This window comes from Sorghum bicolor, chromosome 4 (genome assembly GCF_000003195.3).
Source record: "Sorghum bicolor cultivar BTx623 chromosome 4, Sorghum_bicolor_NCBIv3, whole genome shotgun sequence".
Taxonomy (NCBI): Eukaryota; Viridiplantae; Streptophyta; class Magnoliopsida; order Poales; family Poaceae; genus Sorghum; species Sorghum bicolor.
In genome coordinates this window covers 8,514,510-8,585,098 of record NC_012873.2, presented here as the reverse complement: position 1 = coordinate 8,585,098, position 70,589 = coordinate 8,514,510, and the positions used below count along the sequence as shown (strand labels likewise).

Sequence of the window (70,589 nt, the reverse complement as noted above, 5' to 3'; positions counted from 1 at the left end):
CCCAATGAGGATTTAGGACCATGCCAACAATAATCTAAAAGCTTCAGCCAGAATAATGGCACAAGACACTGTACACCGAATGAGAATTTAGGAGTTCACAAGTCCAGCTCACAAGAACATTCCTCTTCCCTTCAAGGCAGGCAAAGCAGACAAGAGACAGCTAATGATTGGCAACACCTCACCTTCTGCTATTATTTCTTTCACTTTCCTTTGATAAACAATGTATACCAAATTTACAGGTTTCATCAGGCTACAAATCAAAGAATACAAGAACCCACCCACCCCAGCCGAGCTCACCAACCTAGCATTTTCCTATATGTACATGGCAGTATAACAGGTATCTTGACTTTATACCTCCAAAAAAATTAAGACAGACCTGCAAGTTAGCCTAACCTCTCACCATGTCAGCCCCTAAGCGCCCCATCCCATTACTCACTTCTGCTACACTTCAAGCCTGACTCGCGTTTTGATCGGCTTTAGCTTCACCCCCATGCTCTCAGGTGACAGGAGATCCGGCGATATACAGAATGGGCTCAGGGGGCTGCGCGGGCTGCAGTCCAGCTGGCTAGGCCTGTACAAGCCATATCCCATGAAGAAGTACTCCATTGGTATAAGCATTGCATGTGGTTGCTCCTCAGTTACGAGTGATCCACATGCTTGGACCTGCAATTTAGAGAACAAGTAATATTTAGATGCTGGAGAGTGTTGAGGTACAGGCAAACATGTAGATGATTGTTAGTTACCTCAACTAGAGCACAATATCTCTTGTCGAGCTTTGATGTCATGTGAACAGCCTCGGTGTGAAACTGAGAATTCTCACCGACAAAAATCAGGGTTCTACACTGAAGTTGCTTTAGCTGTTCAGTCAAGTCATATCTCCTGAAAATCAATTCAAAGCAATTAAGTATGGTAACTTCCCCTCAATTCGGTATCAAGTTTTTCAACTGCATAATCATCATAATATACAGGTGTGTGTACGTACTCATTCATTGTCTGAACAAAGCGCCATACATTCATGCTCTGCCGCTGATCTAGCAACTACAGGATGTAACAGAAGATGTTAACACTTAATAATATATTAAAATAAAATCAGAATTAATAAAGTGAAAGCACTGTGGTACTTACGCTTTTACAAGCCTGCACTATGTCTGATTCGGGTAATTCAGAGAATCCTCGCACTTCCTAAGGAGTATAAGATACCGTAATAAATTATTCAAGATCAACCAAAGAAATGCAAGCTGGATAAAACCAAAATAACTTATCTACCTTGCTGAAGTACCGCTGAAGTAGGCACTCCTTCACCAACCCACACATCCCATAGTAATACAGCAGATTGGATGTCACCTGAGAATATTACTGTGTTAATAGAGTCATCTGCTTTTGATAAATATGTAAATCAGAGGGTCAGAGTCATTCGCAGCAAAGCTACCTTACTGTATAACCACTCAGTCCAAGTGGGGCCTTTACATAGGGGTGAAACAAGGATAAGACCTAGTACCCGCTCCCTATACTTTGTCTGAAAAAAGAAGATAATTCAATAAAAAAATTTATGGAGGCAATAAATATTAACACACTAATTCTGAAGAAGCACATACCGCAAACAGAGTTAGAATGTAGGCACCTGCAGTGACACCAAAGCACATAACAGAGCCTAATCTGGAAGGAGCAAATTGAACCAGACAACATAAGATTACTCCAATCATTTGTTTTTTTTTCAGAATTATGAGATAATTTAATAAAGGATTTACCCAAAGAAATCGAGGACATCTGCAACCTGATCTGCCAAGTCATCAACAGAAGGTATAGGAGCATTTGGCGAAATTGGAGCAGCTCCTAACTGCATGGTTCTCAAATGAATGAAAAAAAAAAGCACTAGGGAGGCCATAGAACTACAAAAGCATAATAACATTATGGACAAACACATGTTTTATTTCTAATATAATATTACCTCATGTCCTGGGGGGCTAATATGGTAAATGCAAAAATTATGAAGCAGCAGTGAAGCAGCTTCAGGACAGAACAATAGTCCTTGGAAGCAGGACATATCTGACAGGTTATAACAAGGAGACGAGTGTTTATAAATTGCTGGAAAAAATTGCAGGGAGAACTGGTATACTTTAAATGAGTGGTAGTACTTACGGTTTAAAGCAATATCAGGATAAGTAACAAGGGCAGGCTTGTCATGGTCACCATACACTGCAACAGATACAGGTCCATGACTCGTTTGTATATGGTGTTCCTGAATAGATAAGAAGTAAAACATGTCAAAAAAAGGACAAAAAGCTAGTGAGAATTCCTAAAGAGAACTTCATCCAGCAGGAAGGTTGAAATTTCTCACATTGCAATTTACACAAGAAAATAAGAAACAACTATTGTTTAGAGTTCTAGGCATGCATCCGCTGATGCTGGCAGAAGACATTTCTACCAAATCATCTATTGTTTGAGGCTAGTAAATGTACCATATGTCAGTCTATTGAAGACGTGGTTGTACATTATACCATGACCAGCAGCGCATCAATCAAAGTAAAGATATTTAAATCCATATAATGCTTAACAGTTAGCCTGTCATACACTTTCTGTGTCCATAGTTCATACTACAACTAAGCTGTCAGTGGAAGCTGAGGTACAGCCCAGAAACACCATGCAAAGAGAAATGGTCCTTTAAACCCGGTCAAGAAAGAAATTAGGTGACTATTTCCAACACTTCTTTCAGGGGAGCAAACTTGGCAGTCCTCCACTGACGCTTCAACCTTGAAGGCAAGTATTTCTCCCAAATGACGCAAAGGTGATGACTTCATGATGGAAGGATCTCTGTTTTCCGTATATAATACTAAAAGGCTGACAAGATGCTAGCAAAAGAGGAGGAGAATATAATAGTTTCATTGTGATGATGAAAGTGGTGCTAAAGTGATGGTTCCACAACCATTGCCTTCTAGGCCAGCAAAGAGAAGTGGTACAGAACATAATTCGAACTACAGATGGTTCCTCCACCATAACACAAGCAACATAACTACACTTGTCAAGAAAAGAATATGCCAACACAAATTATAGTTGCTTTCTGTCACAGGGACAGCCGATCACCACATAAATATTGTACCGAGAAATTGTTTGACTGCCAGCTCACAAGCATAGAATTGGAAGTTAAAAGAAATTCGCATCGAAAGGGACTTGTAAACTACACTAAATTTTTTTCACCCCGTTTAATCAGGCACGAGTCCACAGTCAAAGAGGGACATCTGTCCAAACTGCATGAAGTCTTCCTACGGCAAACGAGTTTCAAGTAAACGTTTATATTAAAATTAACCAACAGAAAAACACAAATCAGACCCTCTTTTCTATTATATATTTATTAAAAGTGGCAAATTTCCAGGGCCAACGGCCGTTTGCCGAGTAAGGAATTCGTTCAGAAAGAAAGAAACCACTCCACCGAGAACCACCAAACGAGCCCAACCAAACAAATAAAGAACTAGACAGTTTAGGAAGCCCTGCTGAAACAAGAGGTACAAGAAAAGTGGTGGTTAGGACACCGAAGCAGCACGCAAGAGCGTCGCGCCAGAATCTTTAGCGCTAAAATCGTGTGATGAAGGGGCATAAGACGCACACAATACAAGCGATTGAGGAGCTGGATTACGTCAACTAACTAGGAAGCCAGGCTGGGCAAGAACAGGGGGGAGGATATTGAGTTATTGACATGGAAGGACGCCGGAGACGCGGCGGCGAGGAATCCGCCATGTCGCAGCTACTTTAAAGGAAGGCTGGCTGCTGCTGCTTCAGCAGCCGACGAAATGCAGCTTCACGAATCGCGGGTCGCAAGAGGCAAGGGCCATATAGTAGTATTAAAAAAAAGATGAATTCTATCCGGGCTTCGTAATCCGAGTGGATAAGGGGCGGGAATGGATATCCATGAGCAAGAACACAACAAACCGAAACAAGTTGCTGAACTGACCAAATGCCGCAATAGAATCGCAAAAGCAATGCAACCAGGAAATCCGATTACGACCAGGGGCGACAAAATTCAAGGGCACAATCCCTCCTCTGCCCCAAACCACCAGTAGATACCACCACCAAGCTAGCATCTTTTCACGCCCCGAGGGTCCGAGACCCAACGCCAGCAAGCCGCAGGAGAAAACAAAAAGAATTCCAGCCGAGAAACAAAGAATCGGGGAGGAGGAACAGGCAAGCCGTTGTACGACGGACCTTGCCACCGAAGGAGATGCGCTCGACGTCGACCGACACGACGGAGCCGCCGGAGTCCCCCATCTCGGGCGCCGCCCCCGCTCGGACGCCGCAGAGGAGAGATGGCTGGCCCGGCCTGCTTTGCTCAGGCCCGGCCGCTCCTCTTCCTTCCTCCTCCCTATAAATTGCCTCGTGCGCCCCTCCCTCCCCGGCTTCTTCGCCTGCGTTGCCGTCGCTTATAAACGACGGAAGGAGGGGGCAGGCGGGCGCACAGTTTCTCCCTCTCTCTCTCTCTCTCTCTCTCTCTCACCTCGGCGCCCCCCTTCTCTCTCCCTTTGGGGGCGGAGGACTTGCCTTTCGCTGTCCTATATTCGCTCCGCCATTCCTACACTTCCCTATTATTGCAGCGCAGCCCCCCGTTGTAGATTTGATTACTCGCTCCATTTGGCATGTTAACGGAAGGGTAAAACAGTCCACCGTATGACTGGCTAGTCCATGAGATTTCACAGGATTCCACTGTCCCGGCGAACAAAATTAGCTACTTGTTATTAGTAATAAAGAATGGTAAGTGCTTAATCCATGACAAAAAAAAAATGGACGAAGAACCCACCTACCGTTGCATATTATCAAGATCGCGTCAGCGTTAGGTTTCGAGCTTTCGAGGGGTTTCCATGGCTATCGGCTTAGAAGGGTGTTTCAGAGAGTCGGCTGGAATAACAGTACTAGTGGTCAAAGATGATTATAGAGCAATGGAAGAGACCGGTTGAGTAGTGCAGGTGGTAAGGACATCAGCCATGAAGGAGGAAGAGTCTAGGATTAGCGTGGTGGCGGAAGCGGTGATGCACCACCGGAGCCTAGGGAGTGGTGGAGGTGGTGAAGCTTGCGTCGAATATAAAGTAGAAGAGGCTAGGGTTTGGAGCAATTGTGGTCAAGGACGAAGACGAGAGGCAGTGGAGCTAGGCAATGTGGGAATATGGGGGGAGAAGAGAATGTGAGTGAAAGGAGGAAGAGGGGGAACTATGCGAGTTTGGGCCGCATGACCGGTGCATGCGGGTGATATTGCGATCCATGAAGAATATATTGTATTTTTTTGGTACTATTTTTTTAGAAAAAAATCTACTTTCAAACAAAAAAAATAAAACTAAGTGACACTTAGGGTCTCTTTTGGCAGGGCTTTTGGGGCTCCAACTTCAATACTATAACATCATTATAACCCAAGAAGCCAAAGGAGACCAAGTTTGTTGAAGTCGTACCAAACGACCCCTCAATTATTCTATATTCTTTTGGCAACCACCTCGGTATTACTGTGTTTTAGTACTCATATGTTTTCACCACTACAAAAATACTATGGTGAGGCATTGTGATGACTAAGCTTAAGTTTAGGGTCTAGAGTGACAAGGTGGAATGCTATAGTCGCAACAATATAAAGGCGATGACAATGGGATCAAAGGAACAACTTAGTACGACGATGGCAAGAGATGATGAGCTTGATGGAAGGAAGCCACAATAGATGGAGAACTAGATGGAGTGGGAATCTCTTTGCTTAAACCTCGTTGCTATGTGGTAAAAATGGCTAGAGGAAAGATTACTACTATGAAGTAGAAAATATGCTATATCAACTGAATTATACCAAATTCATGAGCATATGGACATATCGAAAATAAGACCTCAAGTTGTCAAATAGAATACAAACTGAGCTACATCCAGGTTGGGTTCAATGCTCCCAATGCGAAATCCTTGATTTGACGTGGGCGGTCGCATTTTCTTGAAATATAAGTTGAATTTTTTATAGTGCTTTTTAGAAAAAAAATACTAAAATGCAGTTTGGATCCACAAAGCTAATAATTAGCTGCTAATAGTTAGATCATTTAAATCTCAATAGGTCTAACTAATTATTAGCTAAATACCAACTAACAACGTATTTAGTGCAAACCACAACCTCTATGAAAACCGTGCAAACCACCGTAAAAAAGTGATATAAATTCACCAAAAAATCATACATATAGTTGATATGATGATACATAATATTATAAAATATCTTGTCCAAACTTAAATTTGTTTGTGAGATATAAAAATAAAAAATTTCTAACAAATCTTGTGGACAACTTCCTGGCTTGAAATTTGTTATTTTTATATATCACAAACAAAGTCGAGTTTAGACAAGATATTTTACAAGGTTGTGTATCATTACATCATCTACATATGTGATTTTTTGATGAATTTAGACGACTTGTTTACCGTGGTTTGCACGGGTTTACACAGAGATTGTAGTTTGCACTAGATATGTTTCCCTAACAACTATATCACTCGCTAGTTAGACAAAAAAAACTAGCTAATAACAATTGATAGTTACTTTGCAAAACATGCAGACACTTATACGACACATGTGCTTTCCCTCTAAACACAAACGTATGTGTACAGTTAGACACACTCGATCACCATCGAACCGTCCTTTATGGATAGAAGAATCACATGAAGTTTTCCATTAGTAGTATCCTGGCAACATCAATCAATTGTTATTGACTTTGAGGACTAATCACGCAAAGATTAGCGGGGAGACGAGATTTTGGAGGCTAAAACAAGCTACTACAAGCCCTATTAAGCGTCGCGTCGCGTCGCAATTCAGAAACAAGCCAGGGGGTCATTTGTAACTTTCCAACCAACATTTTTTCGCACAGATACGACCTCATCAGGTGTGCAAGTGCAGGCTGGAAGGAAGCACCGACGGTTGGCTCGTTTTCCGGCCTCGCCGTGACGCACCAGAGCTGGGGTGGATCCGGACCGTTGGCTTGGCGGCTCCGTTTCAACGGTCCAGATGGCGCCGCGTGTCCCTCCTCCTAGCTCGGAAGCAGCTTTTAGGTCCTGTTTAGATTGGAAATAAAAAAAAATTATGTGTATGTATCGGAAGGATGTCGAGAGGGGTTTTTAGAAACTAATAAAAAAACAAATTACATAGCTCATCAGGAAACTGCAAGACAAATCTATTAATCATAATTAATCTGTCATTAGCACATGTGGATTACTATAGCACTTAAGGCTAATCATGGAGTAACTAGACTTAAAAGATTCATCTCACGATTTTCAACTAAACTGTGTAATTAGTTTATTTTTTTTATCTAATTTAATATTTCATGCATGTGTCCAAAGATTGAATGGGATGGATAAAAAAATTTTGAGTGAAACTAAACGGTAACCAGTGACCGGTGGGACACTGGGTCAGCGGGCCCACATGTCACAGAGGACCGCGTGCGACAACGCGCGCATTTCCACGGCAGGAAGGCAGGCAGGCCCACCAGACGACCGTTGGCTTAGGTGTCGCTTCCGGACACGTGTCCGTGTACCATTCGCCGCTACACGCGTACGGCCCCACTCCTTGTGTCGGTAGGAAGCAGCGGCAGGGACATCTCCGGGCCTCACTTGTCTGTGGCACATAGCGTGGCCGGTCTGGGCCCAGGTCCCCCTCAGCAAGCTGCGGACTGCATTTAAGGCCTTAGGCGCCCTGTTTAGTTACTCATCCAAAAAATTTTCATCCATCCCATCGAATCTTTGGACACATACATAGAACATTAAATATAGATTAAAAAAAACTAATTACACAGTCTGGTTGAAAATCGCGAGACGAATTTTTTAAGTCTAGTTACTACATGATTAGTCTTAAGTGCTACAGTAACTCACATGTGCTAATGATAGATTAATTATACTTAATAGATTTGTCTTGCAGTTTCCTGACAAGCTATGTAATTTGTTTTTTTATTAGTTTCTAGAAACCCTTTCCAACATCTTTCCGACACATTCGATGTGACAGCCAAAAAATTTTCATCCTCAATCTAAACAGGGGCTTAGAGTGGAGATGAAAAATTTTTGGATGTCACATCAGATGTGGCGGAAGAATGTCGGAAGGGGTTTTTAGAAACTAATAAAAAAACAAATTACATAGCTCGTCTGGAAACTGCAACACAAATGTATTAAGCATAATTAATCTATCATTAGCACATGTGACTTACTGAAGCACTTAAGGCAAATCATGAATTAACTAGGCTTAAAAGATTCGTCTCGCGATTTTCAACCAAACTATGTAATTAGTTTATTTTTTATCTATATTTAATATTTCATGCATGTGTCCAAAGATTTGATAAGATGGATGAAAATTTTTTAGATGGGGAACTAAATAGGGCCTTATTTAGTTTTATCTCAATTTTTTTAAAAAAAATAATATTATTGGTCATATCAAATCTTGTGGCACATACATAAAACATTAAATATAGATAAAAAATAATAAATTACACAATTTATCTATAATTTGCAAGATAAATTTTTTGAGTTAGTTTATGATTAGACAATAATTATTAAACATAAACAAAAGTGCTATGATGTCTAGGTCTAAAAAGATTTTGGATCTAAACAAGGTCTAATTAGTTTATGATTGGACAATAATAGGTCTAAAAACTTGTTAAAGAACGCCCATTCTTATCTACATGTTCAAGTTCAAATAGATACATGGTTAATACATACTTGTAGGAGAATTTTATGAAACTAATTTGATGTTAAAGAACGCCCATGCAATTGAAATCCTACTATTGTTGTATTTTTATAAATTTGGTTAAAGTTAAAGAACGTTAACTTGAAACAAAAACTAAAGTACTCGATTTAAAGTGGAGGGAAAAGTAGGTAACTACTGGTCGAGGTCATGCCACCTTGGATAAGAAAATAGAGGATGTTTTTTTCAGTTGTTTGAGGGCAGTAATTTTAAATAATTTTAATGTGTTTTTTATACTTTTAAATTGTACTACTTAAAAAACACAAGTTCAATATTTTTTTTGTGTTGTTTGAAGGCAACAACTTTAAACAATTTTGTAGTACCTTAGGGTAAATAATAATAATAATAATAATAATAATAATAATAATAATAATAATAATAATAATAATAATAATAATAATAATAATAATAATAATAATAATAATAATAATAATAATAATAATAATAATAATACAAGTTTCATGCTGGTTAGGAAAAATATGTGCCGTGGAGAACGAATAATAAAAAAATAGAAGATATTTATAGAAGGAAAAAAAGGCAACGTAGTATACCAAATAGATAGGGATGGTAGAACTATCTTTTGCCTATTTTTTTTTAATAACGAGAAATATAAAGCTTAAATTGGTAGTAGCTGCGAACTCTACGTCTGTACCGCCGTCACTTTAATTTGTCAGCGAGCAGGACACGGCAATGGCCGAACGGCGCCTCGCCGTTCGCCTCGAAGGAGACGGTCGAGGGCGACGTACGCCGCCGCCGCCGCCAGGGACCTCCGGTCCGGACGAAGCGGGACATCTCCGTCGACGCGCACTGCCGTCTGCCGAGACGAGGCGACCGCTCCACTCACGTCCTAGCCACCGCCGCCGCCTCACGCTCTGGCCTCTCGGGTTGGGCAAGGACCTACCTCCTAGAACTTTTTTACTAATGACAATTTTCACAACAATACATGCAAAGCTTTCAAATAATACTCCTGAAAAAAAAAGTGAAATTCTAGCACAATATTGTGTTTGGATCCTACGCTACTTTAGACCACTTTAGCTCTAGAGACTCCAAACTGAAAACTCAAAGTGATTTCTAAAATTTAAACCATCTCACAAAATTATAGACCACACAAGTGAGCTAAAGTCATCTAAACGACCTGAGAATCTAACAGGCCCAAGTCAAAGGCCCTGTTTGGATACTCTAACTAAGTTAGAGGTTAGAATTATTCTCTAACTCATGACTAGCCCTCAACTAACTCTAACCAAAGAGGTGTTTGGATGTAAGAGTTAGATTGACAATAAATGTATGTTTCCATTCATTTGGCTCCTTCCTAGCTAGATTTGGTGTGGGCGGTTGTTGTGTGGCCTCCTCCCGCTCACAAATGACATTGCTCCACATAGTACCTTGCATGTCGTTTTGCCATTGCTAGCGGTGGACTATTTTGCCATTGCTCCATATGGTACCTTGTGGGCTGTTTTGCCATTGTTGGGAGGCGGCGACACGGTTGGGAGGCGGGCGACACGACTTCGAGGTGGCGGCGCGGTTGAGAGGCAGCGGAGAGGCGAGCTGGGAGACGGCAATGCTGGTAACCGGGCGGGGTCGTGGCTGGGAGGCATCGCGAGTAGGGATCCCGTGTGACACAGCCGATCTCTTTCCCTATGGGCTCCGCCTCAAATAGCCCCAAATAACCCAAATAAGCACCTCTTGGGGGGGATAGTTTTTTGGGGTGGGTTAGATGTAAATAACCTCAATCTAACCCTCATGTTTGGATACTTTAAGGCTATTTGAGTCCCAAATAGCTAAATCTAACTCTAACCCATGGATCCAAACATGGCCAAAGTATCTTAAGCTTAACTAACTATATATGAAAAAAACCATCAGTATTTATGATATAAAGTAAGTATTATCACATATATATTTTATACTAATATAATTATTTGACATCAAAACATTAATTATTTTACGTATAAGTTTGGTCAAACTTGTTAGACACTTTGAAAAATACACATTGAACTGCATTTTTTTCTGGACAAAGGTAGTACTATATTTTTTTTTACTTCTGCTACCGGTTGTAGATATATTAAAATTTTAAAAAACGATAAAAAAAATATGTTTTAGAAACTTCATCATTACTATCTAAAAATGTTTGTGTGCGATTTGTGTGAGTATCTTTCCTGCTTTGTTTGGAACGAGAGAACCTGTGCAAATTATGAGCATGTCTACATGTAAAAAAAAAATCAAGGGCGTGCGTGTGTGTATATACCTTGTGTTAGAAACAGAGTCTTATAGAAGAATCGGCTCTTTCAACTTTTGGGAGCTGTGGCTTGAAGGTTCTCACTTCCTTGTGACCAAATCAAAAGAAAAAAAGATAAGAAAAATCGTAGTGGTGTTGAGCAGCTCTTACTTGTTGAGTTTGGTGTACGGGGTGATTAGCCTAACGTACGTCATGCTTCCCTGGTAAACCACGAATGCCTTTTTAGGGCAAATCAGGGAGTTTTGGCTATATAATTTATTAATTTTCATGTGGACCGGTGTTTGGTTCTCACCCCTAAGGTTTAATTCTGTCGCATTGGATGTTTGAATACTAATTTAGAGTATTAAACAGACTAATTACCAAATTAATTACACAGATGAAAACCAATTTAAGAGATGAACATATTAAGCCTAATTAGTCTATAATTTGACAATATAGTGCGACAATAAACATATGCTAATGATGAATTAATTAGATTTCGTAGATTCGTCTCGTGAATTGGTCATAGCTTATGTAATTAGTTTTATTATTAGTATCTAAATATCCAATGTGACACCCGATATGACACCTTATGACACCTTCTAAACTGTAATCCTTGATCCAAATATCTCCTACATCTATATACATCCAAAGGCAGGCCTAGGGCCCCACGTCCAACAACCCTAGTCCTTAGCTAGGCGTATTTTGATATGAATCTAGTTGCATATTATTTTTTAAAAGTAAATTAAAATAAAGGAATAATTTGTGAAAATTAATTAAAAAATGGTTAACTAAAAGGAGTGTTTGATTAGGCTCCTCCACAGGAACTTGAACCGTCTTGGATCCAAAATGGCTCCGCGGCTCCTATGTTTTTTTCATTGAAAAAATGGTTCTTTTGTTAGAGCTCTATTAGGGAGCAGTTAGAGCTGGAGTTAGAAACAAGCCCTCCTAAACATAACGCTGAAATATAAATCATTTGTGAGCGGAAGGTATCTTTTCTAAAACTAACTAATGTCTTTCTGCAAATACACACACGTACGTCGACTCGGTTATTACCGTACGCTAATCATGAATAATGATGCATGCATTGTTCGATGTATGCATGGTGTGTGGCCGTCCTCTCCAATAGAAAAGGGCCGGGCAACATGGTCAGTGACGATATATGCACTACGGGAGAGGCAAAATTCCCCGAGTGTGGTGGGCTTTCCCGAGTGTCAAAAATTAGATACTCGGGAAAGCTATTCTTCCCCGAGTGTTGCACTCGGGGAAGAGAGGCTTCCCCGAGTGTCGTAGTGTACCTGACACTCGGGGAAGAGCGGCACTCGGGGAAGGCCCTCTTCCCCGAGCGTAACACTCGGGGAAGAACCGCGCCCAGGAAAGAAAAGTGTTACTTGACGGCCAAACCCACCGGCGCCGTTACAACTAAAAATGAAAAAAAATCTTCTCCGAGTGCCTTGCTTAACACTCAGGGAAGACGCTCTTTCCCGAGTGCCAAGACATGGCTCTCGGGGAAGAGACTGGCTTCCCCGAGTGCCGTGGGCTTGGCACTCGGGGAAGGGTCTCTTTCCCGAGAGCCAAGAAAGACACTCGGGGAAGAATTTTTATTTTTTTAGTTTTTTTGTCCTGTTTTTTTTCTTGAGGTCTTACCACATTATTTAAAACTTCTTGTTCAAATTTGGGAAAATTTTAACTTTTTTAAGTATATTTTATTAGTTTTTTTCGTTTTGTTGATTTCTTTTGCATACTTCAAATTTGAACTGCAGATGCATCAAATAATAGAATTTTTTTATTCCAAAAATTATATTCATGATATTTGGTATATGTTGAGACCGTATCGAGGAGCTCAAATAAAATGTCGAGCATCTTGTTGTCGTAACATGAGGAACAACATGTAGAAAAAGTGTTTTAAAATTATATAAAATTCGAATAAAGTCCGAAAATCACGAAACTTGTCTAGATGTCATGTTATCACATATAAGGGCTATGGTAAAAAATTGAGAAGGTTTCGAACAAGTTGCGATGTTGGATGCCTAAAACTCAGACATCTCCACATGTGATCACTTGTGATGAGATGCGGATATGTCTAGGTTTTGGGCATCGCACATCACAATTTGCTCGAAACTTTCTCAAATTTTTACCATAGTCTCGATATGTGATGACACGACATCTCGACAAGTTTTGTGATTTTCGGACTCCGTTTGGATTTTCTATCATTAAAAATTACTTTTCTAACAAGTTGGCGAGGTAATGTTTCATGAAGAACATGTTCAAAAATTGAAGTTTGTCTTTGCACACGCCCTCGAAACACACTCAAAAACATAAATATCATTTTTCCAAGCGCCAAAATTCAATATTTCATGTACCTGCAGTTCAAAATAACTTTTTCGAGAAAAATCTAAATCAACATAAAAAAAATAAAATATATAGCAAAAAGTCATAAAAAATTCTATATTCAAACATATTGTCTAAGATTGTGTATGGAACCAAAAAAAAATTTGGATTTACTTTTTATTTAAAAAATATAAAACAAATAAAAAATAATTAAAAAGGAATTCTTTACCGAGTGCATGCCTTCGGCACTCGGGGAAGACACACGCCCACACAGCCCTAATGCGCTGGCCAATCACGCGCACACACACACGCCACGCACACACACAGCCACAGACCACACACACGCCGCACACACACAGCCACACACACGCGCCGCACACGCCTGCCTCTTCGAGAGCTCGCGGCCGCCGCCGCTGGCAGCCGGCCGCCCTCCGTACCCCGACCGCCTGCTGCCCGCCGGCCGCCCCTGCGGGTTTGCCCCACTCGCGGCGTGGTCCTCCGGCATCTGACCGGCCGCGCGGCCGCACCACCGCCAGCCGGGGCGCCGACCTTCCCTGCTCGCCCGCTACGAGAGGCCGCGGCCCTCCCCGGCTCGCCGGCCGCCGTTGGCCGAGGTGATTGGAGGAGATCCAGAACGCCATCTCCGAAGGTGAGGAACGCCGAGATCTAGAACTCCATCTCCGAAGGTGAGAAACCGAGCGCTCGCCGACCCTGCCCCACCCCAGAGGCGAGTTCTGCAGGCCTACGACTGTGCTGCAACCCTGACTGGGGCTGAGCTTGTCCGTCCAAGCCATCCTGTCGCCTCCAGGTCCACACATCTTGAGCTCCTCCAGAACACCAGTGCTCCCATTCGAAGGTGAGGCCCTACTGCTATTTCTCAGATCTGCTAGGCATTTTTTTCTCAAATACATAGATCTGCTAGGGATGAATCAATACATGCATTGAAATTTATTATTGAATAGTTGGAGCACTGCCATATGCAAGTTGAAACTCTATACACATCGATTTCAATGAAATTGGAATTGTCTCTGCTCTTGCATTTGGTTGCAATTGATTTTTTCCATGGACTAGATGCATGCTTGATTTATTAGTTTTTTTTTGCAATGGCAGACAACTAAAATACAATTCCCATGATCTGTGTGAACTAAAATACAACTGGAATTTGGTGCTAGCGTATCCTTAATGTCTTCTCTGATCTAGTGCTAGCTGCTGATTGGGAGCAGAGCAGCTTGGATTTTTCAGAAGCCGCGCTAGGTGTAGCTCACTAGAATTGATATACATACATGACTAGACCGGTTAAGTTTGGTATTTGTATATCCGTCCTAGCTGAATTTTTTGGCTGAGTCTGCTAATGTCTGTTCTGCTCTCTGAAATATTTTTTGGCACTAATCTTGTCTATGCTTGAATACTGGCTAGGGAATTAATCTATTCAAGGTTATTTGTTATGACATGAGTTGTAAATTTGGGGCAGGTAGGCTAACATAATTGGTTGTTGTTATTGCCAATTTTTGCCCATAGAACTGCAGTGGTGCCTTGTGGAAAGCTTGAGATGTAGATACTAGCTGACGTGCTTGATCAAAAACAAGACAAGATGGTAAGCACTTGTGGACATGAATGAATGAATTAGTAATGCTTGGTTCAGTTTTAACATAACCAATCATTCAAATACATGCGACACTAACAACTAGCAATATAGCATTAAATGTTAGCATATATTCTAATGACTGGTTTTGTGGTCATCTAAGTGAATAATGTATGTATTTTGTCTGCAGCTCACAGAAACTTGGAATTTTAATAATTAGCTAGCATATGCTACTTATATAAAATCCTTTTCTTGCAGGTGAAAAGGATCAAACTGCTTCTGTTCAGCTAGATTAGGTAAAAAATATTCATCAATCATATGCCTACTTTAATTACCTTTCCTCACTTAATAGAAGGATGCATATGCCTACAGTTGATTATTTTCACATGCTTTGCTACTTTAATTTGGTTCCTCTCTACTTATCAGGTAAAAGATGGACGGTGGGCAAGCCAGTGGGTGAGGACAGTGCGCTCGGCAGCGAAGGTGGGTTCCGTAGCAAGCTCGTCAGTGGATCTGTCTGAGTTCCTTCCCCACCTTGTTCTCGCCAATCTATTTCAAGCTAGATCTCGTTCAACCCATGTAGTAGCCAGTGGCAGCATGTAGATCTCGTTCAACCTAGCCAGTGGCAGCTTGTTTCTGTTTATCTTGAATGTCAAATGTTGATTCAAATGCCTAACACAATCTATTACTAGGGTTGATGGAAATGTTATAGGATCCATAATCATCTGCTGGTGATTATTGTAAGTAAAATTAACTGTTGTTTAGGAAATTATAAATCTATGATGCTCCAATAATGCATTTTTGGGATGGTCAAGAAGAATCAAATAGACCAGTGCATTCTTTCACTTAGGAGTTCATTTCAGTAATAACCAAATAATGGCTAGTTCTGATATCTGCATAATGAATATGAGAACTGAACAAAAGACACATGCATGCTCTGCTTCATCCCACCTCGTAGTCATACTAGACTACTTCTGTTTCTAAAAGTTCAATTTTCAGATTTTGGAAATAAATAATCTAGAATATTTGCTTAACAGTATCTGATAATATGCTAATGCACAATTTCAACTTGGTTGGTTAAGAGAACACTTCAACTTGAAAGCTAAAATGAAAAAATGTAATTGCAAATAGGAGATGAGGATTCATGCTTGATTTTTCTGGAAGTGATGGTTTTACTAATATTTGATGTTGCAAACAGAAATTGCTTAAATGAGTTATCCTGGAGGTTTTGAAAAGGACGAGTTATATCTCCCAGGCGTCCAATTTTGAGTTATCTGCTTTACTATGTAATTACCCATTAGTAAAGAACACTACAAGAAAGGAACGGTTAACTTGCTTACGCTTACTTTGAGCTTGCTCACGTGCAATCATCTCTCTTTTTTGCAGCATCAATCGGGGACATCGTCAAACCATGTCAGAGGGTCGAAGGCATCGCACGCCGGGCCATCCCCAGCTGGACCGTTGCCGGGATCGCACATTGGGGCGTCCCAACCCTCGCCGGCATCGCACAGTGGACTGTCGCCGTGAGCCGTCTTCGGAGTCGTTTTTATGTATTGAACTTGTCTTGGAATAATGTGTACTTTTGAACATGCGGTTTGTAATATAATGTGGATTTTGTACAAATTTGACCGTTGATATATAAATGTGGTTTGTGATATATTACTGTTGATTTGTGGTTTGTGATATATATATGCTTTGTTGTTTACATGGAAAATAAAAAATAAAAAAAGAGATTTCCAGAGTGGCTTCCCTGAGTGCATGGGTTGTGGCACTCGGGGAAGAGAGTTTCTTCCCCGAGTGCTTGGGCTGCAGCGCTCGGGGAAGAGGGTTTCTTCCCCAAGTGTTTAGGCTGCGGCGCTCGGGGAAGAGGGTGTCTTCCCCGAGTGTCTGGGCTGCAGCTCTCGGAGAAGAGGGTGTCTTCCCCGAGTGTTGCACTCGGAGAAGATTTTTTTTAAAAAAAAAAAGAGAAGGAAACGGCGTCGACTGCTCTCCAACGACGTCAACTGTTACCCGAGTGTCAGAACGGCTCTCGGGAAAGCCTTCCTCGAGTGCACGATTTTTGGCTCTCGGGGAAGACGTCTTTTCCGTAAAGAGATATCCCGAACACTCTTCCCTGAGTGTTGCACTCGGAGAAGGCTTCCCCGAGTGCAATTGGGCCTTCCCCGAGTGCATTTGACACTAGGGGAAGTCACCCTTCCCGTAGTGATGATTCGTGTACTTACAACAGAAGAAGCTAGATGACGAGACGACAGTGCTGTCTGCTTGTAAAATGTGATTTGTCATCGACTCAGATCATTGCCGCCGCCAACGCGAGAGAGCTAGCTCTGATGATGAGGATCCATGCATTGCATCTCAAAGTTTTTCTTTTTACAGCACGGCTAAGTCCACTTTATTGACCCGGATATATTATACACTTGGGCCTTGTTTAGTTCTCAAAATATTTTGCAAAATTTTTCAGATTCTCTATCCCATCGAATCTTGCGGCACATGCATGGAGCACTAAATATAGATAAAAAAAATAACTAATTACATAGTTTACCTTTAATTTGCGAGATTAATCTTTTGAGCCTAATTAGCTTATGATCGGATAATATTTATCAAATACAAACGAAAGTACTACTATTTATATTTTGCAAAAAATTTTGAAACTAAACAAGATCTTGACCTGGCAGTGGCTTTCATTGCATATGCTTTGCCGTTACCATCCATCCTCGGCGGATGCTTGACCGCTGTTGGATTCTTTGGCGGCCGCTAGCTTTGTCATCAATGTTATTGTTGTCGAGAGAGAATTAGCCCTTTTATCTTGCAAATACTTTGCCATTAAGGTCACTTTTTTGGTCTTCTCCCATATGGATTGTCTGCCGCCGATGTTAAGTTGTTGAATCGATGCTTTATTTGTCTCATCTTCTCCTCGGTAGGAAACCATTATATAAATGATCTTTCCTCTTACAAGCTCATTAGGGTTTTACGGGTGATGATCTCTTTGTCGTTGCTCCTTTATTTATTGCTTTGCTGCTTTAGTTTCTTTCGAGTCGTTTAGCACTGGCGTGGTGGTTTCACGAGAGCTTTTTTTAGTTGTGTCATGTAATTTTCTTCTTTTTAATAAAACACGTGTTAAGACAGGTTTGTGAAAAAAAACTGACACACTTCGATTCAATCCTACCCATGCATGTTTTATGTCTACGTGAGTCGTAAATGTATACTACTACTTTGTTCTTTCCACGTAGTTCTCTCCTCCCCATCCATTCAGCATCAACTCTTCTTTGTAGCCAAGTGACCCATGCATGCATGGTTTCCTTTTGCTTTTGGATAAAACCCATGAGCATGCAAATCATTGGGGGTACGTACGGTGTACCAAGAGAAGATGAGGTAGCTGGGGATGGGTGGCACAGGAGAGGAGATCGAGCGAGGGCACCCTCTCTTTATTTTTTTTATATACTTTAGTCTCTATCAGTATCAAGGACTCCATTTTTTTTCTTTTAATTACTCCTTTGTTTCTCTCATGCTGCTTTTTTCTTCTTTTAGGTGAGGCAATCTCTTTCGTTAGTTGTTACTGTCACACTTTCTTTTAGGAAAAGGGGAAACAAAAGGAAGCAGGCAGAGAGAGGGGGAAACCAAATGTTGCTTTCATGCATGCTGTTGTTGTGTTCTTGTGTACTACTGTAGTATCAGGCTCTAGGCATGTAGCAAATGTAGTGGAGAAATTAGTTAGACCAATGGGAAAATTAATTAAGACAAGTGGCTGGCCTTGTTAGTTGGCTGATTTACAGTGGCTACCTAGCTAGATGGGGAAATTGTATTCCATATTTGCAAATAATTAAGTAGTTAACTGCATTTCATGTGATCTCTACTTGGTGGACTTCTGCTCAAGTTTGGTCCATTTGATAAGGCATTCGGGTATTATTATCTAAAAATCTTCAAATTTATATTAGGATATTTTTGCAAAAAAATATATCAGGATATATATTAATTAGCTAGTCAAGCTGAGCAAATATTGATGAGCAGTCGGCGAGGTTCTACTCAATTTTGCTTGCACTGTAAGGTGATAGGAACTTCCGGGTTGCCAGCCTATGTGAAAATGACAATGGTTTATATAGCAACTTTTTTCTAAAAAGATACTAATAACTTTTTTTTCTTTTTTGTATGTAGTTTTTTTTGAAAAATCAGGAGGGGTAAGGAGCCCCTGTGTAGTTTCCTTGCAAAAGCAGGTAGCTATTTTTTATTTGGAAGTTATGGAAATCAGATCGAATTAAACAGCTAGCTTTCCAAGCGTGATCTAAACATTATTCTCTACTTTATAAGTTTTGATGAAGATTGAACACGTGGAGATGATGAACTTCAAATAAAATCTAGGAGTACTACATTATTTTCAAAATTAGAAATGCAAGCCAGCTGGCCATTACACACGTCGTAAACGAGGGTGTTAATTAAGCTACTATCACCAATATCAATATGTCATTACCTACTGCAAGTTAAAACATCCACTTCTCATGTCACAATCCCCCACATGGAGCAAGGAGACTAGCAAAGTGCAATTTTATTATTCTAGTACAACAAACTGAATTTTAGCAAGCATCACCATATTTCCCTGCAAAATTCCTACTTCTTTTATTCATTGCCTAATAACTGACGCGAAAGCAATATGATTTGGACAAACATATTAAAATAGGGAGAAAAATCAATCCTCATAGTTGATGTCCATTTCACTAGCTTGTCAACACATGAAAAAAAAAGATCAGACAAGATGTAAAATTGCTCTCAACAACAAAAGGATTTAGAAACCGCGATTTGCGGCGAGAAATGGACTTGTCATTAGAATACATCAAGCGGCGTGCCCTAGTAAGGTCTTGTTTAGTTCACCCCAAAAACCAAAAACTTTTCAAGATTCTCCATCACATCGAATCTTGCGGCACATGCATGGAGCATTAAATATAGATAAAAATAAAAACTAATTGTATAGTTTGTTTGTAAATCGCGAGACGAATCTTTTAAGCCTAGTTACTCCATGATTGGATAATGTTTATTAAATAAAAACAAAAGTGCTACAGTGTCAAAATACAAAAACTTTTTAAATTTAAACAATGCCTAACACTTATTCAGTGAACAACTTCAACTCTCAGTTTACTGCAAAACTGCATACCTACACATGTGCATATATACAACAAGTTGTTGTGGTCAAGCCGTCGACGACGAGATGGAAGATGAGATGAGTTCTCCTAAGATAAGGGGTCCATTTTAATTTGGAGGGTTGGGAGCATGCATGGTGTTTGGCCAATTTGGTGGAAAAAGATTGGTTCGTTGCAGAAGAAATCAACCAAGGAGGCAAAGAATTAGGAAGTTGTTCACTAGGAGCCAAAAACACAGCTGGAGAAAGAAAAGCTAATTCCGAATCATTTTTGTCCTGTGCTGATGCTGTACCTTTCTTTAGCTTGATGTTGATGCACACATGCAACAGTTTACTACGAGCGAGGCTACGTATGTTTTTTACTTTTTTTTACTGCTCTTTTTTCTCCTGAACAAAATATATGAAAACAGAGCAAAGTTGTAAATTGGGCGGGGCAAATTATAACTAACTTAAAGATCTTGTCCCACATTGAACTTTCAATTTGCAAAATAAGAATCCTACATACACAATGGTGTTTGCAGGATTCAAGATGATCTTCCAACAGTTCTTTATGAGGGTCCTACGAAAAGGACAAGATTAGAATATACATGAAAATGGGTTCACCTCACCAAACCTGGCAACAACCATAACAGAAGAGATCAAGAGAGCCTACAATCCTACACTACAATACAAGCAACCAATCTGCGGCAGCCCTGGCTGCTTTCAGGGAAGACCACATGTTTCTGGAGTTGCAGAAAGGACAAGGAACTTGGACCCCCCAAAAAACGAAAAATAAAGGACAAGGAACTGTTCTGAACAGCAATTCAAGCTTTTGCAGTTCAACATCCATGCTTCAACTTCAACTTTGATTTGCTTGCTGCAGGCAACTGCAGAATATATACTCTCAAGGAACCATAAACTATACGAAATGTCAGCTGGCAGGGCCAAAATGTTGACCACTTGGAGAAATTCAAAGTGCAACTAGCTTCTTTAGTTGAATTCAATAAGGTTGGAATATTTGGGGGTTCTGTTTGTTTGCAAGAGGGGCCATCTTCATTTGGTTTTTTGCCTCGGTGCACTTGTGCAGATTTTATGGGTCAAAAGGAACTGTGGCCAAATTATGGTTTCGTCTAATCGTAATTTGTGGTGCTCCACACCTTCTTCATAAAATCCCATGTGACACTAACAACCACTTGAAGTAAATAAGATTGCTTTCCCAATTTTGGTGGCAGATACTGTAGAGGAGTTGGAAGCAACCACTGTATAGTAGTACGAGATGAGGCCCACATGTCATCAATAATATTATAGTACTCCCTCTATTTCAAAATAATTGTATACCTCGTTTCTTAATTAGTCAAACTTTTTAAGTTTAATTAAATATATATATATAAATGCACTTATATATATGATACCACGTCCGGTTTTAAGAACATAAATCAGATGTATGCCAAAGTCAATTTTCACACATAAAACGACATCATCATAAATGAGTAATAGAACAATGTTATTAAATAAAAACAAATATATTTTATTACAAATAGACACACATCAAGGCACAAGCGAAGCACCTGATCTCCTAGCGGATCTACATGTGATAAATAAGTATCATTAGACTAGTGGATTTTTTAGTAAGCATATATTAGGACATACAAATATTAATAATATTTTCTATAAATCTAATCGAACTTTAAATAATTTTACTCCTCAAAAAGCTAGGTGTGTAGTTATCTTAAGATGGAGGCTAGAGTGTTGGCCGGTACAAATCATACTAAATAACTTCAGGAGATCAAGCCCAAGTATGGCTTTGAGAATGATGGTTGGGACGAGTGAGTAGTGACGGGTGTAGTCATATGCTCAAGAAGCATAGGGATGATGATGTCCGCCGCCGCTTCTCTTCACTTCACTCTTTTGCTGTTTTTTTTGTGATTCTATTCATATATATAGACGATGTGTAATGGTGGAAAATCATGTTATGGTATTCATGTTGTATAACTTCGGCACTATCTGGAGGAGCAAATGATAGCACATATTTTATGGATTTCCGTGCGTGACACTAAACTTTACTCGTGTATGACACACCGGCACAGCCTTAGTCATCTAACTAAATTGGGAGCCTAGATGCCTTTTAAGTAAAGTCTTTCAATTTTCAAGTCGTCTTTGAACTATTCTTACTAAGATTTTTACTGTGATTTTTCATCTTGTCTATCGGCACATCCACACAGCTGAGCTCTTAGTCAGTTGGATTGCTATTAGGTTTCTTAGTGAAACAGAAACATTTTTTGTCCAAACTTCTTCAGGTCCAGGATGAGCTAATTCCAAGGCATTTGAAACTCTGAAAGAAAAAAAAAACAAGGCATTTGAATAGCTAAACGTTTCTCAACGATCTCAACCACAAAACCGAAAGATTACAAATTAACTGAGCGTACGGAATGTTTTCCAGCCTTAATGGTTATTGGTCATCAATCCAACAGTTTTGTGCCTCGGCCTCACTATTTATTGAATATAAGAATCTAGATCGAATTTGGTTCAACTTAGGATATGGATTCAGCATGGAGAAAGTTACAATGCTTTGGATATGCCATTTCTATTCTCTGCTGCTGCCGCCGCCATGGAACTTGAAGCCGGCAGAGGCCATGCTGCGCCAGCCATTACAGCCTCGATCTCCCAGGTCTCTCGAGGGCAGTTTGTGAGGTTCCGGCATCCTTGAGCTGTCACATACTACAAAAAAAAGGGAAGTCCATTGTTAGGATGAACACTATATATAATGCAGAATTGAAGTGAGCAGAAACTTAAGTAAACAAAAATGAAAATTGCAATAGAATATCATGCTGCTCTTCAACCCATTACCATAATATGAGATACAAGATCCCTGGAAACAATTGTCTAAGTATGATCATTGGTCAGATCCATAACCCTGATGCAAACTACTTGGAGTAACTATAAGAGAACTAAATAAATGGAACTGGTGGTAATAGCCAAATGTATCTTTTTACTGCTCAACTAATAGAAGTACCTTTTGATTTTACCTGTAATCCATGCCATAGCACAAAAACAATGCAAGGTTGCTTGCCAGAAAAGGCTTACCAATATGTGAACACACATTATATCAGTTTTACGTTTCCTATATTCAAGGTGTTCCAGGTAAACAATATTTGATTTACTGCAAAAAGACATTGTGGAATAACCACGTAATATCAAAAGGGGTAACCAGGACATACCACATCACTTTCAATGCGAACGCCACCAAAGTTTCTATACTTTTCAACCTCTTGCCAGTTGAAGAACTTTGAGGAAATTGGATCATCCCTTGTTTTATTCAGCAAAGCATCAATGAAATAGCAGCCTGGCTCCACTGTGATAACCTGATCCAGATCACAGAAGATCAAATATTTTATATTAGTGCACTAAGAAGAAGATACTGAGCATGTTCGGCACTGGTTGCTGTGGCTGCTCCTGCAGCTGCAGCTGCAATTCTCCCTCACAAAAGTATTGTAGCAGCAACAGCACAAGCTGCAGTAGAAAGACTATTTTCTTGAGGAAACAGCTGCAGCAGAAAGACTATTTTCTTGAGCAGAAGCAACAGCTCCAACAGTACAACTTTTTTTTCCCTTCAATGAAGGTAAGTATACCAAATGATGCCATTTGTCAGATATTTGCATGCATATAGGGAAGTGCTTTTACCTAGTTACATTTTAACATTATCATTCCAAACTTTCTATTGGGCTGCTATTTCACGAACACGAGACAGCGCAAGCACAATGGATACCTGTGACCTCATGATTGTTTATCAAGAATTGAACATGAGAAATTCATGAATCATACAGCCAGGAGATGATAGGATGTACATGATGTACAAAGAGCAGAGCAGAGCAGAACAAGGAATAATTGGGTCGCCGGGGAGGGGGATTGTCTGGGAAGCAATCAGACAGCGGTATCACATCTCATTCTCAATCATGAATTCATGACAAGGCATATAAATGTAGCAGCATTCTGCTATTCCTCTTTACTGCTAGATGTTAAATTTATGGCACAAGTAAACTAACCATTCCTTCTTTCAGTTCTCTTGTGGTCCGCAAGGAGCTCAATCCTGGATCCTTGGGCCTCTCCAATCCCTAAATTAGGAACAAGTGCTACTCTCAGTTGAAAGCAGCAAACAAATGTATACTGGAAACACTGTAATAGTCTATGAAGAGTGTATAGACCTCAGGGTAGCCTCCTGGATCATGGGTGTCAATCCCAAGTAAGTGGCCAAGACCATGAGGCATGAAAACAGCCCCTAACCTTTGAACCATCATATCATCAACATCCCTGTAGAAAATGGTTTTCAAGTGGAACAATAGTCAGAAAAATAGCTCCATGGGTTGAAGTTTTGGTAGTCACAGTGAAAAGTGACGCACCCTTGGACAATTTGTTCCTTCCTAAGAGATTCAAGTATTGCCCGTTCTGCTAATCTGCAAGAGAGAGAGATGGACTATGCTTGAAGCATATAGAAGAAAACAATGCAATCTGGGTAAATAAGCTAATACATTAAAGGGTTGTTTGGATATAGTCTGTTTTGCGAAAATCAACATCCTTAAAACTCGTTTTTGCCTAACTACCACTAGATCTCCGTTTCTAGCACAACAGAAATGGGTATACAAAAATCTGATTCTCCGTAAAACTAGAAAACTGTGTTTTATCAAAATCGACTGCGACTCGTTTTTAACAAATCCAGTGTTGAAACGTTGTGCTCACACACACATGCTGCTGGCTGAATCAAGATCGTATGACAGAAGGTCATGTGCTGCCTTCATTCAGTTTTGTGTTGAGTTACCATTGCTCATCACTGGAAAATTGTGAAAAGAGGAGACACAGACAGACATAAGTTCAAGGGTTATATCCAAACAGAGAATTATATAAATACTTCCTCCGTTCCAAATTATAAGTCACTTTTTTGTCATGCATTTTGCTATGTATTTAGATATATTATTATATCTAGATACATAGCAAAATGGATGAACCAAAAAAGTCAAAACAACTTATAATTTGGAATAGAGAGAGTACATGGTTAGCCGAGTAACAAACCTTAAATTCATTTTTCCTAAAAACTCTACTAAAACATGTTTCGCAAAAAAATGGCCTTTATTTTTGTAACGCCCCAGAGTCCAAACGGCTCAGATCCACTCTACAAGCTGGGTGAACCACACCTACCACCATCCCATTTATGCTTTCGTCCTTAAAGTCAATGTGATCTGGGTAAATAAGCTACTTTAGAAGCTGGAGTACGCTCAACAATGGAACAAGGCGTGGAGGTGCTTAAGATGGTGGCACTGAACTTTCACCAGCAGATCCGTGTGGATGGGAGAGGCTGGATGAGCAGAACATTGTCAACTTAGTAGCTTCTACAGTTGGTGACTGTTAATACTGTTAGTCATTACCGCCTGCGTGTGCTGTGAGCGTTGGCTGATGGGGCATATAACCTCTTAAGTCACTCTAGTGTGGAGTAGTTTCTAGATTCCATTTGCTTTTTGCTTCATGGATTGTGTGCCTACTCGCGATGTCTAACTTGTCTGCCATATCGTTGGGGTGTCATATGCGGTTTCTGCAGCGTCGTATCTTCAACTGATAAACATCGTTGTGTTGCTGATTAGTAATGAAATTAGGGTTTCCCATCATGGGAAACAAAACATTAAGCCGAAGTCCTGAAAATGCTTTAAATTAGATCTAAGCTGATAACAGTCACATTAAGCATCCAAAAAGGCAGGCCAATTACGAATAGTAATGCCATGACCCAGGAATGTGTGCGGCAAGGAGCACCAGCCGGTGGTGCAGGTGCAGCTGCTCTCCTTGGTGAGGTCAGGCTGCTTGGATTCAGGGGCATCTAAAGTATGCCTATGACAAGTAAATAGTCTATGCATTAAATAGATGCATCGTGCAAATTAAATAACTCTCCAGGAATAATTTGGGGTTTGTTTTAGTTGCACATCCAATATGTTTCAATAATGCATTCTTACTTGTGCATATCCATCCAATTAACTCCAGGCCGCATGTGTGATATAACAGCATTATGAGCCTTAAGCACAGCCTGTAGAAAATGTAAATTGCTTTAGATTAAGAAAGGCTGTGGAACAAGCTCAAACAGAAGAAAGCTGGTAACATGTGATTCTAAGTACCATAGAACAAACAGTATTAAATAAAATGGATTTTTACAATAGGTACTTACATTGTATATTATTATCTGACTGCTGTTGAATTTCCCATTTATCTGAAAGCATGTAAATTCATTAGATGAAATTATTAAACAAATGTTGTAGTAAGACATGATAAACAAAACCATGTTGGTTTAAATCAAGGGCTATGTAAATGAAAGCTCCAATCTAGATTCCAAAAATATGTCACAAACAAAGGATTAAAGTGAAAGATCTGTGCCTCTGACGGATGCCAGCAGCATTATAACCCTCCAGCAAACGATTATAAAGTAAAAGAAAATAAACCTGGTAGAACCCAGTTGAAACTATTAAATGTATATTACATAATAAGCTTGATTTTGCTCAGTACCAATAATCTGATGACAAAGAACAGAAAAAACAAACATATAAAGGTAGAGAAAAGGAGTGCTAAAGATACAAAAAAAAAAGGATGCTACTCAGCTACTGAAATTTGTTATTGAGCAACCATACTCCATGTGACAACAGTAGGGGAAAAAGCGCTCTATGTGATGTGATAACAAAACACTAGTAAGACTCGGACAGAAGGGGAAACAGAAACACCTGTCCTGTAGTCTCAAGAAGCTACACTATAAACAATGGTTTATAACATGGATACATTTAAACAGATAGAAAGACTAAGATAAACATATAATAGATGCCATTCCAGGCGTTCACTGAAACGACCTCTCTCCTGTACATTTAATTCAAGATCTAAGACCATGTAAAAAAACATGGTAGGTGCCCCTATACCCTACCATTGATCTTATAATAAAAACTACATCCTGAAGCTGATGACACATAAATTAGTTTATAGAAAAAAATGCAGTGGTGTCGTTTCTTTTAACAGGGGAAAAAGGAACAAACAAGTCCAAATAGTAGACACTAAAATTTGGAACATTTAGATGTCTGATCTTTGTAGTACTTACAGGGTATGAGCATGTGATATCAGATCCATAGAAATGGTACTCAGCTCCCATATCCATTAGTGCCATGTCTCCATCATTCAAAGTCTGAAATCATTTGAGACAATCAGACAGCATGTACTAAAGAGCAAACGTGAAAACTTAAGCTCCAAGAGGGAATACAAATTAGAGCTCCCTCAAAGAAGAAAAGTACATGCACCGTCACACAAATAAAAGGAGCGGTGAACAGCATATCATCCAATAAAAAATCGACCAGGGGGAGAGACGTCCCCCTGATTTTCGTCTTAAGAAGATGGTGCCGTGACTCGAACCCGGGCTGGCTCAGCCAACCGCTTCTTTGGCGTGTTGTGCTGACCAGTTACACCGTGAGCATATCATCCAATAGCTTCAATTGTTGAGATATCTTTGTTGGATTTTATCTTGTAACCCTACTAACCTACACAGCATCAAGTTGACACTTAGCCATAGCTTTTCTGTTTGATTGATTAGCCTGTTGAAAAGTTCTGTTGCACTTCTAGAAGCTTTTTTTATTTACATGTATGTATTAATACCACAGTAGGGGGTCCCCCACCTACTGTATTTCCCTAAAAATAATTGGGTGTAAATTCAAGATCTGACATTGTAGTAGCTTTCTCATGCTCTTTTGGGACACCAGTGCATGTAAATTGGACCACGTTACTAACCAATATTATGGTGTCATTAATACATTTGATCTTGATACCTCCCAAGCTGCAAAACCTACATTCAAAGGTTTCCTAACCTTTCCATTGCCATGCATATGTTCATGTCAAATGCTTCAGTACTGAAAATGAACATATATTTTCTACAAACTAACTAGTGAGAACATATCAGACACCACTTGGTATATTCAAAACATAGCGTATCAATTAAGCAAAATGTCAACCAAGTTACTTTCCTCGTATCATTGTTTCAAGTACTCAACTACTCCAATGAGTCTATGAGCATAGATATCAAATAGGGAAGAGAAAATTGCTCCATGGTACTTAACAAATTACAGCTAATTAAGAGCAAGTAAACTATATTGCTTGGTTTCAAACAAACACCAGCTCAAGTAGATGTTGGGATTATAAGAATTCCAAAATCCAAGGTATTTGAGTGTTTGAAGGATTAAGTTTCATTTTCTGAGTATGAAAAGAAAATGCAAAGATCAAGTACCATCCTACCCGGTCATTTGGCGCTGCCGCGTGTCCATAATGTAGAACAGCACTGCAAAGGGCAGAACACTTATATGTACTAGATAGTCCAACAAACACAAATGTAACAAAATTCCATGTGTAAAGATTAGTCTTCTAATCCTAAGCCAAAGTACCAGTTTCCAAGATAACAGACTTGAGGCAGATCCAGACGAATGTCACATGGTTCATTTCTTACAGAAAGTAATATCATACAGAACTTTACATGTTTCCTCGAATAATTCAGCAAATTATGACAAATACCCCACTTAATAAGTGACCACTAAAAAGAGACATCACATTCTCCAAAGAAAAAGAAAGGAGAACTTACTGAAATTTTTGTAGTTGATTTCTGATGTTAAAATGACTTTTTATGAAAAAAGGCTATATGCTATCAGTAGAAATCTGTGGTCTTGAACAGGGTGAAGAAATTGTTATCTGAGCTATAAACAAAAATAGCAAGCGAAACAATAAGAGACAGTGATCTAAGATTTGATGGTCCATGCACACCCAATTTCAATAGTAGTTAAGCATAAGTAAAGCCACATTTTACAGACAATGTCATGCATTCTCACCTATTATCTCCAGTAGCACATATACATGTATAAGAGCAATGTCGGCAACCTCCATACATATAAACATGGTGAAGGAAGATACTTTCTAACTGATATTCCTTCATGCCTGGCCTTGCTCGTCTCATAACCTGGTAAAGCGAAAGGGAAACCAGATCAATTTAATGTATCTATAGAAAACAGTAACTCTATAACGTGTTTGGTAATCATAATACTCAAAGTATAGCCTAGTGGGATGGTGAGATAGTACTTCCCTTGATTGCGTGAAATTTCTGTGCAGAGGAAAGTTAAAACCTGGTGCCATAAGGTGGCCAGATGTTTTACTTTATTTTAGACCTTGTAACAGAACATTACTAATAGTTGTTATACTTATTCAGTAACCAAATTAATATCTTTAGGGCTCCTTTGGATACACCCATTCCCCATGGGGATTGGAGGGGGGAATGATAGATCCAAAAGATCCCTTATTGTACCTTCACAACCCAAAGAGATAGGAAAAGGAATAGCAACTCTTGGGCCAAAACAAGCCCTAAACACCATCGAATCCAACTTTTTCGAAAAAGTCCTCTGTTGGGAAAAAAAAAGTAGAGCTAGGCAGCACCTGGCTCTAGCTGGAGCAAGATTGATTGACCTAGCACCTAGAAATTTATTCTAGGTGTTTTTCCCATATTCTCCACTTTTCAATGTAAATATTCCAAAGGTGTAATAACCTAGAAACATTGCCTAGATGCAATCCAAACACCAACGATGATGAAAATATGAAATAAAAGAGTAGATAGAAATTTTTATACCTCAATGTGAGCTTCAGAACTGACATCATTAGCATACTGGATGAGAGCAAGCTCCAGATCAGATTTAATCACACGGCATTCGGTCAAAATTGGATGAAGTGTACTTAAATCAGTATCAAACTTCTCAATCCCCTAGCATGGAATAAAAACATTGTAAATCAAATGCACAAAATCATAAGATAAAGTAGAAGAGATGAATTATTTTGATAATTAAAGATATCTAACAGATAACGCAATATGTATCTCATTTTAAGATATTGTTTTGATAAAATCTGAAGAAAAAAAATACAAGTAATGCATGAAAAAAATGGAATGTATGTTCTCTAACACTTAGAAAGTACATCGTGCACCTCAAAACTAGCAGGCTTTGAGAAATTTCCAGAGTCAGTATTCCTCCCATGTAGCAGAAACAGAAGAGGCTTTCCATGGTCCCCGAAACGATCTTGCACAACCTGTGCAATCTCATCAACATAGAATACCATATCGACCTTGTATGTATCCTGCACGTATTCATGAAAGAAAATATTACACTAATTCAGAATGTAGCATAACTAACAAACAATCAAATACTCAAAATAGGAAAGTACCCTGAAGTACGACAAAGGTTGTATTTCACCCATCCAAACAGCATAGTCAGCTGGCAATCTTGGAGCAAACAAAATTGACTGTCCAGAGGCGATGTCCTTTGACAACAATAAAAAGAAAAATCAGTACATGACAAGCAGAAAAAGGAATCATCAACTGAACAACATGACATGACCCTGCGATGAGTATTGTTAGTAGGACCAATTGTCATGTAGTGACTAAGCCATCAACAAATATAAGCAGCAATAATATCACCTGACTCAAGATATACGCCAAGATGTGCAAGTGATTCTATGACTCTCATATACTATCAGCCATATAGTTAAATCAGGCTCATGAATGCTGAAAGCCTGGTTTGCTGCTGTATTGACTGAAACCGGATCACGTATATTTAGAATAATGGGGTGAAACAAAAGGAAGAGAGCTCACAATTGCACCGTAGAACCCTGGTTCACGCACTCCAAAGAGATAAGCGAAGTAGCTCTCCTGCCTGCAACATTGCCCGATTTATGTCTCAACATGAAATCCAAAAATACCGGCAGAACAAACACTTGGGTTCAGCACGAGTACCTGAAGAGCTCGAGGTGATCGGTGCAGTACCGCGTCTTCTCCTCCCCGCCCTTCACACAACGAGGAATCGAAAACACTCCAAAAGTAAGTAGGCGCAGACGATCAATCAGATCAGTAAATCCGAGGAGAGAGAGAGGTAAAAAGGGGAGCGCCGAGTGGGAGTGGCACGGACCTGGAGGAGGACGAGGCCGTGGAGCGGGCGGGCGGAGGCGGAGAGGTGGCCGCGGAGCGCGGCAACGAGGCGGTCGCGGTTGCCGGCGTGGAGCTCCATAGGCACCACCGGCGGGGCGAGGGAGGAAGTGGGGGAGGCCGCCATGGTTGGGAACCGCACTCCAAAGCTTGGCTGGGGTTGTAATTTATTGGAGAAGAGTTTGTGTGGGCCAAGTAACGCAACTCAAGAAAGCCAGCCCAATGAATGAGTTGATTGGGCTAAACGCCTAAACCATTGTAGGCTTGCCTCTCTTTTTTTTTTTTTTGAGATAGGCTTGCCTTTTTGTTCTAGCTCTTAAAAAAGCTCAATTGTATTCTCTCGCGAATGAATCCAAATAGGTTTTGTTATTTCTTTTTCAATTACATAAATACACTCGAAAGAGTGACTCACATCTGATATATCTTAAGAAAAAATAAGCTAATATAAAAGATAAACAACAAGACACAAAACAACCTCTAAAAAAATACATCAAAGATCAAATCGCTCGTCTTCTTACTTCGATCATCCATTACCTCGAGACTTAAAGGTCGTACTAAAAAGACAACAAAGGAAAAGAACACCTACAAACACCCTTGCTAAACAAAGGCTTTGAAGACCGCAAAAGCCACTTATCGCTAACAATGAGATTGAGTACCCACTGAAAGACCATCGGCTAGAAGAATCCTTCAAAGAACACTTACAATCCTTCATCATCAGAGCAAAGTGTTCGAGATGTTGAGCCTCGCTAAGGAACAGACCAAAAGAAGATGTCGAGATTACCACATTGAAAGTCAACATGCCAAATGCCAAAACTGAAGAGAATCCATAGATCTAACCGACCAAACTCTCACTAGCCCTTTGTCGACGCCATATCAGACGTCGTTGGGGGCAGGGAGAGACTAAAAGACTTTATTCCAAAGCATCATCGTCGCATCCACCTCGTCGACGACACCAAAAATCAAACCCTAAATGAATAAGGATCAGCTAACCTAACCTAAAACTACAAAAGAGAAAGGAGTTGGGTCCGTAATTCTCTGACCACTGGTAAGGTCGTCGGTTAGGAGAGAGGAGAGGAACTGAGGCGGTGTCACAAGGAAGAGCTGCGACGACGATTGGGAGAGAATTTCCGTGCGTGTGGAACTACTACTCTTGGTCTTTGGTTGGAATGGATAACCAAGGGCTAGTATTTTGGTAACATGACATTAGGGCTGCTTGATAAACCATTTCTTTGTGGAATTGAGGGGATTGAGACTATAACCAATTTCCTTTTTTTGGAAACTAGAGTATGTTTGCTTTTATAATGCTAGGGAGTTAATCAAATTTAGCATCACCAAATCCGAGGCACGACCAAGCGAATTTATGACTATTGCTAAAGCCTAAGGGATTGTTTAACATAGCTTTATCCAACTTCCACGCTATAGTGTGCGGAGAAACTGAAGCTAAAAAAGAGAAAAAAATAACGGCTTTACTATCTCCTAATTCATTTTGAAAAAAAGATAGAATTTTAAAAAAGATATCATACCAGACTATACCTTAGAAAATAGATTGGAAGGGGGCACTAATCAATAAACATAGGAGTTTGTGCCTGGTTAGTGCCACCTAGCAAGGCAGCACCAGCACCTATTCCTACATCCAACGATTTTGCAAATTTTGCCATTTGTGCTGACCACATACTCTCTTCGTCCAAAAGAATCTTACGAGGTTTGTGCTTGTCACAAAAATTTAACTATTATAGAAAATATTAGCAACACTTATATCTCTAAATAAGTTTATTAAGAAAATATATTCAGCAATTTATTAATTTAATGGTACTAATTATGCACCATAAGTATTAATATTTTCTTAAAAATATTTGATCAAATTTAAAAATATACTTCTTGAGAAGTGAGAATGATACTCTTTTTTAAGGCATAATGATACTCTTTATGGGATAGGAGTACAATGCATATAATTAGGTTGCCCACGACTTCATTTTAAACCAAATGGTAACTATTTTTTGCAAGGAGTACCAAATTTTAGCATGTCATTTAGGCACCAAATGAGATTTGCCCTAAATTTTCCCTTCCAAGTTCCAATGATACTTACTTGAACTTGGCTATTTAGGCACCAAACTTAGGCATTAGGGCACTCCCAACCCAGAAACCATGGTTTCTATGTTCATTAGTTAGGATACCAACTACGAACAAATGATGTTGCACTATAATTAAAGATTAAAGAAAAGAGAGGAGAGGAGGAAATGATTTCACAAGAAACCATATCTACCCATGAACCAAGATATGAAGAGATATGATAGATAGATGAGGAAAAAAGAAAATCTATGATTGGACAAAAGATTACTCCATAGAAATTATCATTGGAAACATATTTTCTATGTATAGTAGATTAATAAGCATAGAAACTATTTTTGATTTGTGATTTCTAGCGTCGTGAATACCCTTATAATTTTAATCCACAGATCCCGGTAACAAACCTTCCAATGACATTAGCGCACGTTGGTACGTTATCCAATTGAGCACCCCAATCTAGCCAGAGAAGCAAACACAGGACCTGGCCACCACATGCGGTAGAACAGAACACAAATTTTTACAGTTAGGTTCCTGAGTCCTGGGGAGGGGGGCCTGAATGGGAGACGGGCACAGGGCGTGCGAGTAGCCGGCGTCTCATGCTGGGGACGTGCGCAAGGCTAGCGATAGTTGTAGGAAGATCGGCAAACCAGGTAGTTGGAGTTGAACAATCGATCTTTGCTCTTGATTTTTTCGTCAGTAGCTACTCCCTCTATTTTAAATTATAAGCTTCTTTTAGTCTCATGTGTCTTTACTAGGCAATTTTGATATCACTTCTTAAGACAGGTTGATTTCTATTCCTTGTCAACACAAACATTCACACTTTTTGTAACAGCTGGTGGGAACAAGCTATTGGAGCTACGAGCAAGTTGATACAAAAGGATGTCAACTTTTTCATTGTGTTTGGGGTATGGACTCTTTGAAATCGTTTAAACTGTTACGTTTTTTATGGTATTGTTTACAGGCCTTGTTTCTTCTCAAAAAATTTTGCAAAATTTTTCAGATTCCCTGTCACATCAAATCTTTAGACACATGCATGAAGTATTAAATATAGACGAAAATAAAAACTAATTGCACAGCTTGGTCGGAATTGACGAGACGAATCTTTTGAGTCTAGTTAGTACATGATTGGATAATATTTATCAAATACAAACGAAAGTGTTATTAATCCTATTTTGCAAAAAAAATTTGGAACTAAACAAGGCCCCAGTCTTAGTGATGCACTTACCTTTGCTAGAGAAGAGAGTCTAGCAAGAGCTAAGAGTATGTCCTCTTTGACAACAATTTTTTTATAATTGGTTTTTCGTTGGTCTTTTTTGTCGCTTCCCTTTCTATTTTTGGATCCTTTCTATTTTTCTGGCGTGAATGTAATCTCTAGGTTTTGTATGGTTGTGTGTGACGTGTATTGTAGGGCTCTAGCCTCTTTCTTTCTTTTTAATATAATGAAGTGTAGGTCTCTCGTATTTTTAAGAAAAAACATTTTGGCTTTCTTAATATAAATAGTTGATATATATGTTAACAATGTGTTTATGTTAACTTTGTATACTAAGAGCATACCCCATACGTTGCTGCGAAAATTGTGGATTACGTAATATGATAATATGGACTATTCTTATTTGTTGTTGATGTGAATATTACAATTGCATATGCTAGTGATTTTTAATTGTATGTAATAGTGCATTGCGTTTTGCTTAGTGGATTTTAATTAAATGTGATAGTGCATTGCCTATGTGAATAGCTTGTATGCTTAAATAAATAGCTAGTGAGTTTTAAGGATTATAAGAGTTATGGCTGCTAGGCCTCCTTGCCCTTTCTTAAAAGACTAAGAATGTTGGTATTGCCGCTCTTTTTATTAACATTATTATACTAGTTAATCTACACTCAATGAGAGTATTCAATCATGAGTTCTCACATCTACGTTCTTTCGTTTATTTGTTTGTCTTATAAGTCATATTTTTTCTATCAGCTAGTTTTCTATCACAATAAATCAACAAATAATATTTTATTCAATTATGGCAGAGAGGCTGACTCATATTTCGAGATTCGAGTACAGCCATTGGTATTTAGACTCAGAGCAACTTCAAGAGCCTGACTAAAATTAGTAGTTAAATTATATTGTTTAGCCATTTGATAAAGTAGAAAACTTCTCAAAAAAAAAAGAGATCCACATACAGCCTTACTATTTTATAAAATCATATAGCTTGTATCAGTGGTTGGCTATATATGACCAACAAAAATTAAGAAATAGGCAACTTTCTATTTTACAAAACTGGATAGCACATCTGTTGAAGTCTATCTTTTGTTATGCAAATTCTAAAATAGCTTCCACGACAAGAATAGACAAGCTGTTGAAGTGTTGAAGTTACTCTAAGTACAACAATTAGACCCTGTTTAGTTCTCCTTGCTAAATTTTAGCTAGCTAAATATAGTCACTTTAGTAGCTAAAGTTTTAAACACATTGACTAAAAACAGCTAAAATAATTTAGTTCCATTAGTCACCTAAGAGTAGCTAAAATAATTTTAACTAGCTAAAATTTAACAAGAGGAACCAAAGGGAGCCTTAGTCAATTCTGTTGGCACGCAGACACGACCAATACTGTCGACGAGACGGTGACCCGGCACACACTAATGGTTTTAATTCCACAAAGGGCTCACGATCAACTATCGCCTTCTTTAATATACAATACGCAAAACCAAACCAAACTTTTTTCGTCCAAAAATAACGCCCAAAGAATTTTAATTTAAGTCTAGAGATTCAGAACAATCACCAGCAAAAACCAAAACCAAATTTTCATATAGATTAAACCATTTATGATCCGATTCTAAAGCAACATTAAAACCAAACTTTCATCCATAACCATCAACAGCATAGAAACCTCCGACAGCTGTACGGCCACACATAACAACTAAGGTAAAAGGAGGCTCACAATACATATAGATGGCAGGTATCTGTCCAGAACAAGCCGACAAGAGTAACCACACAAGCACATATATCACCAGTCCAAACATATGCACCAGCAACAAAAAACAGCAAAGTACTAATCAATAGCAAGGAAATAGATATTCATAGAGTCAAAACAACAGGCAAAAAAAGATATAACTTGTAGATGTGGACCCTAAACTAGGTGCGTAACATTAAGCAACAGTGCAGAGGAAACCACATAGCAGAGGCTTGAAAAATGTTTGCTCCCAACCAGCTGATGAATCTTAAGTTTCCGCAGATGTTTGGGCACCTCCACTGTTGTCAGGAGCTGGCGCAGCTGTTGTTGCAGGGGCAGCAGCAGGGGCAGCAGAGTGATCCTGGGATGCAGCAGCAGCTGTTGCTTCAGTAGAGTAGGCTGGAGGCTGCCCATAGTTTCCACTACCATAAGCATCCCCATAAGATTGTTGCTGACCATAGCCCGGGTGGCTTGAATGGGGTGCACCAGGGTAAGCTGGTGGTGCACCGTAAGCAGGTTGGCTGTAACCATACTGCCCGTAACCACCCTGAGCAGATCCAGGAGGTGGAGCCTGTCCATAAGGTGAAGATGCAGGAGGTTTCTGGCCCTGTGGAGAAGGCTGCCCATAAGCGCCCTGACCATATCCAGGCGGTTGGGTGCCATAGCCAGACTGGGGTGGTGGAGCACCATATCCAGATGGAGCTGAACCTTGAGTTGGGTAGCTTGCTGCAGCACTAGTAGGCGGTTGGCTGGCATAGCCAGGGTGGCTTGCAGCTGGGGTTGAAGATTGCTGCCCTGGAGATGCCTGACTGGCCCCACCAGGACCACCATAGCTGGCTGCAGACCCATCCTGGGTCGAGTTTGCAGCAGATCCATAGGCAGATGCACCATAGCCCTGCTGGTCATAACCAGTCTGCTGAGAGTATCCCTGCTGCTGCCCTTGGGTCTGGTAACCAGAGTAGCCATCATGTCCATATGCTTGCTGCCCACCACTCTGCTGAGTGTAGGTAGAATCATATCCTTGTGAAGCATACGTCGAAGGCTGGCCATAATTGTAGCTAGTGGCATCAGTAGAAGCAGCAGTTCCAGGGGCAGATTGTTGTTGTTGAGGTTGCTGCTGCTGGCTATAATAATCATACCCAGTACCAGGGGGGGTTGTATGAGATTGCTGGTTTTGAGACTGATCCCATCCAGTCTGATAGCCACCAGATGTTGGGGGATAACTACCATAAGGTTGCTGAGGTGCACCGTACTGTGGTGGTGCCCCAGGATAAGCCCCAGGCTGCATATAACCATAGCCAGGCTGCTGGGGTGGTGCAGAAGGCGGGCCCCAGTTTGACTGAGGACGAGGAGGACGATAGCCCTGCTGAGAATAGCCACCAGACATTGGATTCCTGGCACGATTCTGCAAAAATATAGTTTGCACATCTGTATATGTATACAACAAAAGGGCATAGAGCACAGAACAGAAAAAAAAAAGTAGCAGTGCAATAGCAGACATACAAAAGCACAAGACATATTGCAGATAAATTCCATAACCACCAAGAAAAATGGAAGGAGCAACTCACCGATCAAGATCGTCAAGCTAGCGATGCCCATCTACCGTTGCCCATGTGCAAAACTATGGGGGCTAATGAAGATTGGACAGCTAGACGAATATATACATATATATATGTTGAATAGCAATATCATGGAATAGGAGTTTCAATAGATGACCAAAGATATATATATGATAATAGAAAGGTGCTTCCACTACCATCTAAAAGATTCAATTTATTGCTAAATGGCAGGATATATAAAAAAACAGATAGGCTACTTTACTTTCAATATTATCCTCCAACAAGTTGAAAATTATTAAACAAAATGAAGCATCAAAGCCAACATTCAAATGATACTATTTAAGCACAAAAACAAGATTGGACAGCAACCTGCAGAGCCACAAGGTACATATAACAGAGATAACATCACATAAAATAGCTTCATGCAGGGTTTTCTGAATCCTTCTGTTGCAAAACAGTTTAACATACAATATGCAGGAATATTCCAAATTCCAAATAAAATTTATGCACAACATGGACTGTATTTGGATCCCAAATTTTAGCCTCTTTACGTATTTTTCCAGTAAAATCTTTTTTTAGTTGCACCATTACTGGCTTCTTTTCTGATTTATGCATAGTTTAGAGAATGTAACTCCTTGATTCTTGGGCTCAACTCTAAAACAAGTGTTGTGAATCAGAGGCAATAGTAAATGAGAATACAACTCAAAATCAACCACCAAGTTGTATAGGTGGCGATAGTGGATGAAAATGAAAACTTTGCCTCCATAATGATCATAAACATCAGACCTAAATACGTGCAACTAGAACAAAAGACCTAAATTGGAGTGCATGACCACCATAAACATCCGAACACCTGGGGACCTGGGGCTGTTTGGAGCATTTCTTCCTCACAAACAAGCCATGAATAAAGCAATGTATACATATCCATTGTGCTCCAGAGGAACAAGAGAAGCAGTTGAAAATTATGAAATGATACAGATGCCAGATACAGCATGTCAGATCACATAATCCATAAACCATGTTATAAGTGAAAACACTGTTCTATCCAGTATGACATTGGTATTAAACAGTAACAAACCTGCTCTCCAGGATAGTTTGCAGTCCTCCTGGCAAGCTAATGACACTAATTGGCTCTATATGGTGCAATAAATAAACAATAGCCACTGAGTAGAACAGGTGGCAACAAGGACTAGTTGGTTTTTACCCAAAATAGCATCATACATATTCCATATGACACGAACAACCATATGAATTTCAAATCAAGGCATGTCAAAACTTTAGCTGCAGTTTCTGTGGAAAACCAGTAAACAGGCCTACCACAGTAGGTAATAGAAAAAGTTAGTTTACAAGTAATTAACTTCGCCTTATTATATATATTTAAGTCATGAACCTTGCCCAAAACCATTAATAAGTTATATTCAGAAACAGGGAAGAAGACATAAAGCAATCTCCTTGCATGTTGAGGCTGTACCCATGAACAATATGTTTCAGACATTGGTTAGTGCAGCAGTGTAATCAATGTAGGGCAGCAAAGAAGCAAAAGAAACAAGATTTTCAAAAAGAACTGGCGAAAAATCATAAAACAAGATGATAAGCAGAATGAACCAGAAGCAACCTAAATAAGGCAGATAAAGCACAAGACGGCAAAGCAATTAGGGATATCATGAATATACAGAATAAGAGAAAAAAGGCGGACCTCACTGGTAACCTCAATCACCAGTTGCTTTGCAGATTCAATTTGTTCTGGAGTGCCATCAATATGCACAGTTCTTTCAGTTGAAGTATCACCAGCAGGCAGATGCAAAGGAATAACCTGCACAAGAATTTGGAAGGACAAGAATAACATTGTAACACAGATCAACAGCAAAACAAGTAGACAAACGATTTTGAGTATAAAAATGAAGAGCTTCAACCAAATGGAGTGTTTAAGGCAAAATATGAATGACAAACTCAAGGATGACAAAATATCAATCATAAGGAAGCAGCATTTAAATTTACTAGGCAAAGCAAAAACAAGCAGACGAACAGCCACAAGTGAACTTGATGTATCCTTATTTCTGATTGCAGCTAAGGTAAAACAGGAAGGTGGATAATAAGATCACAAACCTGAATACGAGCTCCAGTTTTCTGCTGCATCGACTTTATAGTCTCACCACCTTTCCCAATAACCAGTCCCACCTGAAAAAAAATAGATAAAAATCAGAAGCAGCGGAAAAAATAATATTGATGAGGCAATCACCATAATACTGACTGTTGATTGTTTGACAAATGGACACCCATGCGCATGTCAAAAACTTCGTAGCATGATAAAATGTATTTTTCATATGGTATGGCAAACCCTTGTCCAAATAGAACAGGGTGCATACCTTGTTATTAGCAATCTTCATCTGGAACGTCTCACCGCCAGGCTGTGGTGCATTGTATTTCCGGCCAGATCCACCACCAGATGACCCAGCATCAGCCTGGATTGCAAGATCAAACATTGTAACATGTACGAAAAAATGCAGAACTAAACAAAAAAGCTGCGAGCATAATGAATAATACCTCTGCCAGAACTTCTTTGATCAACTGTTCAGCTTTGCTTATCTGGTCAGGATTGCCAGAAAGCTCAACTGGCCTTGTCAGTGCACCAGGTTCAGCTTCATGGTCTCTTGTTACTTGAATCTTCGCTCCGGATTGAAGTTGGATATACCTAATAGTTTCGCCAGCTTTTCCAATAATAACACCAACCTACAGCAAGTCAACAACAATGCCCGTTGAAGGGAATACAAACATCACACTTCTGGATACACTTTCTTATTCTTATACAACTAAAGTCAGTGACAGAAAACGAACTGAACAAAAAGCTTACCCTTCCATTTGGAATTTCGATCTTTTTGCTTGTACCCTGATATCCACCATATGAGGAGTACTGCGGTGCGCTGCTCTGAGAAGATAATGGTGGGATAGAAGCTCCGTACCCTGATACAGAAACCACTAGAATTCTGATTCCATTTGGCAATTATTGGAATTCATGGCGATTATTCAAGTATGAACTATGAGAAATAACAGTTTAAATTTATGTGGACAACAACTCATGGTAAAGGAAGGGATGCATGTATAAACACAAAAGCAACAGCTTCACAATATGCTAACTGCACATATCAGACAGCGGATACAAACAGACAGTTGTATCTCGTTGTTATAATAAGATGATCACGACCTGTGAGCTCTCAAAAAAAATATTGGCATTCGTAACAATATAAGCGTGCTTCTAAATAGCTCACAGGTGACAGGTTCATTAAACATGAACCAGGTTTGAGCATCTGCCGCTCACGCACATTGATCTAAACGATCCATACTACAAATCGAATCGTAGCAAAGAAAACACCCCCAATCCTTGTGGACGAGAAGCCGAGTCCTCCACCACGAAGCACAGACAAACAGATCTACGCGACCAAGCATGGGCTCAACGACAAGTAAGTCCTGTAACTCACCACCACCAGCAGAGGAAGAGAAGCCGAGTCCTCCGCCGCCGATGCGGCCACCGCCACCGCCACCGCTGCCGCCCAGGGTGCCTCCTCCCCCGTAGCCGCCTACGTCATCGTCGCCGTTGTCGACGCGAGGGCGCTTGGCCTCTGCGGCGTTAAAGATCCGCGCGGCGATCTCCTGCGCGCGCTGCTTCGCGAGCTGGATCTCATCGGGTGGCGGCGGCACGCTGTTGTACGAAGGGGCGCCGCCAGCGGGCGGCGAGGCAGGCGGCGGGCCAGAGGAGAAGCCCGTGCGCCGCGGCGGCGGCGAGGGGTCGTCGTACTTCCGCTTGGAGGAGTAGTGGTCGTCGGCCATGGCGGAGGACGGGTTGCTAGGGTTTGGGCGGCGGCTGCGGGGAGCGTGGACGAAGGGATAAGACAGCCGAAAACCCTAGCAGAGTTCAAGGTGTCGATATTTGTAGAGCTCGCCCCTTGATTTTTATTTCTCCGAATTGCCACAGTATGGCACGATAGAGATTTCAGCCAGCACAACATAAGTCCTCGCTGGATAAAAATAAGTGAACATACTAAATCATAGGACTCTTCTTCTCGGATAAAAATTATGGTTAAAATATTGTTTATAAATTTATTATAAGAAAAAAATACTAAATGGACAGATAAACTCAAGCGAATATGTTCATAGTTAGACCGGACTAGACATGGAATGGAACCACTTAAGTCCTCGATTTACGGTTTGATTAGTCCAACCGATTGAATCACTAGTTTAATCTGGTCAAATAGAATAAAGAATTATACAAGAACACAACCGAAGTTGTGGCTTAGGCCTTATTTAGTTTCCAATTTTTTTATTCGAGATATTGTAGCACTTTTATTTTTATTTAGTAATTATTGTCCAATCATGGACTACCTAGGCTCAAAATATTCATCTCGTGATTTACATGCAAACTATGCAATTAGTTTTTGTTTTCGTCTATATTTAGTGCTGCATGCATGTGCCGCAAGATTCGATGTGACAAAAAATCTTGAAAAGATTTTTAGTTTTTGGGTTAGGCCTTGTTTAGTTCCAAAAAATTTGCAAAATAGGATTAGTACCACTTTTGTTTGTATTTGGCAAATATTATCCAATCATCAACTAACTAGACTCAAAAGAAGATGATGTGCCAAAGGTGGATGCACGTGAGGATGTTGAGCATGACCACAACACGGTGGTTGTGGAGGATTGCTCCACCTCATGGTCAAGTGAGGATGAAGATGATGGCTAGAGAGTGATGCTTCTACAAGCTCATCCACTTCATCACATTACTCCATGTCTCACGGTGACGGCAAGGTATCTATTGGAGGTGTGATTGTTGATTGTGATGATCCAAATTTTGAGCTTGTACGTAGACTCACCAAAGCTTTAAGAAATGAGATGGCTAAAACAAATAAATTAAAAAATGAAAACTCATTTCTAAAGACCACATGTGAACAACAAAAGCATCTACTTTATGTTACTACTTGTTCACATGAGGAGCTAAAATTGGTTCATGAGGAACTTTGTGTTGCTCATGACAACTTGGTAAAAGATCATGCTTTTCTCACTAAGAAGCTTTCTAATGAAGAAACTAAAACTAGTGAGAGCTCATCATTTGGGTCAAATGATCAATCATGTGATATTACTAACCCTTGTGATGTAGGAAAGAAGCATGTATCCACCTCTTGTGTTGATTTATTGTTTATGCCATGTTCTTCACATACAAATGCTTGTTCTACCTCTTTGTTTAGGCATTCATGTGCATAGTGCCCGTACCCACAACCCTCATAACAGGGTCTGATAACATTGCTTACTAAAGATGCGAGAGCACATTGTGTTGTTGTCGCAGTGCTAGCCACATTGGTTTGGTAGGTGCATAGTCAGGAATTATGGGAGGTGTCTGAATCACTTTAGCAGGCCTCTTGCATGTGTCAACATTCAAAGCATTTCTTTTTTTGCTTGGTAGTGATGGCCAAGCTCATTAGATCATTGAAATCTTAAGTGGCGAGTGGCATTTTGTCTTGCATCATCAGGAAAAGACTATTCATGAACTTTAGATAGTTCACTTCATCGATGAGAATATCATTGGGGGCATGTTGTACAAGGTAATTGAAGTGATTGGCATAGTTAAGCACACACATTCTTCCTCGAGTGAGATTGCAAAACTTAGTTGCCTTGATCGCCATGACTCCGCTGAGATGAATAAAGCTTAAAAGACCGCCTTGAATTGGGTGCATTCCAATCCGGTGTTCTCTAGCAAGCGGGGGCATGATGGGCGCCATAAGCCTATGGTGTCTTGATGTTGATGAATAGTGAAATTGATCTTTTCCTCACCCATGCATTAAATGAGGGTGAACTTTTTGCTCAATGGAGCGGAGTCAATGATCCGCATCTAAAGGATCACCGCCTCCCATGAATATAGGAGGCCGTGTCGAGGAAAGCATGATGACCTTGGGGATTGCGGCCCCTCCAACTTGGTCTCTTTGTTTTGCTTGAAAAGCATCCATCACATTGAGAATTCTCCCCATCATTTGCTCCTGGCATATCTAGCCTGCTACGTCCCGAGCTAGTATTTGCTCAAAGGGACATGAATCCCTTAGGTGGAGGTGGAGGATTGTTTTGTCCACCCTAGATTTCGAGGCTCTAATACTGACCATCCTGTCCAGGACACATCTCCTGTTAGATGTGTTATACAAAATGAGACATAATCGAGGTAGAATAATGCATCTATAGGAGATTAAAATTGAACATGCTAAAATAGATCATCGTATTCCACACCGTAATGCATTACAAACAAGGAATCACATAGGCCATAATTAAACACCAACTTAACATTACCATTCCAAGTCTCAACACATACGTAAACATAGTTCAAGGTACATGATATAAGTGCATTGTGCATATGCTGGAGACTAATGTGAGAAGTGAATTTTGTTTGCTCTATGCCAAAATCTATTTCTATCTACATTATTGTTGTTTGACTAATTGAGAAAGTAACTTTAAGGAGAATCCGCTCTATAAACTCTGCCAAAAGACTCATAATGTTAGCTGCCGAAAAGGTATGGGCAAGGTTGTTTGCTTGAGATGATTTGCCGATTTGTTAGCCATTTAGCAATGTTTTTCTTTCATAATAAATCAATGAAGAGTACTTTCAGTCATGACTTATCAGCCAAGCGAATAGGCTAGGCGTTCTAAGAGCAGCTCTAACAGTTTGCCATCCGGCTTTCTTGTCCTTAATTTTTTGGTAAAATAATAAAACTCTCTCTAATAATTTGGCGTGCGCGTGGCCTAGGAGCGCGCATGTGGAGTTTTCTGGGCCATCTAGTAAGCAGGAAGAAAGACATGGTTCCAAGTGAGAAAAATGCAAGAGAGAAAGATCTGGTGAAAAAAGAGCTTAAACACGTATAGAAAAAATCTAGGGTTCCTAATACAAATATAGGACCGTGTTGTAGAAGAAAATGTCGAGATTTCTTTTTATTAGATAGAAATATAGGAAACTCTTGGAGATGACTTCTTTTTTTCTCTCCTCATACTAATTTAAAAGTTGGTAAACACCATATTTGAAGGAACAAATATGAGAATCTCTTGAAGGTGATCTAACAAATCAAACACTTTCATAATAATCCTGGGTTGGCAAACACCATATTTGAAGGAACAAAATACAAGGATCTCTTGGAGATGCTCTAACAAATCAAAACACTTTCATAATAATTCTGGGCTCTTCTTTGCAAAAAGATTAATTACGAAAACGGATTCATACATTTCTTGAGGGTCCATACTAATTTAAAAGTTGACAAACACCATATTTGAAGGAACAAAATATGAGAATCTCTTGGAGATGCTCTAACAAATCAAACACTTTCATAATAACCCTGGGTTGGCAAACACCATATTTGAAGGAACAAAATATAAGGATCTCTTAGAGACGCTCTAACAAATCAAACACTTTCATAATAATCCTGGGCTCTTCTTTGCAAAAACATTAATTACGAAAACGGATTCATACATTTCTTGAGGGTCCAACATGGAAAATGTCCCCATCTCTCGGACAGGAACGGAAGAGGAAAAAAAAAAAGGGCGCAAACAAACCAGCACACGGGGGGCGCAAAAACGCCGGTCGACCGGCACGAACGGGATCGTCGACTCCCCTCCCCTTCTGACGCCCCCGCTCGCACGCTCCCCACATCATCCTCCTCGCCCGCAGGCCGCAGCAGCACGCGCTCCGCTCCCCACGCCGGCCGGCACGCCCGAGCCCCGTGTCGAGTCCCCCACCCCATCGATCCCCGCCGCGCCGCCCGCCCGCCTTTCCCCGCCATTCTTCTAGAACCTCCCCAGCTCTCGCGAGCCTACTCTCCCCAGCCCGAGATCCCTCCCCCACCGAGATCCCGCGCCGCCATGGTGTCGTGACGGCGGCGGAGGCGGAGGCGGAGGCGGCGCCATGGAGCGGGAGCCCATGTCCCCCGACGACCGCCCCGAGTCGTCTGCGGCTGCGGCGGCGCAGCAGCAGCCGCAGCCGCAGCCGCTGGAGTGGCGGTTCGCGCAGGTCTTCGGCGAGCGCGCCGCGGGAGAGGATGTGCAGGAAGGTAATAATAAATAAATACAACCCGCCGCGAGCCTCTGGGGCTCGGCCGAGTTCCGTCGCGCCCTCGCGAGATCTGGTCCGTCCGGTGGGTTCCGGAGAGGTTTAGCGGAGCCATGCGTTTCGTCGCCACGGGTGTCCGGGGATCGCCGGGGGTTTCTTGGGCTGGCCGGGCGGGCGGGCGGCGGCGAGCCAATGGGTCGTGGCAGGCTTTTACGGTGGCTTGGGTGTCGAAGCGTTTGGCTTGTTCGACTTGGTGGAAGTGCTATGGTCAGTGTCTTAACTGCGATTTACGACTGTTTACTGCCTACACCGCCCAGGTTTCTCTACTTGGGCAAACTGTGTCTCGTTCGAGTAACTACTTCTTGTGGTGGTCTTTGTCGTGTAATTTGGCTCCAACAGATTGGCACTCTGGTAGCTGTGCTTTGTATTTGGCAAATGTCTATATGCGTTGGGAGTTGCATTGAAGTTAGAATGCAGAATGGATTTATTGGAAATATTGCCGGTGTTATATAGGTATGCCAGTGGAGGGTCTGAAAGTTAAAACCTTTTTTTTTTTCATAATTTGTTGAGGACATGGGGTAGTTGATTTTGGTTTCCTCGAGATTTTCCTTAGCTCTTGGGATTATCAACAACAACAACAAAGCCTTTTTGACCTCTTGGGATTATCTGGCAGATAATTTATGAGGCCTTGTTTACTTCCACCCAAAATCCAAAAACTTTTCAAGATTCCCTGTCACATCGAATCTCTAGACACATGCATGAAGTATTAAATATAAACAAAAATAAAAACTAATTGCACAGTTTGGTCGAAATTTACGAGACGAATCTTTTGAGCCTAGTTAATCTATGATTGGACAATAATTACCGCAAACAAACGAAACTGCTACAGTGTCCCGAAAAAATTTCGGAAACGAACTAAACAAGGCCTCTGGCATCTGTCTACAGTAGTTCAATCTTTTCAAAACTCTTGTTTCTAGCTTGGGGCTGTCATTGCTTCTGAGCTGTATGCGTTCTGTAGTGTCCTTTCAAGATTGAGCTGCACCCTAACATTCTGAGCATTTCATATCTGGTAGGGTTCAGAAGTGTGCCAAGTCCAGAAACAATCCATCAGTTTGTCTGGCTTCCCCTGGCCATTTGCTATTATGCTATATAGGCATGTGTAGGATCGTGCAATATACTGCTTTTCATGTGGATTTTCAGTTTCTCTGTGGTTTTGTGTTGAAATGGTGTTTCTTCGATTAGTACTCATTTAGGAATAGTGAGGTATAGTTCTCTTAGATCTTGATTAGTGCCTGTTGTGGAATAGTGAGGCATATTTGTTTATATGCCCCTCAGATCTTTGCACTTTGTCCTGTACACATTTTTATGACTATGAAAAGGTTGATCAAGGTGTTTCCTTCTTTTCTTTCCCACCCTGAGCAACTCATCGATGTGCTGTGTTACAGGCTTGCAATGGCTACAGAAACATCAGTAACAACCAATTAGAAGGTGGACTTAATGGCATAGCCAATCTCTATTCATGAAACAAAGAAAGAAAAGCAAAGGAAAGAAAGAGAGAGAACAAGTGATTCAATCCCATGCCTGCCTATCCAGTTTGCTGCTTGCTCCTGAGCACGCACTGGAGGTACAAGGCCATGGGTACTCCTTGCTGTGTGTGAACCAACCGGCGGCCGGTGGACTATCCCACCCTCCTCTGCCTCCTTCCCCACTCAGTGACAAGCTCGACTTTGATGGCCGTGGCTTGAATTCGCTGTCTGAACTCTGAATTAGATTTTGGTGGCACTGGTCTTTGATCTGGCCACCAAGGTGCTTGATTTGGTGTCTAATGAAGACACAGGGAGGATATGAGCAAGGTTTGGGAGAAAGAGGTTGCTTGGAAAGCTTGCTTGTGTGGGTCAGCCGATTTGGTTTGCCTGGGCTAGATTGCATCAACTAGTCTAGCTACACATTACGATGTGTTTCCAAAGACTACCAATATAAAGGCAGTACCCTCTTCGAGATGCTTTTCACTACCGTGTTTCCAAAAATTGATCAATTATTGCAGGAGATTCACAAAAACAAATTGACGTTAATGAGATTAGATCTTAGGACCCCCATATTCCATTGTTTGGATACATAGTCCCAGCATGACCATTTTCCATATAAAATTAGCACAAAGTTAGACTATTTGGGCAGACAAGATTAGACGGTATTGAGGTTTATGACGATAATTAGTCATGGGCAAGAGTTGATGTAGTGTCCTTTTTCTAATAAACCCACTTCTATTTATTGTCTTGTTCATTTCACTTGTTATTTGTTGTGACAGCTTGATTTGTTTGCCAGCCAAATCAGTTTGTAATCTTGATCAGATATGCTACTTGTTTCAGTGGACATAATCTCTGCAATTGAGTTTGACAAATCCGGCAATCATCTTGCCACTGGAGATAGAGGTGGACGTGTGGTTTTGTTCGAAAGAACAGACATCAGTGATGTAAGTACTACACTATGTAAGTTCTGTATTTTTCCTTACTTAAATCTCTTGTGCCCATAGTGCTAATGTATGTGCAGAATGCTAGTCGAAGAGAACTTGAGAGGCAAGAATATCAGGCTGCTAGGCATCCTGAGTTCCGTTACAAGACCGAATTTCAGAGTCATGAACCTGAGGTACGTGGGTCTTAAAGTGGGGATAGTAACAATTTGTTCATGAATATCAATTGACTTCTTGTGTCTGAGCCATATCTAGCTTGGATTATTTTCGCAGGAATTGTGATGGAAAGGAAACATCAAATATTTCTGCATGCTTTATTATGTGTCAAATTTATATGAAAATCATTAGTCATGTGTGCAAATTTAAAAGGATCGATGAACTTGAATACATAATAAAGCTGGAGGAAATTGCATCATGAATTCATGTCCTTTCACTATGTTCTTTTCCATAGATTACTTGCTAGTTGCTACTAAGAAATGGGAATTTTTCTAGTTTTACATTCTAATTGCCAAGACTAATTTATCAAATGAGCTATTTGTTGCTTAGCAGTAAAACTCTAGCTCACTCGTACCATTTAAAAGCAAACAGTTACATAGTTAATTATGAAATATAGATGGTAGTCTAGAAAAACATTGCTTCCATGCAAGTTTTTCAATACATTATCCAGGAATAAGTGCCATTTTTAGAATGCTTGCATCGATCCATTTAACTTTTTGGCTACTAATTTGCACAGTAATAGTTCAGCCACATAAGATTAGTACTTTACTTTCAGCTTTGTTCTAAAAAATGGAAGTAATACTAGTATTTTTTTAGGAGCAGTATCTTCATTTTTCCGTTTATTATTTTCCGTAGCATTTTAGCATGACATCAATGACCAGTTTAGTGTATTACACTGTAACAACACTATTGTAAATCATTAATCTTATGCTCCCTCCGTTCCAAATTATAGATTACCTTAACTTTGTCCTATGTCAAACTTCTCTAACACTGACCGAGTTTGTAGGACAAATATATACTAGCATCTACAATACCAAATAAATGCACTATCAAGAGTCAAGACAAATTTCATGGTGGATTTGATGAAACTAATTTGATTTTGTATGTGTTGGTCCATTTTTTCAATAAACTTGGTCAAAGTTAGAGAAGTTTGACTTAGGCCAGAGCTAAAGTGACTTATAATTTGAAATGTAGGGGTAGTTTGGAGTTTGTATCCAAGGTTTCTAATGACACTTTTGGGGAGAGAGTACGAACTCTGAAAAATATAGTGCAGATTAGATTACCAGAAAAGACAATATAAAACCATACATAGTCCAAATGACACTCCAAGTGAAGCTATAGTAGTATACTGGAATATGTCAAATTGTGAATCTCTTATTCTGACTTCTGTGCAATTCATGTAGTTTGACTACCTAAAAAGTTTGGAAATCGAAGAGAAGATTAACAAGATCAAGTGGTGCCAAACAGCCAACAATGCACTCTTTCTCTTGTCTACAAATGACAAAACAATCAAGTATTGGAAGGTATGCATAAAAGAGGTTGTTCATTGGTTTACTTTCATATGTTGACAACTTCATAGCTCATCTATTGTCTAGACTAGACCTGTTATACCTTGGTGTTAAGGTGTTGTATCCATTATATAGTCCAAAACATATTCATAGCACCTTAATGCAGGTTTACATATTTTTCCCAGTCTTACTCCTGAGAAGGAATATATTCATGAACTTATCTTTAAGCAAGTGTTTTGTATCCTTATCTTTACAAACACAATCAAATTATGCTTTATCTTTTTCACAGCTCGTTCAGTGGTATTGCTTGTGTTTTTAGACTTTCTCATTATTTGCAAGTGAGCATGATTACGTAATGGTGTCCATGGTGCTTTGGTATTCTATAGGTTCAAGAGAAAAAAGTGAAACGTGTTTCAGTGATGAATTTGGATACCTCCCAAAGTTCAGACAATGGTTCAACTTCAAGTCCAGGTACCAGTAGTTGCAGGGCTCTTCTCCCAAATGGTGGATGCTCAGAAAAGATGTACACTCCGAACAACAATTTGTCGTTTCCTCCAGGAGGATGTGCTTCGCTGCGTTTGCCTGTGGTGGTAGTACTTAAACCCACTTCATCCATCATGTCTAGTGTTGTACAACATGATGAGTTAGCATTGCTTGCATGTACAATACAATAGTTTTTTCCCCTTATGATAGAGAAGTAGACATTCTTCTAACAGACTATAGATAACATCAGTGACAGTATGAATAGTTTCCTTTACTGTTTATGCAGGTTACGGGCCAAGAATTTAATCATGTCGCGAGATGCCGACGTGTATATGCCCATGCTCATGACTACCATATTAATTCCATTTCAAATAATAGGTTAGTTTCCTTCATGATATTACGGATGTCTAATCAAATCTGCAAAAAATATGCTCTTGTTGTACTGAAACAAATGTTCAGTTTCCTTGTCTCATCTTCCTTCATATTGTTTATGTTATCTTACAATAGTGTCTTATTGGATTTGTTTTTAAGTGCATACTTTTTTTTGACATATTTGCCTTGATCTCTCAGTTCAAACATAATCATACAAGTTAAAACACTATCTAACCAGTGTCAAACTGGGAAAAACGGAATCAGTGACTTCCAAAGGTTGGTTTGCTTAAAAGACTCCTGACACAATTGAACCTGGATGGACCAATTAGGCAGTTTTTTCATGAAATTAGTGGACTGTAGGATTTGGAAAAACACCAGCAAAGTATAGAGCAAATGTAGGTGGAGTTTCCTAGCCTTTTGGGTCCAGCACTGTCTGGTGGCCACCTGCTGCAAAACAGTGATTCAGTGGAGAGCTAATCCTTGGATCCCCATGACCCTACAGCAGCTGATTCACATCTTCCTCTTTCATCTAGTGTTCCCAGTGTCTGCTGCAGACTCCAATGTAAATAGTAATAGCGGTTGCTTGAGCTGCATATCCACTTCATGGTTCATCTGTTTCCATCGAGTCATCCCCATATCAAGATTTTTAGCTTGTTTTATTTCATATTTTGTGTATTTCCCAAAAGATTCTTCTATTGCCCAAAAAATATCATGGTTTATCCTGGTTTCATAGGAGGTAAGCTGCATGTGCAGTGTGCATGGTTTTTGAGGCATTGTGGTGTCCAGTGGTGCTCTGGGTACACTATGCTAGGCTAGGCAATATGGCATCCGTGGTGCCTGATGTACGCCTCAACTCCTTGGCGACGACTCAAAAACCATGGTAGTGTGTAAAACCTGTATGGTGGCAACAGTGTTTTTCACCTTCTAGTAGGAAATGTGGTCTATGACTTTATGCAACATAAAGGCTTTGAATTAGATAAAACAAAAGAAGCTTAATTTTTTTTCATTATAAATAAGAAGTTACTGCTCTTAAGGGTATTACAAATTACTATATGTTTTTTTGAATGAGTTAATGTGGTTGAGTTTTTTTGGGAACTTATATTTTACTGCTTGGGTTTATTAATATGATGATACCGTTTCCTCACTTTGTTTTGTTCACAGTGACGGAGAAACATTCATATCAGCAGATGATCTGAGAATAAACCTTTGGAATTTAGAAATTAGCAACCAGAGCTTTAACATTGTTGACATGAAACCTGCAAACATGGAGGATCTAACTGGTAATCTTTTTCAGTCTGATAACTAGTTATGCTGTGCAGTGAGCTTCCTGTTTCTTGTAAACATTACATTATACATGCAAATGTTATCAGATTAGGTTGATTCAGTCTAGTAGCTTGATGCTGTGGAGTTCTTGAAATAGTAGAGTTGGATGCATTGCAAGATATAGGCAGGACTTGTGCCTTTTACCCTGCAAACTGCCACGTGCAGGTGTTATATGGTATGCAAGTTCTGGGGCTGATCATGTAAAACATCTTCAACATCTCTGCAGCCTTCCAATATGGTTGGAATAGCAACTTGCATCACATCTACCTACATTAACTCCTATTTGGGTGTGGCGCAAATGATGGACAGTGTTGAATGGAGTTGCTTCAGGAACACAGTTCCTATTCTCTAAACCTAGCAACTTTGTACCTATCAGTCAATTACTTCTCAGCTGTATGTTAATAATATGCTACCTAGCAATTCCTTCTCAGAAGTATAGATTTTGTAGCTGCCAACAGGTGAGAAATTCATAAACATAGTAGTTGCTTTATGGAAAAAACAAGATTAGATAACACAAAACAACCTGCATTAGGTTTTAATGTGCAAAAACAAAACTAATACAATTTGCAGATGTGACTGCAAAATTTGTTTGTTGACTGGTTGTGAGACACTTTGGCTGTTGGTTAATAGATCTTTGTAGGTGTTCATTTATTCTCATGTAATTCCTGTTGGTTCCGTACTTGTTATGTGGCAACACCCATTACATTATAATTCTGTGAAATTTCAGAGGTGATTACTTGTGCGGAGTTCCATCCAACTCACTGTAATACACTAGCATATAGTAGCTCAAAGGGTACTATCAGGCTTATTGATCTGCGGCAGTCAGCACTGTGTGACAACCATGCTAAACTGTTAGTAATTCCCCTTGAACTTCTTCAGTAACATTATCATTGATTAGAAGGCAATGCTTAAATTTTATCATTTCTAATAGCTACAAACATTTTAAGTTCATCTATTGGTCATGGTATATATCTGATTTAACTGGGGCATCTTGTTCAGATTTGAAGAACATGAAGCACCAGGATCAAGATCCTTTTTTACAGAGATAATAGCATCAGTTTCGGATATAAAGTTTGCAAGGGATGGAAGACACATTCTTAGTCGTGATTATATGACACTCAAGGTTTGCAACAGACCTATCTGTCCCGTTTGCTGAATGTCTACTTCTTTTACTCTCTGTATTATTTGTGCACGAGGTGGCTAAAAACATCAATTTTATTACCAGAAAAACACATGTCAAAATGTTCTTCATCTTTCTCTATCCAGGTCTTGAGGCATTGAGTTCATCTTTCAATATTATATATAAGCTGTGTGTGACATCATTGAGTTATGTAATGGACATGGTCTGATTCTAATTTTTTGAAGCACACTTAACATCAATATAATTTTGCTCCACTGGTCCAAATGGCATTTTGTGTTTTTTTTCGATGTTGACCCATTGACTGGCTACAAAGTAATATGCATCTTACTCAGACCCCTAGTGATTAAAATTCAGACGCTCCTCCCATATTATTGATCTGTCAGATATTTAAATATTTTACCTTGGAATTTGAGGATCGAGGAACTTTTTGCGCCCTGCCTTCCGTGATAAAGATGTTTGTCTACTAGAGATATTTTTATTTAACTGTTTGTTTCTTCAGTTGTGGGATCTAAACATGGATTCAGGCCCAGTTGCAACTTTTCAAGTTCATGAATACTTACGTCCTAAGGTGAAGTTTCTTATCATCTGAATGAGAATGAAAGAGCCATATCAATATCTGCTGTAATCTGATACTGTGGTTAACATCATGTTTTGCAGCTTTGTGATTTATACGATAATGATTCAATTTTCGACAAATTTGAATGTTGTCTCAGTGGTGATGGACTCCGTGTTGCAACTGGTTCTTATAGGTATATCCTTATTGTCGCATTATGAGCTGCAAGAATTGCTAGCTGTTGGTTTATTTAACACTTCTCTATGTTAACTCTTTCTTGTGGCATTGTAATTGCAGTAATTTGTTTCGCGTTTTTGGTTGTTCTCCTGAAAGTACGGAGGCATCAACTTTGGAAGCCAGCAGAAATCCCATGAGGTCTGTCAATGCTGGGATTATCATTAATGTGTATGTTGTTTAGTGGGTTTAGGTTATACTCTACCTGAATATAGACTATTTCAATATAATTCATAAGGCCCTTGCTCCTCAATTAACTAATTTGCCACTCCAAGTGAGCTCAGTATTTAAGGCAACAATAACAACAACGAAGCCTTTTACGTTTTTTTCCTACTTATGGAGTTACGTACCAAAAAAAGAACACCTCACTTATGATGAGCATCTTATGTCAAAGTTGTTTGGGCCACCAAACATTCAAGATTCAATTCAATATAGGTGACCCGTGACCATGTATTTGTAGGTAACAAAACATGATATCAACACCAATCCATCATGCACTCTACTTGCAAATTATTTTTCCATGCTCGGCTAAACTTCTATTATTTAATTATTGGAATCGTGGAAACCCATACAGGAGACAGGTTGTTAATCCAGCAAGGCCTGCACGGACTCTGACTTCTTTGACCCGTGCTGTGAGGAGAGGTCAGTAGCTCTCTCTGCGCTGCCAGTCTTGAATTTATTTGTTTCTGTACATGGACCAGACCATGCTCTCCTAGTTTAAAGTTCTAACTGCATTTGGTCCTGATCAATTAAACTCATGGTGCAGGTGGAGAAAATACAAGCATTGAGGCCAATGGAAACTCTTATGATCTCTCAACAAAACTGCTCCATCTTGCGTGGCACCCAACCGAGAACTCCATCGCGTGTGCTGCCGCAAATAGCTTGTACATGTATTATGCATAGGGGAAAGTGCTAGAGAAAATTGGTAGTTTTTTGTTTGCTTGCTCGATGTGAAAGGCCATGTTCAAGGATTCAGGTGCAGGAAAATTGTTCTCAATTCGATGGCTGGGGCCGAAAAGCAAGCAGTCGGTGATGGTCCGCAAGATTAGTCCTGGTACAAGTTACTGCCATACGCCCATACTTGACTGGACTTCCTCCCTGGGATTCCTTGGTAAATGTGAAGTACGTGTTCTGATAATACGACGAAGCTTCTGCACCCCCCAAGATATGATGATGACTATAGCTGCCTTGTAGCGAAATTGGCAAGCAGTAAGAAGATTGACAACGACGACAGCAGCTGATGCTAATTTCACCAAAGGTCACAGGAATTTTATCTGCTCACATATCACAAAAAGGCTGTAAGATCCCCCTTTTTTCTTTTGCGACATGTAATGCAAACTAGTCTCAGGGCTAACCATCATCAGTTGTCATGAACTCTGATCAATGAGCATATATATATATATATATATTACTTTCATCATAGCTATTGTAGTTTTCCTACGCAGCTGCTGTTGTATTCATCATTAGATAAGTTTATTACCAGTGCCCTGGTTGTGTGATTCGCTGTAGCGTGGCTCTTCGATTGAATCTTGATTCTGTGTGCAAAGATGGTGCGATGATGAGCGCTTGCTGGTATCCCAATTCCCAGCGAAGCTTGCTTGGTAGCCGTAGCACATCTGTGATGCGTGTCATGCAGTAGCTGACCACAAGAAGCAAAGGCATGTCAACTGACGAGGTCGACGAGGTGCGCATGAATGAATTCTGAACATCTGGGCTTTCCAGAAACAAGGTCAACTATTCAAATTGTCCTGTCCAGGTCCAGGGCCAGGGCCAGGAGACTGCAAGCTCTCATCTGAGGGAGGTAGCAGACGTATGTATTGGGCAATCAACAAGACTGCACGTTTGGTCTGCACCTAGCCCAGGCCTGATCGGTATCATGCCTCTCACTCTCACGGCACGTTACCGGGACCAATTCCTAGTTTAGACCTTGTTTAGATGTGAATTTTTTTTAGATTTCGCTACTGTAGCTTGTTTGTGGTAAATATTGTCCAATTATAGACTAACTAGGGTCAAAAAAATTCGTCCCGCGATTTACAGACAAACTGCATGATTAGTTTTTATTTTCGTCTATATTTAATGCTCTATGCATATGCCGCAAGATTCTATGTGACAGAAAATTTTGAAAACTTTTTGGTTTTCGGGGGTGAACTAGTTTACATCAAAAACTTTTTTCGATTTGTATACTGTAGCACTTTGGTTTGTATTTAAGGTTTGTTTGATTGTCCTTGCTAAATTTTAGTCAACTAAACTTTAGTTACTTTAGTACCTCAAGTTCCAAACACACTGACTAAAAAAGAGCCAAAATAGTTGTCTCACCAGTCACTCAATAGTAGCTAAAATAACTTTAATTGGCTAAAATTTAGCAAGAGAAACCAAACAGAGCTTTAGTAGCTATTGTCCAATTATAGACTAACTAGATTCAAAAGATTAATCCCACAAATTACATAGTTTTTTTATCTATATTTGATGCTCTATACATGTGCCGCAAGATTCGATGTGACAGGAAATTTTAAATAGTTTTTGTTTTTTTGGACTAAACAAGGCTTATCTGCAAGTTGATGCGCGTCTATATGGCACGCGCTGGCGAATTGGGGGAATTTGAGCTCCAATTTCGCCAGTTGCCATCTCGTTTAGGTTTTGCCGCTGCCGGTCAGCAATTAACCGCTGAGGGCTGAGGAGTGAGGATAAACTTGTTTTGACCGTGTGGTGGTCCCGGCCCCGGAGTGTGGGTGGGATGGGAATGGGATTCCAGAGGAAACCACGAGATGCGTGGGCGCGCGGCTGACCTTGACATGCATGATGCATCCGGGTATCGCTTTTTTCAATCAGTGCTTATCGCTAGTGGCGGTGGTAAATACGCACTATTAATGGATCATGAACTGATGAGTGCAGCTTAGTGGTTTAGTTTTGGTATGGTGAAACATATCTGTCCGGGCCACCTATTCAAAGGCATGCTGAAAAATGACGTGCCCATTAACAAATATAAGAGGTAGAAACCTGGCCAATCTCAAGATCCAAATAGCTAGAATGTGGATGTATGTATGTTCATAATAATAATAATAATATAAATGAGCATACGTGGAATGAATGAAATAATGGATCCTGATGACATCTTTTATGAATTTACAACAAGACTACCTCGGCAGGGCGGTAGCAAAGCTGATGTGAGCCTATTCGCTTATAAATATAAGTTGTATTTTTTCTTTTTCTATCAGCTAACAATATTTTTCTCTCATAATAAATCAGCGAACAATATTTTTAGCTATGACTTGGCGAATTGCAGAACCACGGTTTGTTGTAACCAAACTGCGTGCTTCTAGAAGCTAGGCGCCCCTCGGTTGACAGATGGACAGACCGGCAACACCTACCACAGCATCGTCAAGGTGATTAGCACGCAGTTGGGTTGATTTCCCCATCATTCACCTCAAATGAACAAAAGTGACATTTTGGAGGTGTTGACTCAAGTGAACCATTTCTAACTTTACACTCCGTACTACTAGTAAACTAAAGTTGTTTTTGACAGCGATACGGTCTTCAAAACAAAACTTTAACTTCTTACTTTAGAAAACAAATATATTCATACGGTTTCATATTTAGGCCTTGTTTAGTTTCAAATTTTTTTAGAAAATCGACACTGTAGCATTTTCGTTTGTATTTGACAAATATTATTCAATTATAGACTAACTAGGCTCAAAAAATTTGTCTCGTCAATTCCGACCAAACTGTGCAATTAGTTTTTATTTTCGTTTATATTTAATACTCCATGCATGCGTCTAAAGATTCGATGTGACGGGGAATCTGAAAAATTTTGTAAAATTTTTTGGAAACTAAACAAGGCCAATTCAAACTCAACAACCTTAAAAGTTATTAATGATTTATATTCTCAATGTTTGGCTCAAACTTCTCCAAAATGACTTGAATTACTAGTAAGGGGGGATATGACAAATTGGTTTCTGTGTGCTTGAGTTTAGAGAATTTTCATTTGAAACGAGATGGACTAGATCTTTAAGATGATTAGCTTTTAGGCATTGATTTTTTTTCTGTGTATTATGAATATTATAAAAAGGAAAAGAAGATATACTTGCTTTGAAGACCACATCGGTGCCCAAATGTCAGTTATTCGGCTAGATTCAAGATCGGAAGCCGCGTCCCCCCTCCTCTCAAGGGACACGACATATTGTATTTTGATAAAACCTTCAAAGTTAATACCTTTTTTTTTCAACATAATTTCCCCAGAATATCTCATCATTTCATAGACAAGCACGTCGAAATATGAGTCAGATCGTATAACTTTATATACCTGTATACTTGTTATTTCACCAAATGGCAATCAAAATATACCAGATTTGACTTTTGAAAAAAAAAACAAAAGACGCGCTGTACTTTAAATTTTAAACGCAGGGAGTAACATTTACATATATATCGACAAAAAAAAGGGCACTTGGACCGGTAACTCTTCTTTTAACTGGTAATTTTTTTACATGCCACACAGAGTACAAACGGCGTTCCTGCCAGCCATTCGCTTGCTCCGACACCATACCATTACCATGCATGGTATCACTGCTGATCAACAGTCAAAACTGAGAAATTACCCGCCTTTTTCTCTCCTCATCTCCTTTGTCGTAAAAACACTAGACCTTATACTAATTAACACTATGTTACAGCACTTAATTACACTCCCGGTACACTAAAACAGCCGTTTGCGGCACACCAGTAGAGCAAGAACGCCGCCGGACACGGACGGACGCGACGAGGCTACGCCGGCGTGCTTGTTCGCCGGAGCAAGCTTCGTCTTCCCCGGCTAGCAGCTAGCGGGCGTGCGGAGGTCTCGCGGCGGCCGCCTTGGCCTTGGCGGCGGCGACGCTGCTGGCCCAGTCGTGCTGGTCCCTTAGGAAGAGGCAGACGGCGGAGCAGTCGTCGACGCGGGACGCCGGGTACCTGGTCCGCCACCGCTGCGCCGCGGCCTCGGCGACGGCCTTGGACGCGTGCTGCTTCCGCGGGGTGGCGCAGACGATGGACACCACCTCCTCGTTGCTCAGCACGTCCCACACGCCGTCCGTGGCCAGGATGATGAACAGGTCCCCCGGCGCCACGCGGCGGTGCGTCACCTCGGGCTCCGACACCACGCCGTGCCGCTTCAGCCTGTAGTCGCCCAGCGACCGCGCCATGGCCAGCCCCGGGCAGTCCTCGTCCGGCAGCCACACCCGCAGCACCGACGGCTCGTCCTTGAGCGCGAACACCCGGCCGTTGCAGCGCTTGATCCGCTCAGCCTCCTCTGCAGACCACGGATATATATATATATATATACATACATACGATTCAATCATCCATGGATCCATCTTTCCATCGACAAGAAGGTCGTTAATTATAGGACAGGCACTCACGAGGCACGTTGGGCTTCTGGTCAGTGGTGAGCTGCACGGCCTTGAGGTATCCGGTGTCGGACATGGTAGCCAGCACGGCCCTGGAGTCACCGAGGTTGGCGACGATGAGGTCTTTCCCCTGCTTGATGGCGCACACGGCGGTGGTGCCGCTGAAGTTGCAGTCGACGTTGGCCTGCAGCTTGAGCTCCTTGTCCATGGCCTGGAACGCGTTGGCGCAGGCCTCCCGCCACTCCTCCAGCAGCTGCGCAGCTGGAGCCGGCGACGACCGCCCGCTGCCGTCCGTGGACGACGCCGCCGACGAGGCCACGGGCGACGCGTCGCTGAAGACCGCCGCGTCGTCGTCGTCCTCGGAGGAGCCCAAGAGGAGCGCGTTCCGGTGGCTCAGGATCATGAACGGCAGGTAGTCCCTCACCAGCTTGCTGATGTACTGCCCGCACCGCCCGTGCCCGTCGAACACGCCGCAGAACACGCCGTCCTCCATGCCGAATCCCTGGACAGAACGACAAAGTGCACGGTGGACGTCAGAATCGATCGATCGTCGTCGTCGTCGTTCGGTCTGATTAGATGCATGCATTCGGATTGCATTGACTGTATATGTAGCAACAACAAGCTGGTGATGATTATCAAATGATAGCATCAGAGATTATCGTTGACAAATTGAGCCCAACCACAAAGCGAACCTATTCAGTAATTGCTGTCAGCAAAATAGCAAAGGGAGGGCAAGGATGCTATCCACCGACGGCGTCCGTACGACGTTGACGGAGTTGAAATTCCGGGTTGTTTCGCCGTCGTACTAGCAAATCAAAACAGCAGGGAAAATACGTACGCGGAAGAAACTCGTTTCCGTGGTTTGAAACAGGAATCATCACGATTTTTTTCCACCCACTTCTGCTGTGTGGTGAATTGGGTTGTGGCTGCTGATGCAGTATGTACTGGTGGACGGTGGCGGTAATTCAGAGGACAGTTCCTGGAATTTCTTGACCTCCCAGTCCCAGGTCAAGCGCCTGTCAAGGACCGCAGCGTACCCAAGAGGAAAAACCAGAAGAAAACCAGGGGTTTTTCTTTGCAAAAGGATGGTTCTACTCCCGTACAGTTGATTGATTGATCCATGATTATACGGAACAGTGGAGTACAGTCGGTGGATAAATGTTTTGTAACCAGAGAATACAAATATCTGTACCAGTACAGATCTACCAGCTAGCTCTGTGGCAAAACGTCAAAATAAACAGATGGATAAATGAATATAAGTGAAAAAAACTGAGAAATCTAGAGAATTCAGCATCAAGAGCACCGTAGCAGTCGACCCAGAATTCCAAAACTATTGGTGCAAATGGGTGGCTAAAGCAAAGAAGACAAGGAATTGGACAAAATCATTCATTCTTTTGTTTTTACTAGGACAATAACGATGATGAAATAAACGTGTGAACTGGTTGCGCATGCGTGCAGTGCAGAGGAACAGAAGAGGAGCCGCGCAACGCAAGTAGCGTCAGCCGTCGGTCGTCAGGCGACGGCAACCGGAAGAGTGTGGGACGGAGCAACCGCGGCACCGCTGCGGCGGTAAGCAGAGCGAGGAGTGGAGTGGAGCTGCGAGCGAGCGCGAACCTGGCAGAGGATGACGGCGTCCTGGTTGGGCCCTTTCTTGCCCTTCTGCGAGAAGAGGGAGGCCACCTTCCGGCCATGGCCGTCCCCGTCCGGTCCGCCGCCGCCGCCCTGCTCGTCCATCACGTACACCACGTTCTCGTCCGAGTCCTCCTCCTGCTGCACGCGCTTCGACGACGCGCAGATCCCCATGGCGACCGACCGACCGACCGACCCGCCTCTTCCTTCTCCCCTCCCTTCCTTCGCCTTGCCTTGGCGGGAGATCGAGCAACAGAGCAACGGAAGCTGTGGTGGTGGCAGATGGCAGAGGCAGGCAGCGGACGCTCTCAATCAAGCTCAACGATGGCGGGCGGCGAATCGCGGGGAGAGAGGCATCAGGGCAGGGGTGGGTGGGTGGAAATGGGGGCAGGGCTGGTCCGCACTGAGCCGCACCCGGATGCGCCGCGGCTTTTTAAACAAACAAATAGCGCAGAATAGTGGATGGATTCCGCGGTAGTTTTTGTGGGTGACGACCAAGTTTTTGGCGCGTTTATTAATCATCTTTTGCCTGCCCCAGTGAAACCCGTCCCACGGGGCCGCCCGGGAGCCGGCCGGGCTCTGACTCTTTTTTTTTTTTATTATTATTATTATTATTTTTATTATTATTATTTTTTGCTTCTGTTTTTAATTTTAGTTCCATAATAATTACGGACAAAATGACACTCTGTTTCGACGCTTGCTTGATTAATGGGGGGCCGCGGAAGAAACAAACCCAAAAAGAAAAAAAAAATGCTGTACGGTGGATTGGGAGGCCGGCGTCGGCATTCGTGACGCCATGCATCAGGGCCGGCTGGCCGGTGCTTGACAGCTAGGCACGCGTAGCCAACTACGTTTGTACATACGGCGTACGTACGGGCATCCTCAGCAGCATATGTAGGCACGTTGACTTTGCTTCTTTATTATTTATATTATATTATATTATATTATATATAATAATAGGCGGGGTTGATCTACTCCTACAATATTATACGTAATATATATATATATATATATACACACAACAATAATAGGATTGCATGCTGTGACTAAGGCCTTGTTTAGTTCCGAAAACATTTCGGATTTCGGTACTGTAGCATTTTCGTTTGTTTGTGATAAATATTATCTAATTATAGACTAACTAGGATTAAAAGATTCGTCTCGCGAATTCCAGCTAAACTGTGTAATTAGTTTTTGTTTTCGTCTATATTTAATATTTCATGCATGTGCCGTAAGATTCGATGTGACGTGGAATCTTGAAAACTTTTTACTTTTTGGGGTGAACTAAACAAGGCCTAATTAAAACAAATCGTTTCACCGCTTCCCACCACGGCTTCGACATACAGTATTTCAGATGATTGGTGTTTAGTGTTAGTAATGAGCTAGATGACCGCTCACCCCCTCTGTAATCTCCACGAGGCAACATGACCCCTGAAAGCTGAAAAGCATTGTACTCGGCCTATCGCTTCAGGTACACCCCCAGCCTCTCACCTCCACCGGTGCTTTATATATGGAAAAAAATTCGTTCAGTCAGACAAATTAATATTTTAGTTTCAAAATATGCAAGTTATATGTAAACAACTGTAATTGAACAATATTACAAAATATCCAAAAGGATTTAAGAGACATATGTTCTTAAAGAAATTAGTGCCAAAAAAATATTGCACCAAGATCGCGTAATATAACTTAAATGCGACATTACCGATCGAATCTACCGATTATTTAATAGTATTTTTTCTCTCACAATAAATCAGTGAACAATACTTTTTAGCCATGGTCTTTCAGCTAAGCGAACAGAGCTAAATAATTTGTCATACCACGAAACACATACAACTCAAAAGTGTGAGGTCACAGTACGTGACCGTCGCCTCAGTCCTAGGCTCCTAGCCACGCTATGCAATCGGTACATACTCCTAGTTCCTTTAGGCCACCTTTGGAGCAATGGGGAAATGGGAAATTCTGGATTACAATCCTATATAAAACTTTCCTACAAGACAGTGGATTTCTACAATTCCTATAAGATTCATATGAAGTAGCTTGCTCCATAGGAATTAATTTTGGAGGAATTCAATTAAGATATCTAAGCTTATAAATACTACTTTTCTTTGTATATCACTAAGAGCACCTCCAGTGTGAAAATCGTTTTTCTTTGCAAGAACACTTCTTCGGACCATGTGCTGCCAATGATGTTATTTTAATTGGCTCGGATCGGTTTGTCTGCAACGTTCGCTTTTAATTTTGACAGATATGGTTCAGAAGCTCCAGTGGGCACGATTCAACTAGGACGTCCCATGGTTCGCTTTCAACCCAACACTGGAGGTGCTCTAATGTGCTCGGTTCGATTTTCATCCACCACAGTTTCAATCTTAGATACACTAGAGGTGCTCTAAGTCATATAACCACGCCTTATATAAAACATCATAAAACAGAAAGGTTTAATGATGAATTGATTCGTCATCACAACAAAATCTTCATGGAACCCCATATTTGTTGTACTGACTCTAATTGTATTCTAGTATTTTTTTTGGAGCTTCACCAAAACATTTGATCTTACATTTTTTTTTTAAAAAAATTGATCATTATATTTTTCATGTTTTCCCCAACCTCACGTTCAAAGAGGTCCTTAGTAGCTTATGTTTCCTATAAATAATAGAGTCCCGTCTTATATACTCCACCCCTGCTTCTTAGGATGCTTTTAAGTGATCCCTCATTGCCTAAGCATGTAGACACGTTGAACTGTTTTCTTTTCGACCCCTACTCGCTAGTCAGGGTTCGGTTTATCAGCTGTGACAAAATAAAACTGATGGAAACAAAAATCCCCAAAATTTTAGCAGAAAAAATTGAAACTTTGACTTCATTTTGAAAATCTAATTAAACAACACACACATACATAGCGAGAGAGACCACCCACCCGAAGTCACTAGTAAGGCCTTGTTTAGTTCCGAAAATTTTTTGGTTTTCGAGACTGTAGCACTTTTGTTTTTATTTGATAAACATTGTCTAATTATGGAGTAACTAGGCTTAAAAGATTCATCTCGCGATTTACAGGTAAACTGTGCAATTAGTTTTTATTTTCATCTATATTTAGTGCTTCATGTATGTGCCGCAAGATTCAATGTGATGGAAAATCTTAAAAAGCTTTTGATTTTTGGGGTGAACTAAACAAGGCCTAAGATCGAAAGTCGTGAAATTTCGACTGAGCCTTGTTTAGTTAACTTCAAAAACCAAAAACTTTTCAAGATTCACCATCACATCGAATCTCGCGGCACATGTATGGAACATTAAATATAAATGAAAATAAAAACTAATTGCACAGTTTGCCTGCAAATCGCGAGACAAATCTTTTAAACCTAGTTCCTCCATGATTAGATATCGAAAATTCAAAATTCAAAATCTTTTCGCAACTAAACAAGGGGTCTGAGATTTAGAAACCCTAGCTGGGGACCAGGAGTAATCATAGTTGCAGTGCAGAACCTGTGCAACATCGTCGTCGCACTTAAATTACATGTGTGCCCACAGAACGCCGTGCGTACGTAGCAGCTTAGTTCACGCTGCTATTGACTTCCTTTTTTTTGACAAGGAAGCTGATCTAAAGGAAACCAGATCACTTGTTATAGAAGATTAAACTAAGGCCTTGATTAGTTCTCAATTTTTTTCAAAATTCCCTATCACATCAAATCTTACGGCACATGCATGGAGCATTAAATATAGATAAAAAAGATAACTAATTACACAGTTTATCTGTAATTTACTAGACGAATTTTTTGAGCCTAGTTAGTTCATAATTAGACAATAATTGTCAAATAAAAACGAAAGTACTACAATACCCAAATCCAAAAAATTTCGTCAACTAAACAAGGCCTAACATAAAAGACGTTCAATTTAAAACTCAATTATAATATTATTTGGCCATCCAAAGAAAGTGAAGAAATGCATAGTCGCCGCTTCTAGCTCCCTGCACACTGGTGAATATGTTGTTGTCATCATAGCTGCCTCTAATATCATAACCAATATGTTCCCCAGAAGATCTATTAAAAAGTTTTAGATTGACATTTGTTAAAAACAAGCCATATTTATCGGCAAATGGCTGCACTATTAACAACAAAGATTGTTTATCCTACGCCCTTGCTTGTACCATCTATTAATAAGGTCTCCATACTTTGGAAAATTTGCACAAAGGCACTCAGAAAAATTATTTTCATTCTTGCAACCGAAGGCACAAGATATATTTTGGTTCTACTTTTTCCTTCCTAAGTAATCTTTGGTTAAAGTAACCCCTGTTTTAGGAACCATATAAAAATCTTTATTTCAGAGATAGCTTCACACACCAAACTTTGATCCCTATGTTGACAAGGTGTCATACATAGAATTTACTGTGAATGAAGCATTAGATTTCAACAGTCAAAAGAATGAAACAATTACCAGTTGTTTAGGCTAAACCGTAAACAAACTAGACCTAAAAAACTGCTATAAAAAGAGAGACACTAAAGAGGAAGAAGGAGAGCCCCCCTAGATGGTGGTGATATCAGCAATGGTGGCGAGGAGCAAAGGATATTTCTTATGCCATATATTATCAGTTGCCATGGAGTCAAATCTTGTTGAAAGATACTTGAACCGGGAATCCGATGGAAACGTCTTTTGTACATTAGACATGCCTATAAGTTACTCGCACAAAAAACATGAGTATATGTCCACCACAAAAACATGAGTACGAGTTAAATAATTAATGATCAAATTCATATTTCTGGCTCTGTTTGGACCACAACTAGATTATTATAATTTGGATTATGCATAGGATTATAATAATCAAGTAAGAGTATTTGGATTTTTGGATTATGGTGATTGATTATGGTTGGTTAAAGTGAGAAACTATATCTTATCCTTTATAGTTTGGCAAGTTGGATAATTGGTAGGGGGGGTAAGTTGGACTTCCGGTACCCATAATTTCCTAGATTATGGATTATGATAATAAAGAGTTTTGATTATAATAATCTAGCATATAATCAATCCTGTTTGGATCAAAATCTGGTTATATAATCTGATTATTATAATCACATGGGTATCAAAGAGAGCCTATATGTTGAAACGAATGTTACTTCGAAAGCATTAATTATATATTGGAGTAAAAACAAACTTATATTAGTTCTAAAATGACTCTAGATTTCAAATTGGTCTTTGATTTGAGCTGACTTGAACAAAGCCTTAGAAAGTCTATAGTTCAAACCATTGAGTTTATAAGAGACGTAACATATAAACACTCCATGTTTTAACTAGTGTGAGACTTTTTTTTTAAAAAAAAAAGTATGAAAAGACCTTTTTTAAATCAAAACTTTTAATAAACTTTAGGGAGAAGGAAAACATTACTGTGTACAGTACACACCTCATTATTGCGTGCTGTCGAGCTGATTGATACATGTTGTGTTTGGTGTGCTTGCTTACTGGCATGCTCGCTGTCACTGGCCCTATTCGTTTGGCTGAGAAACCATAAAAAATATTGTTTATTAATTTATTATTTGAGAAAAATACTGTTAAATGATCGGTAGATTAGACAGATAAGCTTGCTTGTTGCGTGGCAGCGGTGACCACTCATGCTCGATAGCTATGGCTCCAAAATGACTGGACACGATTGTTACTTTGGCATTGCGGGTGCGTAGTGTGGTCCTAGTGGCTATAACATGCATGATGCATGGTCGTCCTTATGAATTGAGGATAGACTCACATATATGAATGTCGTCATGCTCACCTTAGCATAGCACTTAGGAGGACCGGAGTCCGGATTACAGGGCATTTCGCGGACTTGTTGACCAGCAAACATGCATTCTTCATTGTGTTGAAAACCAGCGAACAATCTGACTTCTTTAGAAAAAAAGAAACTTTCATCTGTGCAACTTCTTTTTAGAGATTTTACAAAGTATTTTTTTTGAAATTTACAAAGTAACTAGTCCATTAACGTGGAAACTTCATTAGAGGCCTTAGTTAGAATTTTTAGGATTTACTTTTTTTTAGCATGACATTTATGACTTAAAATTATGTTATATAGATCTTATTGCACCTCTTTACATGTCATGAATCTATATTTTAACTTTAACCTTTTAATCAAGTTGTAGCAATTTTTCAAAACAACATGTTTAATTAAAATCCTAGTGCTTATCATATCTTTCATATTTTTTTTGTTTTGAAAAGAAGGTTCTAGGTGTTGACGCTACCTTTTTAGTTTTCACAATAGCATAAACATTCGTTTTAGTTTGAACCGTAGCACTTAAGATGTTGATTTTTTTATCAATAAATTATATGTGTAGTAGTATTGTTCTATAAAACATATACTAGTTGTTAAAATTTAATGTCCAATAATAATATGACATAAATTTTCATCCGAATGCATAAACTCATTTAAATTAACAACTTAAGACAGCTATAATCATGGAGGTATTAACATAATTTAAAGTGAACTTTTAGGATCATTGCTATGTAGTTTGTTAAATAACATGTTTACTTTTAATTTAATAGTGGTATAAGTGTATAATTTAGAAATAAACAGTGTACTTTATGGATATTGAATTAGTTTTTTAAATAACTTATATTAGTATTTACATGTGGAGTTGAGAGATATTTTTATTTTTTTAGAAAGGTGATGTGAATTTATAATAAATTAAAAGATGTGACTTTATATTATTTCATAATGGTAGATATGAGTAATTTGAATGAAAGCTAAGGGATAGTTTACATTATTTTTCATAATGGTAGATGTGTGTAATGTAGATACAAATTTAGGGGCCATTTTGCATTATCTTTCACAACGACAGAGGTGAGTAATTTAGATGCAAATTTAGAAGTTATTTTGAATTATCTTTTGTAATGACAAAAGTAGATAATTTAGATATATATATTTAGGAGCTATTTTAAATTATCTTTTATAATGGTGGAGGTGGATAATGTTGATGTAAATTCAAGGGTTACTTTATTTTTTTTTATAATGGCGGTGGTGGGTAAATTCTAGTAAGATAATAGATCCAATATCTACTATTATTATAAAAATTACCTATTATCTTTGTGATTAAAAATGCATCATTCACCAGCTTTACATGAGTAACTCAGGCAGGGCTCTCTCAAAACCAAATTTGAGAGCTTCAGACAAAAAAGAGATCCAACAGGACTCCTACTGCAACCCTCAAATCTCTTCTCTAACCCTCATTCCTATGGCTATGATCCAAGTCCTCAAATCACCACCCGTGCAATGTCTTCTAGCCTTCTTCGTCTGCTTGAGCCTGTGCTGCCATCCCCCCGCGTGCTTCACGCCCCTCCTCTGAGTGATATGTGATGCCTCTTGGGTAGAGCTGCCTAGCACTTCCCATCGGAGCCCCTCTCTCTAGCTAGGCTCTGATGCCCCTCTTCTTTGCAGACTACATTTGAATCCTGGTAAAAATTCTTAAGGCACAGCCTAGAGGTGTCTCCCATGGTCCCTTAGCATCCGAGTGGGGTTGGGAGACTGTAGTTCAGCGGTGAATCTGCTAGCTGCTCGGCAAGGATTGCCGTCGGTCTTGAAGTTTATTGTAGATGATGCGATAACAAGTAGGAAGTCATCTATCTGAGTAAGAGTTATTCACACCATAAGAGAATGTAATAGTGCAGCCCATAAGCTCGCACGACTAGCAAAGAGAACGAGAGGCATTCAACTGTTTGGCGCTTTAGTTCTGCAGCTTGTGTTGAGCATATTATTACTCTAGAACTATGTTTGTGAGTAATAATAAAGGTCCCTCTTAGTCCAAAATTTATCTATGAAAAAATTGTTTGAATTTAAGTCTATATCTAGACTGCCTACAAATATTATAATGTAAAATAACCTAGATCGACCTCTACCCTAGGCTACTCTTTATTTTCTTTCAGCATTGTATTTCAACCAACAATAAATAAATAATAATTAAACGGAGAAACACTGGTTACGACTGTTTCCTTCCCTAGCGGCCTAAAAGTATCTGTACACACCACGTGGCTTGTTCACCATTCCTAGTGAAAAATAGCGGGGCTAAATAAAACCAGTGGTGTGTAAGCGGCTGTTTTGACCTCGCTATCGTTCATCAAGGAATCATCCATCCCACCACGTACGCCTTCGACTTGGACCCATCGTACGTCCCATCATCTGTTAGCCGCAGTACACGCTCTCGTACAGGCACTGTGCACCTTTTCCATAGAACACTGTCCTATTTTTGATTTTTTCCAGGTTTATTGGAGGAGGCTTTGCTTGCATTGCAGGTGGATCGGATAGTGTAGGTGCCACGAGCTTATCCATGTGACTACTGTTTGCTTGGCTGATAATGGGTCGGTCTGGACGCACTACTGGACTCGCATTCTTTCCCGAGGGCGAGAGGCTCTCGGCAAAGGCCAGAAACCTGGTTCCTCGGAAAATTTATATATTTGACTTCAAGTGATTACATATGGAGATGTCTGAGTTTTAGACATCTCACGTCACAACTCGCTCAAAATCTTCTCAATTTTTTACCACAGCCTACATATGAGATAACATGATATCTCGACAAGTTTTGTGATTTTCGGACTTTGTATGAATTTTGTATAATTTAAAAATACTTTTCTAGCAAGTCGCTCATCATATGACGTGAAGAAGATGCACGAAATTTAATGGGAGTTCGTGAATAGGGACTCAACATACACCAAACATCATGAATAATATTTTTCGAAACACCACATTACATTATTCCATGTACTTGTAGTTCAAATTTGAAATATTTGGAAAAAAACAATAAATTGAAATAAATAAGGAAATATATAATAAAAGTTAAAATTAGACCAATTTGGGTTCAAAACAATATATTGTAGCACAAAAAAAACTAGGCTAAAAAATAAAATAAAAAAAATTCTTTGCCGAGGGCCAGGCTAAGCCCTCGCTAAAGGGGATCTTTGCCGAGGGCCGGACCTGGGGCACTCGGCAAAGGCTCCTTTGCCGAGGGCCCCAGGTCCGGCCCTCGGCAAAAGCTATTTATAAAAATTATTTTTTGGTTCCAAACAATGAATTAAAAAAACCCTTTGCCGAGGGTTTCTGCGAGAGCCCTCGGCAAAAATTTTAAAAAATATCTTTGACGAGGGTCTAACGGCTGGCCCTCGGCAAAGTCTGACGGCCCTCGGCCGCCGTGACCCAACGGGCTAAATTTGCCTAGGGTATCTTTGTCGAGGGCTGTAACTCTCGGCAAAGATTTTCTTTGCCGAGGGCTTATCTTTGTCGAGGGCCTGTCTTTGCCGAGGGCTCCTAGGGCTGGTCTCGGCATAGAGTTTCTTTGTCGAGTACTCGTGATTTGGCCCTCGACAAAGCACACGTTTCTAGTAGTGACATACTGCGATCGATCGAGATGCCAAAGCGGAGAAAGGCGCATAGGAACCAAGCAGCTTAATTCTTCCTTAATTTGTGCTAGCTGTTTTATATATCGACAGTCAGCAGCAACCCCAATAAGCAGATCACCTTGTTTAGTTTGCAAAAATTTTGGTTTTTGGCTACTGTAGCACTTTCGTTTTTATTTGATAAACATTGTCCAATTACGGAGTAACTAGGCTCAAAAAATTCATCTCATAAATTACAGGTAAACTGTGCAATTAGTTTTTATTTTCGTCTATATTTTATGTTCCATGCATACGACCAAAGATTCGATGTGACGGGGAATCTTAAAAATTTTTGCGAACTAAACAAGGCATGCGTCTTCAAGAAGCTTAAATTTGGATCCAAGTAATGAAATGCTTGTACACGATCGATCGACGACGGCGGCTTGACGAGGCGGCGCTGATCGAGCACTGCGAGCACATAGCAGCAAACTAAAGCATCTCTTTCATCGTGTGGCTTGGCGCCAAGGGGATTCATTACCTATCGCTGTTGCTTCATGAAGATCTCAGTGTAGTCAAGATATATAGAGACAGAGGGATATGGAGCTA

The 70,589-nt window shown here is 40.3% G+C and overlaps 5 protein-coding genes and 1 long non-coding RNA gene across 7 annotated transcripts; 2 read left to right on the top strand and 4 right to left on the bottom strand.

The window, feature by feature from the left end:
• On the bottom strand, positions 165 to 4,501 carry LOC8073786 (pollen-specific protein SF21). The gene is made up of 11 exons (XM_002451758.2): positions 4,198 to 4,501; positions 2,140 to 2,239; positions 1,949 to 2,046; positions 1,749 to 1,837; positions 1,596 to 1,656; positions 1,430 to 1,516; positions 1,267 to 1,344; positions 1,126 to 1,182; positions 983 to 1,038; positions 744 to 879; positions 165 to 663 (listed from the first exon to the last, which is right to left on the bottom strand). Exons 1-11 carry the CDS (start codon positions 4,258 to 4,260, stop codon positions 442 to 444), a joined length of 1,047 nt encoding a protein of 348 aa, XP_002451803.1. The 5' UTR covers positions 4,261 to 4,501; the 3' UTR covers positions 165 to 441.
• Positions 13,596 to 16,497, top strand: LOC110434468. The gene is made up of 5 exons (XR_002451979.1): positions 13,596 to 14,112; positions 14,775 to 14,850; positions 15,097 to 15,134; positions 15,265 to 15,321; positions 16,225 to 16,497. It is a non-coding gene; the product is annotated as an uncharacterized LOC110434468 (long non-coding RNA).
• On the bottom strand, positions 22,299 to 31,104 carry LOC8073785 (xaa-Pro dipeptidase). Its single transcript, XM_002451757.2, has 16 exons — positions 30,937 to 31,104; positions 30,765 to 30,814; positions 30,624 to 30,684; positions 30,197 to 30,292; positions 29,960 to 30,109; positions 29,610 to 29,741; positions 28,822 to 28,949; positions 28,238 to 28,280; positions 27,057 to 27,140; positions 26,145 to 26,186; positions 25,936 to 26,006; positions 24,340 to 24,393; positions 24,145 to 24,250; positions 23,986 to 24,054; positions 23,161 to 23,304; positions 22,299 to 22,660 (listed from the first exon to the last, which is right to left on the bottom strand). Exons 1-16 carry the CDS (start codon positions 31,078 to 31,080, stop codon positions 22,502 to 22,504), a joined length of 1,533 nt encoding a protein of 510 aa, XP_002451802.1. The 5' UTR covers positions 31,081 to 31,104; the 3' UTR covers positions 22,299 to 22,501.
• LOC8073784 (far upstream element-binding protein 2) lies at positions 35,925 to 41,430 on the bottom strand. The gene is made up of 7 exons (XM_002451756.2): positions 40,992 to 41,430; positions 40,367 to 40,476; positions 40,060 to 40,245; positions 39,882 to 39,977; positions 39,622 to 39,693; positions 39,212 to 39,328; positions 35,925 to 37,361 (listed from the first exon to the last, which is right to left on the bottom strand). The coding sequence occupies exons 1-7, from the start codon at positions 41,338 to 41,340 to the stop codon at positions 36,225 to 36,227; spliced, it is 2,067 nt and encodes a 688-aa protein (XP_002451801.1). The 5' UTR covers positions 41,341 to 41,430; the 3' UTR covers positions 35,925 to 36,224.
• Positions 44,862 to 55,084, top strand: LOC110434866 (serine/threonine protein phosphatase 2A 55 kDa regulatory subunit B beta isoform). Of its 2 annotated transcripts, none has more exons than XM_021459636.1 (14): positions 44,862 to 45,581; positions 47,947 to 48,050; positions 48,128 to 48,223; positions 49,448 to 49,567; positions 49,939 to 50,142; positions 50,322 to 50,413; positions 51,569 to 51,687; positions 52,458 to 52,581; positions 52,730 to 52,853; positions 53,371 to 53,439; positions 53,529 to 53,620; positions 53,722 to 53,799; positions 54,233 to 54,300; positions 54,425 to 55,084. In XM_021459636.1, exons 1-14 carry the CDS (start codon positions 45,437 to 45,439, stop codon positions 54,559 to 54,561), a joined length of 1,572 nt encoding a protein of 523 aa, XP_021315311.1. In that variant the 5' UTR covers positions 44,862 to 45,436; the 3' UTR covers positions 54,562 to 55,084. The 2 variants fall into 2 exon arrangements, with proteins under 2 accessions (XP_021315311.1, XP_021315310.1); XM_021459635.1 differs by having other exon boundaries at positions 45,510 to 45,847.
• LOC8073783 (probable protein phosphatase 2C 12) lies at positions 58,077 to 61,081 on the bottom strand. The gene is made up of 3 exons (XM_002451755.2): positions 60,645 to 61,081; positions 59,043 to 59,532; positions 58,077 to 58,933 (listed from the first exon to the last, which is right to left on the bottom strand). The coding sequence occupies exons 1-3, from the start codon at positions 60,831 to 60,833 to the stop codon at positions 58,467 to 58,469; spliced, it is 1,146 nt and encodes a 381-aa protein (XP_002451800.1). The 5' UTR covers positions 60,834 to 61,081; the 3' UTR covers positions 58,077 to 58,466.

What these genes read in the sequence shown, in the direction of transcription:
- LOC8073786 (XM_002451758.2), bottom strand. Translation starts at nt 4,260, where the DNA reads ATGGGGGACTCCGGCGGCTCCGTCGTGTCGGTCGACGTCGAGCGCATC. An exon ending in CTGAGTGGTTATACAGTAAG is followed by an intron (nt 1,345 to 1,429) that starts GTAGCTTTGCTG and finishes TAATATTCTCAG; the next exon opens with GTGACATCCAATCTGCTGTA. An exon ending in GATATTGTGCTCTAGTTGAG is followed by an intron (nt 664 to 743) that starts GTAACTAACAAT and finishes TCTAAATTGCAG; the next exon opens with GTCCAAGCATGTGGATCACT.
- LOC8073785 (XM_002451757.2), bottom strand. Translation starts at nt 31,080, where the DNA reads ATGGCGGCCTCCCCCACTTCCTCCCTCGCCCCGCCGGTGGTGCCTATG. An exon ending in TGTGCTACTGGAGATAATAG is followed by an intron (nt 28,281 to 28,821) that starts GTGAGAATGCAT and finishes TGCCCTTTGCAG; the next exon opens with TGCTGTTCTACATTATGGAC. An exon ending in GTCAGATAATAATATACAAT is followed by an intron (nt 26,007 to 26,144) that starts GTAAGTACCTAT and finishes CATTTTCTACAG; the next exon opens with GCTGTGCTTAAGGCTCATAA.
- LOC8073784 (XM_002451756.2), bottom strand. Translation starts at nt 41,340, where the DNA reads ATGGCCGACGACCACTACTCCTCCAAGCGGAAGTACGACGACCCCTCG. An exon ending in AAACTGGAGCTCGTATTCAG is followed by an intron (nt 39,329 to 39,621) that starts GTTTGTGATCTT and finishes ATTCTTGTGCAG; the next exon opens with GTTATTCCTTTGCATCTGCC. An exon ending in TGATTGAGGTTACCAGTGAG is followed by an intron (nt 37,362 to 39,211) that starts GTCCGCCTTTTT and finishes ATATTTTTGCAG; the next exon opens with AATCGTGCCAGGAATCCAAT.
- LOC110434866 (XM_021459635.1), top strand. Translation starts at nt 45,694, where the DNA reads ATGCGTTTCGTCGCCACGGGTGTCCGGGGATCGCCGGGGGTTTCTTGG. An exon ending in GACTTGGTGGAAGTGCTATG is followed by an intron (nt 45,848 to 47,946) that starts GTCAGTGTCTTA and finishes TACTTGTTTCAG; the next exon opens with TGGACATAATCTCTGCAATT. An exon ending in TGTGACAACCATGCTAAACT is followed by an intron (nt 52,582 to 52,729) that starts GTTAGTAATTCC and finishes CATCTTGTTCAG; the next exon opens with ATTTGAAGAACATGAAGCAC.
- LOC8073783 (XM_002451755.2), bottom strand. Translation starts at nt 60,833, where the DNA reads ATGGGGATCTGCGCGTCGTCGAAGCGCGTGCAGCAGGAGGAGGACTCG. An exon ending in ACGCCGTCATCCTCTGCCAG is followed by an intron (nt 59,533 to 60,644) that starts GTTCGCGCTCGC and finishes CGTTCTGTCCAG; the next exon opens with GGATTCGGCATGGAGGACGG. An exon ending in CCAGAAGCCCAACGTGCCTC is followed by an intron (nt 58,934 to 59,042) that starts GTGAGTGCCTGT and finishes CGTGGTCTGCAG; the next exon opens with AGGAGGCTGAGCGGATCAAG.